Source organism: Aegilops tauschii, chromosome 2 (assembly GCF_002575655.3).
Source record: "Aegilops tauschii subsp. strangulata cultivar AL8/78 chromosome 2, Aet v6.0, whole genome shotgun sequence".
NCBI lineage: Eukaryota > Viridiplantae > Streptophyta > Magnoliopsida > Poales > Poaceae > Aegilops > Aegilops tauschii.
Window position 1 is genome coordinate 288,871,924 of NC_053036.3, and position 72,089 is coordinate 288,944,012.

A 72,089-nucleotide genomic window follows, 5' to 3' on the forward strand; every position below is an offset into this window, starting at 1 on the left:
GTGTATTTTTTTTTGTAGTGCCTCAAGCTGAACCCTGAGAAGTGTGACTTCGGCGTTGCGTCTGGCAAACTTCTCGGGTTCTTTGTGTCGCAGCGTTGGATCGAGGCAAACCAGACAAGATCAAGGCTATCGAGCAGATTGAGGTGCCCAAGCGGATCAAGGATGTGTGTCGGCTCACTGGCTGCGTTGCCGCCATGAGCCGATTCATCTCCAAGTCTGCCGAGCGCGCCCTTCCCTTTTCAAGATTTTGAAAAAGGCGGGCCCAATGGAGTGGACCCCGGAGGCCGAAGCGGCACTGCAGGATCTGAAGAAATACCTCTCTTCTACACCAGTACTGGTGGCGCCTAAACTGCAAGAGCCGTTGCTGCTGTATCTGGCGGCGACGAATCAAGTGGTCTGCGCCGCGCTGGTGGCGCAGAGGGAGGTCGACGAAGAGGCAGTCGCTACGGCAGGACCGGCGGATGGCAAGTCAGAGATTCCCCCGGCAGGGCCTGGTGCCGGCAAGGCAAGGCCTCCGGCGGAGTCTGACGCCATCAGGACAGGGCCCGCGCAGCCAAATGAAGTGGTGCAGAAGAAGATGATGATGCAGCACCCAGTTTACTTTGTCAGCTCCCTCTTGCAGGGGGCTAGGTCAAGGTACTGCGGTGTGCAGAAATTGCTCTTCGGCCTCCTTATGGCCTCAAGGAAGGTGCGTCATTACTTCCAAGCCAACGAGATCACTGTCGTCACCCGCCTCCCATTGCAACGAATACTGCACAACCCAGACGCAACTGGAAGGATTGTGGAGTGGGCCTTGGAGTTATCAAGCTTTGGGTTGAAGTTTGAAAGTACTTCAACAATCCAAAGTAGAGTCCTGGCGGAGTTCATTGCAGAATGGACCTCAACGCCTGATGAAGAGATCCAGGAGACCACTCTCCCCGGCAAGGAAACAACTCGTGACTGGATTATGTACTTTGACGGGGCTTTCTCACTGCAAGGCGCCGGTGCTGGTGTGCTGCTTGTCGCACCCACCGGAGAGCACCTCAAGTCTGTAATCCAGATGCACTTTCCCAGGGAGATGTCCACCAACAACACTGCTGAGTACGAGGGGTTGCTCGCCGATCTCAGGATCACGGCAGACCTTGGGGTTAAGAAGCTCATCGTCAGGGGTGATTCGCAGCTTGTCGTCAGACAAGTTAACAAGGATTATCAGAGCCCGTTGATGGAGGCCTACGTAGATGAGGTGAGGAAGCTGGAGGAGCGCTTTGACGGTATACAAGCGGAGCACGTTCCCCGTGGGGAGAACGACATCACCAATTACCTGTCAAAGCGCGCTGCATTCAAGCTACCTGTGGAACCAGGTACTTTTTTGCTTCGGTTAACTCAACCATCCGTCGAACCATCAACGGAGCAGAAAAAATGGAGGAAATCAGGCCCCGGCAAGTACTTTCCCGCTGAGCCCCCGGGGGCCGCTGGCAAGGGTGTTGCCGTGGATTCTGAGCCTGCCGAGGAGCGACTGACTCCGGCAGGCCGTCAAGCCCTGGCCATAGAGACGGCTGCTCCCATGGTAGAAGAAATTCCTTTGGTCCTTGCCGTCGAGCCCCAGGCTCCGGCATGGGCACAACATATCGTCCGATTCCTCCAAATAGGGGAGCTTCCTGAGGAGCGGGAAGAAGCGGAGAAAGTAGCCCGTCGGTCTGCTATGTATCAGTTCATCGATGACGTCCTGTACAGGAAGAGACCGAACGGTGTGAAATTGAAGTGCCTTCCCCAGGAGGAAGGACTGGAGCTGTTGGCGCAGATACACAGAGGCATATGTGGCTCCCACATAAGGTCGAGGGCCCTTGCCGGCAAGGCATTCCGGCTGGGTTTCTTCTGGCCCACTACCCTCCAGGATGCAACAGCACTAGTAACCAAGTGTGAAGCATGTCAGTTCCATTCGAAGAAGCTTCATCAACCAGCTCAAGCCCTTCAAACAATTCCTCTTTCCTGTCCATTCTCGGTCTGGGGGCTCGACATCCTGGGCCCTTTCCCCCACACTGTCGGGGGCTTTGAGTACTTGTACGTTGCGATCGACAAGTTCACAAAGTGGCCGGAGGTGGAAGCAGTGAGGAAGGTGACAACACAGTTAGCCGTCAAGTTCTTCAAGGGGCTAGTTTGCCGTTTTGGTGTGCCAAACAGAGTCATCACCGACAACGGCACACAGTTCACAAGCCACACCTTCATGCAATACATCCAAGACCTCGGCAGCAAGGTCTATTTCGCTTCCGTGGCACACCCACGGAGCAACGGCCAGGAGGAGAGGGCAAATGCTGAAGTGTTGTGAGGCCTGAGGACAAAGACTTTTGACAGGCTGCACAAGAGCGGAAGGCACTGGATTGATGAGTTGCCGGCAGTTCTTTGGTCGATCAGGACGACACCTAATCGAGCCACCGGCCAGACACCCTTTGCCCTGGTATACAGAGCAGAAGCAGTTCTCCCCACGGAACTCATATACGGGTCACCTCGAGTGCTCGCTTACGACGAGCTTGAGCAAGAGCAATTGCGGCAAGATTACGCAACGCTCCTTCAGGAAGATCGTCTTTGGGCGGCTGTGAGAGCAGCACGCTACCAGCAAGCCTTGTGCAGCTACCATAGCCACAAGGTTCATGCCCGAAGCTTTGAGGAACGCGACCTTGTTCTTCGGCGCGTTCATCAGCCAAGAATTCCAACAAGTTGACGCCGAAGTGGGAAGGCCCTTATCGGGTAATACGAGTCACCAGGCCCGGCGCAGTCCGCCTGGAGACCGAAGATGCTATTCCAGTGAGCAACTCCTGGAACATTGAACATCTTCGCAAGTTTTACCCATAAGGCGCGGTTGCCGGCCCCCCCGGCAAACCACCTTTTGTACAAAGCCTTGCCGACAAGGCATGTAACCCTCTGTACAAAGCCAGGCGCAGACCCCGAGCATAAATAAATGAAGCGCTGGCGCCCTAAGTTATAGCATGCATGCAAGGTTAAGTCTCTCCCTCGGTTAGGGTTGATAGTGCTTAGCGGCGACTAACCCCTAGCCTAGAGGTAGAGTGTGCGTCTTTCTGTCCTCTTTGGTTCGCAGGGCACATGGACACTTCTGCTGAGCCACTTGGAAGGGAGAAAACGAACCGGTGCTCTGGCCCCAGCAAGCCAAGACTGCCGGGGGATGGAGACACAAGGATCCAACCACGGAAAGCCAAGGTTGCTGGGGGATGCGGATTCAGATAAGTCTTTCATCCCCTGTTATGCATTTTCGTATGGAACTGGGACATGTGAAACCTCGTTTATATTCTTAAACCACCATGCTCCCCTTTTCCTGTGCCCAAGAGCTACCCCCTGGGTCGGAACTTGGTCGTAGTCGCGGTGGCAAGAAAATGAAGGAGGGGCCTAACTCTACTTTGCCCCTGCCTCCGCCAAGAGCGTGAGAATGGTCGACTAAAGTGGCGGGACGGCGAGGCCTGTTGCCGCGCGACAATGTTTATCTTAAAAATAACAAGGATTCATTCCTTGGCATGGGCCTCACTCACGCACAAAGAACCCGATAAGCACCCTTTTTCATTAAAAACATCCCATACAGGTACAGTTCATACGGAATAAAAAACGTGAGCAAGGGGATTACAAGTTTTAAATCTAACAAGTGCCCGCAGGCTTACAAAAAAAAGATAAGATGCCCGTAATCCCTTTCTTGTCCCTCTCCTCAGGAGATGGAACAAGGTAGCAGGATGGCAAAAGGAGCGCCTAGGCGAGGTGCGAGAAGAAGAAGGCACCAAGAGAGCATCCCGATGCGGGAGCTGGAAGATGAGGCAGCGGCCCGACAATATGGGACGAAGGCGTCGGTGCCCGCGTACTCCGACTTGACGGCTGCCGGCCGCCTTCTTCGCCCTCTCCGGCCCTCCTACGCCAGCCGCCCAAGGAGGCGATGGGGAACGCGCCGATGGAGAGCTTGACGAGGAAGGCCCTCGGCAGGGTGCGTGGCCGAGGGAGGGGCGACGAGGTCAGTCGGAGTCTGGGTCGGCATCCTGCCGCTCGATGCCCTCGTCGTCGCTGTCACTGTCCTCCTCGTCACTCCCGCTCAAGGAGGAATCTTCATCGTCGGAGGAGCTCTCCACGCCGCACTTCAGGTGAGTTCCAAGATCTCCGAAGACCTTGGCGGAGAGCAGGCCATCCTCCATAAACTTGAACTAGAGGTCGAGCCCCGCCGTCAGGCTGTGGATGCGAGCGAACGTTTTCCATCGACGACAAAGGTACATGACGTGAGGAGCGGGGAAATCAACGTTGACCCGCGTGCCGTCATTCCCGCAGCCCCTCATGGGCAACCTGAGGGTCTGGGGTGGATCGAGCTCCATCTCCCGAGAAAATGGGGTAGGGAGACGGAGGCGGCGACGCCATGGCCGGCGCAGCCTGATGAAGAACTCGCGGGGCTGGTCCCCGACGTGGCCCTCCATCGGGGGATGCATCGCCGGCGGGGGCGAGGCCGGAGCGCCGCCCCGTCCTCCTCTTCCCCGAGCGCCACGGCAACCTCAGCCTCGCCCCCTCCCCCTTCCTCTCGTGGCCGGCTCCGCCGCCACGAGTTCTTGGGAAGGAGGGACGCGCTGTCGGGCAACAACCCTTGCTGCCACCGTTGAATGGCCGACGCCTCCTCTAGCCATGGCAGACGGAAGAAAGAAGCCAAAGTGAATGGGGATGGATGATAAAAGGATGTGGGATGTCGTTTCCCTCCGCCTTCTTATAAAGAGGTGGGGTCGGGACTCGGCCGCCCGCTCGGCCAATTCGGCCATCGGGGGCGCAGTGAATCGAGACTGACCCGCTGCCCCAATCAGCGATGGCCTGGTTTCCCGCCTCCACAGCCTGCCACCTGCATGGAGGACACGTGGCGAGCAAGCAGAATTGAGAGGACGGGTGAGGCGACCGTTCCCCACCCCGTGATCGTGGGGCACGGACGCCTTGAAGGCAACGACCCGAGTCCGCCCGAGTAAATGAGCCGCGCCTCTGCGCCTTCCTCTTTTTTGGGGAATGCGCGAGCCGCCTCTTTACCATGATGTGACACATGCATGTGGGACTCACCCCACACATGACCCCCATGTCACGCACGACCCTCCACGTCGCGCGTTCAACGCGGGTCGTGGGGAAGTGCAGCGGACGAAAAGTTACTGCGGTAAAATCCGCCCCACCTGCCCGCGCACCGTTCTGGGCCTAGCCCAACAACGCATCGCGCTTATGTGTGGCCCAGGCCCGGGGGCTCCCGTCGGTGTACAAAAGTAGGGGCTCTCCTTTTGACCCCTTTACTTGTGCACGGGCAGTCAGAGCCGCGCCCACGGCCACACTTAACAAGGCAGAGGAGGGAAGCCGGAGAGAAGCCGAAGCACAGGACGAACAAGGCAACGCCAAGACCAGGAGCACCAAAGAGCAAGAGGGCGAGGTGGACTCCCCCGGCAAGGCCCTTGCCAGGACGACCTCTGCGGTCCCGGCAAGAGCTTTGCCGGGGCAACTTGCCCAACACCAGCAGAGCGAGCCACCCTTGAGCCCAAGGGTTCCAAATGCCGTCGACAACTACATTGGAACCAGGGCTCGGGAGGCACCTCCGTGGTGGCATGTAGATCTTTGTCAAGATCATAAATACACAGGATCAGATGAGGACCAGAAGACGGCGACCCTCGGTGGGATCCTAGCCGAGGAAATCCACGAGACCCCCGGCAAGGTCCTTGCCGGGGACGACCACGACGCCACGGCAAGACCCTTGCCGGGGCCCTGGCAAGACTCTTGCGAGGACACCAGCGGGGCCGCATCCAGGCCCACGTTTGCCAAGATACCACTGTCGTTCCCATGCAGCTACTAGCTCAACCAGCTGGGCAGGCACCTGCGTGGCGACAAGCGGCCTCTACACCGACCCAGCAAGCACCTGCGTGGTGGCATGCAGATTTTCATGACGGCTCCACCACCGCGCCACCTCAGCAGCCTGCCTGCCTACATGGCGCTGCACGCATCGCTGGCCTGGGCGAGTGTCGAAGCGAGGCGGAGCGGCGATGGACGGGACGAGCCTCATTCCCGTCCCCGATAAAGCAAGGGGACACCTAAGTAGCACATTTAAAGCGCTTTGTCCCGTAACGCCGGGCGATAAGCTCGCGCACTGTAGACCTTTCCACCTCCTGTGTGCCACTGTGGCGACCCCTTTTGCCTATAAAAGGAGGCCCGAGGCGACCACGAGAAGGATTTTGGCTCTTTGGAACTACGCAGCCACCGTAGCTAGTTCGAGAGCTCAAGAACACTCTGAAATACACACCAGAGCAGGACTAGGGTATTACGCATCCTCGTGGCCCGAACCTGGGTAAACAATCTTTGTGCTAGCTCCTGAACCTGCTCTTCTCACAACCCCACGCCCGCCAACCGTAGAAGGGATTCCAGTGATCCCGTAGGTGTCGTTTCCCCCGACGGAGATTGAGCTAGGTATTAAGATACCGACGATCTCGGGCGAGTAACATACCGATGACAAAGGGAACAACGTATGTTGTTATGCGGTTTGACCGATAAAGATCTTCGTAGAATATGTAGGAACCAATATGAGCATCCAGGTTCCGCTATTGGTTATTGACCGGAGACGTGTCTCGGTCATGTCTACATAGTTCTCGAACCCGTAGGGTCCGCACGCTTAAAGTTCTGTGACGATCGGTATTATGAGTTTTTGTGTTTTGATGTACTGAAGGTAGTTCGCAGTCCCAGATATGATCACGGACATGACGAGGAGTCTCAAAATGGTCAAGACGTAAAGATCGATATATTGGACGACTACGTTCGGACATCGAAAGTGTTTCGGGAGGTTTCGGGCATATACCGGAGTATTGGGGGGTTACCGGAACCCCCCAGGGAGTATATTGGGCCTAATGGGCCCTAGTGGCAGAAGAGGAGGGGCGGACAGGGCAGCCGCATGCCCCCTCCCCCTCTAGTCTGAATTGGACAAGGAGGGGGGGGGCGCCCCCCTTTTCCTTCTCTTCCTCTCTCCCTTCCTTCCCTTCTCCTACTCCTACTAGGAAAGGAGGAGTCCTACTCCCGGTGGGAGTAGGACTCCCCCCTTGGCGCGCCCTCCTCCTGGCCGGCCGCCTCCCCCCCTAGCCTCCACCCCAAGGCACAACAATTGATCATTGATCTCTTAGCCATGTGCGGTGCCCCCCTCCACCATAATCCACCTCGATAATATCGTAGCGGTGCTTAGGCGAAGCCTTGCATCGGTAGCATCATCATCACCGTGACCACGCCATCGTGCTGACGAAGCTCTTCCCGGAAGCTCTACTGGATCGTGAGTTCGCGGGACGTCACCGAGCTGAACGTGTGCTGAACGCGGAGGTGCCGTGCGTTCGGTGCTGAGGATCGGTCGATCGTGAAGACGTACGACTACATCAACCGCGTTGTTATAACGTTTCCGCTTATGGTTTATGAGGGTATGTAGACGACACTCTCCCCTCTAGTTGCTATGCATCACCATGATCTTGTGTGTGCGTAGGATTTTTTTTGAAATTACTACGTTCCCCAACAATTGTTATAAGAGAACTCGGCATACGGGAGAGATTCCTCCCAATTCTTTTCGAAGGAAATAACACGGGCTCGAAGCATGTATTCGAGCACTTGGTTGACATGTTCAACTTGCCCTTGTGATTAGGATGAAATGCAGTACTGAAAGACAGATGAGTCCCCATAGCTTCTTGGAAACTTGCCCAGAATCTTGAAGTGAATAAGCTGCCACGGTCCAAACTGATTACCAGGGGAATACCGTGAAGTGAAACAATTCTAGACATGTAGAGAGTTGCAAGCTGACAAGCAGTGATCGTTTCTTTGACAGCCAGAAAATGTGCAACTTTAGAAAGCCGGTCAATGACGACAAGAATAGCATCATTACCTTTCTGCGACTTGGGAAATACAGTGACCAAGTCCATTTCAACATGGTCCCATTTCCATTCAGGAATAGAGATAGGTTGCAGGGTTCCAGCAGGCCTTTGATGTTCTGCTTGGATACGACGGCAAACGTCACATTCAGCAACATAGCAAGCAATGTTATGCTTCATATTAGACCACCAGAATCTCTATCGAATGTATTGGTACATCTTGGTGCTACCGAGATGAATAGACAGAGGTGTATCATGAGCTCCTTTCATAACCCTTGGAGTCAGATCCAGGATTTTCCTCGCACATGGCGCCACTAGGCGGCCTTTGAAGTACAAGGCGCCATCATCGGTAATAGTGAAGAATGAGGACTTTCCTTCTGCGAGATAGTGTTTAATCTTCTTGACTTCAGAGTCATAATGTTGAATACTCTTGATATCGCTTACGCGATCTGGTTCGACCGCCAGGGTATTTAGAGAACTGATACGTCCATTTTGCATCATGTTTTCTTACTATTATTTATAATGTTTTTATCCATAATAATGCTTTTTGGAGTAATTCTAATGCCTTTTCTCTCATAATTTACAAGGTATACACCAAGAGGGAGAATTCCGGCAGCTGGAAATTTAGACCTGGAAAAGCTATGTCAGGCCACCTATTCTGCATAACTCCAAACAAGCTGAAACTTCACAGAGATTTTTTATGGAATATTTAAGAATTATTGGAGCAAATAACTACCAGAGGGGGCCCACCAGGTGGGCATAACCCACCTGGGCGCGCCAGGGAGCCCAGGCGTGCCCTGGTGGGTTGTGCTCACCCAAGCCCACCTCCCGTGCCCATCTTCTAGTATATAAGTCATTTTGACCTAGAAAAAATAAGGAGGGGACTTTTGGGACGGAGCGCCGCCGTCTCGGGGCGGAACTTGGGCAGGAGCACTTTTGCCATTCGGCAGAGCGATTGCATCGGGGGAACTTCCCTCTCGGAGGGGGAAATCATCGTCATCATCATCACCAACAACTCTCCCATCTTGGGGAGGGCAATCTCCATCAACATCTTCAACAACACCATCCCATCTCAAACCCTAGTTCATCTCTTGTGTTCAATCTTGCTACCGGAACTATAGATTGGTGCTTGTGGGTGACTAGTAGTGTTGATTACATCTTGTAGTTGATTGCTATATGGTTTATTTGGTGGAAGATTATATGTTCAAATCCATTATGTTATTTAATACCCCTATGATCATGAGCATGTTTATAATTTGTGAGTAATTACTTTTGTTCTTGAGGTCACGGGAGAAATCATGTTGCAAGTAATCATGCGAACTTGATATGTGTTTGATATTTTGATAGTATGTATGTTGTGATTCCCTTAGTGGTGTCATGTGAACATCGACTACATGACACTTCACCATATTTGGGCCTAAGGGAATGCATTGTGGAGTAGCAATTAGATGATGGGTTGCGAGAGTGACAGAAGCTTAAACCCCAGTTTATGAACTATTCCGTAAGGGACCGATTGGATCCAAAAGTTTAATGCTATGGTTATAATTTATTCTTAATACTTTTCTCATAGTTGTGGATGCTTGCGGGAGGGTTAATCATAAGTAGGAGGTTTGTTCAAGTAAGAACAACACCTAAGCACCGGTCCACCCACATATCAAATTATCAAAGTAGTGAACACAAATTGAACCAACATGTTGAAAGTGACTAGATGAAATTCCCGTGTACCCTCAAGAACACTTTGCTTATCATAAGAGACCGTTTTGGCCTCTCCTTTGCCTCAAAAGGATTGGGCTACCTTGCTGCACTTTTGCTACTACTATCGTTACTTGCTCGTTACAAATTATCTTCCTATCAAACTACTCCACTACTTACAATTTCAGCACTTGCAGTCATTACCTTACTGAAAACAACTTGTCATTTCCTTGTGCTCCTTGTTGGGTTCGACACTCTTACTTATCGAAAAGAGCTACAATTGATCCCCTATACTTGTGGGTCATCAAGGCTATTTTCTGGCACCGTTTCCGGGGAGTGAAGCGCCTTTGGTAAGGAAACATTTTTATAGTGTGCTGAAATTTATTGTCACTTGTTACTATGGAAAACAATCCTTTGAGGGGTTTGTTCGGGGTATCTTCACCTTGTCCGGAACCACAATTAGCTTCCCCTCAACCTGTTGCACCTACTGAAAATATTGAATATGAAATTCCTTCGGGTATGATAGAACAACTGCTAGCTAATCCTTATGCAGGAGATGGAACCGAACATCCTGATATGCACTTGATATATGTAGAACAAATTTGTGGATTGTTTAAGCTTGCAGGTTTACCCAGGGATGAAGTTATGAAAAAGGTTTTCCCTTTACCTTTGAAGGGAAAATCATTGGCATGGTATAGGCTATGCGATGATATTGGATCATGGAATTGGAATCGTTTGAAATTCGAGTTTCATCAAAAAAATTATCCTATGCATCTAGTTCATCGTGTTCGGAATTATATATATAATTTTTGGCCTCGTGAAGGAGAAAGTATCCCTCTAGCTTGGGGGAGGCTTAAGTCAATGTTATATTCATGCCCCAGTCATGAGCTCTCAAGAGAAGTTATTATCCAGAATTTTTATGCTCGGCTTTCTCGTAATGATCAAACCATGCTTGATACTTCTTGTGTTGGTTCTTTTATGAAGAGGACTATTGAATTCCGGTGGGATCTTTTGGAAAGAATTAAACGCCACTCTGAAGATTGGTAACTCGACGAAGGTAAAGAGTCAGGTATTAAACTTAAGTATGATTGTGTTAAAATCTTTTATGGATACCAATGCTTTTCAAAATTTAGCACTAAATATGGACTTGACTTTGAGATAGTAGCCTCCTTTTGTGAATCATTTGCTACTCATGTTGAACTCCCTAAGGAGAAGTGGTTTAAATATCACCCACCTATTAAAGAAGAAATTAAAGAACCCGTACCAGTTAAAGAAGAAACTATACTTTATAATGTTGATCCAGTTGTCCCTTGTGCTTATATTGAGAAACCACCTTTTCCTATTAGGATAAAGGAACATGCTAAAGTTTCAACGGTGGTTAACAAAAGCTATATTAGAACACCTAAACCTGATGAACAAATTAAAGTAGAACTGTCGAGGGAAACGACACCTACGAGATCATGAGGAATCCCTTTTGCTATGGTTGGCGGGCGTGGGGCTATGGAAAGAGCGGGATTGAGAGACCAACGCGGGGGGATTATCCAGGTTCGGGCCGCAAGTGATGTGTAATACCCTACTCCTGCTGGTTTCTGTTTATCTGGTGTTCATGGACTAGCTACAAGGCGTGCAGGGTCCAAAAAGTCTGAATCCTCTCCTAGTACGCCACGGGCCTCCTTTTATATAGAAAGGGGCTGCCACAGTGGCACGCAGGAGGTGGAAAGCTATATAGTGGTCGAGTCTATCCTCTGGCACCATAGGACAAACGCATTTAATGCGCTACTGACGTGCCCTTCTCGCTTTATCGGGGACGTCAGGGAAGCTCGTCCCAGTTGTCACCGCCTCGCCTGGCTTCGACGCGCGTCCGAACTGATGAGGCGGGTAGTGCCACGCTGGCTGGCTGGCTGCTGAGTTGGAGCGGTGGCAGAGCCTTCACGAAGATCTGCATGCCACCACGCAGGTGCTTGCTAAGTTGCCCTAGAGGCCGCACGTCGCCACGCAGGTGCTCGCCTAGTTGGTGGGCTGGCAGCTGCATGGGAACGGCGGCGGAGTCTTGGCAGATGTGGGCCTGGCTGTGGCCCCGCGGATGTCTTCGGCAAGAGTCTTGCCGGGGCCCCGGCAAGGGTCTTGTCGTGGCATCGTGGTAGTCCCCGGCAAGGGGCTTGACGGGGGTCTTGTGAGTATCCTTGGCAAGGATCTTGCCGAGGATCTTTGTCTTCTGGTTATTCATCTAGTCTTGTATGCTTCTGGTTTTCACAAAGATCTGCATGCCACCAGGGAGGCGCTTCCCGAGCCTTGGTTCCAATGTGGTTTGAGGGCGTCGGAACTCTCAGGCTCAAGGGTGGCAGCCCTGCTGGCGTTGGGCAAGTTGCCCCGGCAAGGTTCTTGCCGGGGCTGTGGAGGCCGCCCCGACAAGGGCCTTGCCGGGGGAGTCCACCTCGTTCTTTTGCTCTTTGTGTTTCCGGCTTGGCGTTGGTTCGCCCGTCTTGTGTCTTTGCTTCCTCTGCCCCGCCAAGCGTGGCCAGGGGCGTGGGGCTGCGACTGCCCGCGCACAAGTAAAGGGGTGCAAAAAGGGACCCCTACTTTTGTACACCGACAGGAGCCCCCGGGCCTGGGCCACATATAAGCGCGGGGCGTTATTGGGCCAGGCCTAGAACGGTGCGCGGGCGCGCGTGCGGCGGAGTTTTTACCGCAGTAACTCCCTTCGCTCGTTGCGCTTCCCCACGACCCGCGTTGAATGCGCGACGTGGGGGTCATGCGTGACATAGGGGTCATGCTTGGGTTGGTTGTTGCCCTCATGCGTCACATCGTAGTAAATGGTAAAGAGGCGGCCCGCACCTTCCCCATAAAAAAGGAGAAACCACAGGCGCACTGCTCATTTACCCTCTGCGCCTCTTCCAATCTCGGAACCGCTGTTCCTCTCTTCTTCCTCAGGCGAAAGATTCGAAGTTCTTGCCTCTGCTTGTTGCCGCCGCCCCCATTGCTCTTGATCCTTCGCCCCCTTCCAGCTGCCATGGCGCCCAAAACCAGCAGGGGCAAGGTAGCGGCCAAGGATGCCGGGGAGAAGGAGGTGCCGGAGAGCGAGTCGGCGGATGAGAGGGAGCTCGCCGAGTGGGTGGAGTCTGCCGGGGAGGCTAGCGGCGCCAACCCCGAGGCCCCCATTGTTGAAGATGCAGGTGACGAGTCGTCCGAAGAGGAGGTCGAGGTGAACGACCCCCCGATCGCGGGGAGGCAGCGCGTCCTGAGGCGGGCCAGCCCTGGTGAGCCGGCTCGGCCCGGCAGGATCACACAGCGGCAGCGGCCCCAGGAGCAGCTCGTGCGCGAGACGGCGCGATGAAGGCCGCGGCAGCAACGAAGGCGGCGAAGGCCGCGGTGGCGAAGAGGAAGGCAACTGCTACCTCCTCGTCCAAGCGGTACCGGACCCCATCTCCTTCCCCTTCGGGCAGCACCTTGGAGGCCGAGTTTGACCTCGGATCTTTCAGCTCGGCGAGGAAGAGGAAGCTAGTGGAGGAGGAGGTGGAGGAAGAGTAAGTTTTTCGCCCCTGCATCATCTCCAAACGTCACTCCAATGTTATCCTTCTTTGATTTGGTGTTATCTTCACATGGACCTGGAGACGCTGGCCCAGAGGGTGGCGAAGAGGGCCAAGGCCTCGACGGGCGACAAGCCCCTGGCGGGTACTTCACATACGCCGTTGCTGGTGGATAGCAGCCCAGACAACAGCCCCCGGTGTAGCCCCCGCTTCAGTCCCCAGTGTAATCTCATCACTTACTCCTCCATTGATGAACTCTGGGCTGTCAATCTTTGACGCTGATCTTGCCGGGTTTGCAGGAGAAGAACGACAGCAGGAGGAGCCGCCGAGGGCCACCCCCAACACGCCGCACCTCTCGACCACGCCGCCCCGAGGGGCGTCCCCGGCAAGGGCATCCACCACCAAGCCCACGCATATGGAAGAGGAGGCGAACTTGGGTGCCGGGGGTTCTGCCCCAGCACCGAGTGCTGGCGGGGAGGGCGTCACTTCTTCCCAGCCCGGTGTGGGTGAGTTATTTGCTTTCTGTCCCTGTTCTTTCTTCTTCTTTTTAAACCTCGACCTTGGCTCCGCCTCATTCCCCTTCCTGGTATCCAGACCCTTCCTCGGTGGACCAGGGGGACATCGACACCGTCATCAAGGAGGTCGCCAGGGACGCCGAGGCCGAGGCCGACAAGATCGCTGCCGAGGAGGCCGCCAAGACTGTCGCTGAAGAGGCCGCCAAGGGGCCTGCCGGGGAGGCCGACAAGCGGCGCTACCGAGGAGGCCGGCAAGGCCGCTGCTGAGGACGCCGGCAAGGCCGCTGCCGAGGAGGCTGGCACGGGGCCTGCAGGGGAGGGGGTGGTTGACGACCAACCTTCCTCCTCCGCTGCCTCTGGCTCGGGCAAGTACCTGAAGGTGAGCGACGACATGTTCGTCCACCTCCCAGGGACGGCGAGCACCAAGGCGCCCACCGAGGGGGAGGTGTTCGATGACGAGATGCTTGCCGCCGCCGGGCTTGAGGTTGTTGATGAACCGAGCGCCGGTGGTGGCGGTTCCCAGGAGGAGCAGCTCCTTCGGGCCATGAGCGCCAACTTCCAGAAGCTCCAGGCGCTTCACCGTGCCCGCCTGGACAAGGCAAAGTTCAGGATGCGGCAGTGGACAAGGCGGAGGTGGATCTCGCGGGGCACGTCACCGAGACGCAGGCCTGGTTCCGCCAGGCCCACGAGGAACTGAAGGTTGCCCAGGATCTGCTGGCTGAGTGCAAGCAGGAGCTTATCCTGCAGCAGGCCGATGTCGGGAAAGCCCAGGAGGCGGCGAAGGAACAGGCCGCCAAGGACGAGGCCGCTCGGCACCAGCACCATGCCGAGCTGAACTCCGAGGAGGAGGACCTTGCCGCTCGTGAGGAGGCACTCGCCGCCACCCTCCGCGGCAAGGATGAGGAGGTCAAGAAGCTTGCTGTGTAGCAGACCCATGAGCTGGAGCAGAGGCACAAGGAGGCACTCAATGCTCAGGCCCAGGTCCATGCCGGCAAGGTGAAGGAGCTAGAGGTGGAGCGGGATGGGCTGAAGAAACAGGTCCTAGAGCTGGCGAAGGAGAAGGACGCGCTCAACGACGCTTTGGTGGAGGCGCAGGTTGCAGTCCTCGGCAAGGCCGAGCTGTTCTCCAAGGCCAACGACTCCATCAAAGACCTGAAGCTGAAGCTGGAGGGTCTTGAGGGGACGCTTTCATAGGTCAGGGCCCGGGAAGTGACCCTGACCAAGGACCTGGAGCAGGAGAGGCAGCTGCGGAGGAATGACGTCACCGAACACAAGGAGTATGCGGAGGGCATAAACCGTTGGGTCAGCCGCCTCGCCGACGTCGCCGGAAGGATCACCACGAAGTTGGCTACCATGGGGATGCCGAATGTGAGGTACGCCCCGGAGCCGAACATGAGTCCCAATGCCAAACTGACCCTGTTCTTCAAGGGCGTTCTCGAAGCCCTGGAGCAGCTCCGCTCCAACTGGGCATCTTATCTGGCCAACGAGTCCCGGAGGCTCTGTCGGGGCGCCCTGACCAAGGTGCTCACCAAGGTGGCGTTCTGGAACCCCATCGTCAACTTCGCTGACGCACTGGAGAGCTTGCCGGAGGGGACAGACCTCGCGGCGCTCAAGGAGCGTGTGAAGCCCATCATCGACTGTGTCGGTGGAGTTGAGAGGGTGGAGGGCCAGCGCCGGGACTAGGCACCCCGTTTCTCGTCGCCGCTGCGAGTTCAAGACCAAGACAATTTTATCTTAAGTTAGAACCGACGCGATTATTTGATGTAATATAACTCTGCAGTACTTCAATATCACGCATGCTATCTTCCCGTTAGATCTTTCTTTGTATGTTTGCACCCTACGCTTGTTGAGATAAGGCTGCCGGCGCATAAACCCATGCCGTGGTGATTTGAGGACGGATCCTTAGCACCCTGCCGGAAGGGCACTTGCTGCAGGGCAAGCCACCTTGCCGCTACCAGCGCAGTCGCTTGAATTGTCAAGCAGACTCGAAACAGGACAAGAGCACTGCTGGTAGCGGGTAGGCCACCTTGCCGTTCTCAGCGCGGCCGCATGAACTGTCGAGCGGACTCGAGACAGAGACAAGGGCGTTGTCAATAGCGGAAGGGTCCCATTGCGTGCAGGTTTCCCGTATAAAGAAAGAGATCTTTCGGGGAGGACAGACTTATATAAATGAAATTAGCCAAAATTTTGCATGACTTAGCTTTTCGGGGCCACGCGGATGGTCGTCGAGGCTGCGGACGACACCAGAGGGCGCTTGATCGACGTCGCCCCTCCCTTCGAGCCATCCTCATGAAAGAGTCGCTGCGTCGGCTCCAAAACCAGATTTCCATGGCTTGCGCCCCCTACCTGGCGCGCCAAAGATGTCGGGGGAAACGACACCTACGGGATCACGAGGAATCCCTTTTGCTACGGTTGGCGGGCGCGGGGCTGCGGAAAGTGCGGGATTGAGAGATCAACGCGGAGGGATTATCCAGGTTTGGGCCGCAAGTGATGCGTAATACCCTACTCCTGCTGGTTTCTGTTTATCTAGTGTTCTTGGACTAGCTACAAGGCGTGCAGGGTCCAAAAAGTCTGAATCCTCTCCCAGTACACCGCGGGCCTCCTTTTATAAACAAAGGGGCTGCCATAGTGACACACAGGAGGTGGAAAGCTATACAGTGGTCGAGTCTATCCTCTGGCACCCTAGGACAAACGCATTTAATGCGCTGCCGACGTGCCCTTCTTGCTTTATAGGGGACGGCAAGGAAGCTTGTCCCAACTGTCGCTGCCTCGCCTGGCCTCGACGCGCGTCCGAACTGACAAGGTGGTAGTGCCTCGCTGGATGGCTGGCTGCTGAGTTGGTGCGGTGGCAGAGCCTTCACGATGATCTGCATGCCACCACGTAGGTGCTTGCTGAGTTGGCCTAGAGGCCGCACGTCGCCATGCAGGTGCTCGCCTAGTTGTTGGGCTGGCAGCTGCATGGGAACGGCGGTGGAGTCTTGGCAGATGTGGGCCTGGCTGCGGCACCGCAGATGTCTTCGGCAAGAGTCTTGTCGGGGCCACGGTAAGGGTCTTGCCGTGGCATCATGGTCGTACCCGGCAAGGGGCTTGCCGGGGGTCTTGTGGGTATCCTTGGCAAGGATCTTGCCGAGGATCTTTGTCTTCTGGTTATTCATCTAGTCTTGTATGCTTCTGGTTTTCACAAAGATCTGCATGCCACCATGGAGGCACTTCCCGAGCCTTGGTTCCAATGTGGTATGAGGGCGTCGGATCTCTCAAGCTCAAGGGTGGCAGCCCTGCTGGCGTTGGGCAAGTTACCCCGGCAAGGTTCTTGCCGGGGCTGTGGAGGCCGCCCCGGCAAGGACCTTGCCGGGGGAGTCCACCTCGCCCTTATGCTCTTTGTGTTTCTGGCTTGGCGTTGGTTCGCCCGTCTTGTGTCTTTGTTTCCTCTGCCCCTCCAAGCGTGGCCAGGGGCGTGGGGCAGCGACTGCCCGCGCACAAGTAAAGGGGTGCAAAAAGGGACCCCTACTTTTGTACACCGACAAGAACCTATCATAGCTATGGTTAAAGATCTCTTAGAAGAAGACATAGATGGGCATGTTATTTACTTCTATGATGAAGCTGCTAGAAGTGCTAAACCTAATAAAAGGGATAAACATAGACCTGTTGTGGGCATGCCTATCATCTCAGTTAAAATAGGAGATCACTATTATCATGGCTAATGTGACATGGGTGCTAGTGTGAGTGCTATTCCTTACACCTTATATACAGAAATTATGAAAGACATAGCACCTGCAGAGTTAGAAGACATAGATGTTACTATTAAACTTGCTAATAGAGGCACCATATCACCATTTGGGATCATTAGAGATGTTGAAGTCTTGTGTCAGAAAATAAAATAGCCTTCTGATTTTCCTGTTCTTGGCTCCCCACAAGATGATTTATGTCCCATTATATTTGGTATACCTTTCTCGAACATTGTTAATGCTATGATAGATTGTAAGAAACAAACTGTCGGTGTTAGCTTTGGTGATGAGTCTCATGAGTTTAATTTTTCCAAGTTTAGTAGAAATCTTCATGAAAAAGAATTGCCTAGTAAGGATGAATTAATTGGTCTTGCTTCTATTGCTGTGCCACCTACTGATCCTTTAGAACAATATTTGCTAGACCATGAAAATGATTTACATATGCATGAAAGAAATGAAATAGATAAGATTTTCTTTGAACAACGTCCTCTACTTAAACACAACATGCCTATTGAAACTCTGGGAGGTCCTCCTCCACCTAAAGGTGATCCTGTGTTTGAATTAAAATAGTTGCCAGACACTTTGAAATACGCTTATCTTGATGAAAAGAAAATATGTCATGTTATTATTCGTGCTAACCTTTCAGAACATGAAGAAGAAAGATTGTTGAAAGTTCTGAGGAAGCACCGAGATGCTATCGGACATACTCTTGATGATTTAAAGGGCATTAGTCCCACTCTATGTCAGCATAAAATTAATATGGAAACTGATGCTAAACCCGTTGTTGATCACCAATGTCGGTTAAATCCGAATATGAAAGAGGTGGTAAGAACGGAAATATTAAAACTTCTGGAAGCAGGTATAATCTATCCTATAGCTGATAGTAGATGGGTAAGTCATGTTCATTGTGTCCCTAAGAAAGGAGGTATAACTGTTGTTCATAATGATAAGAATGAACTAATTCCACAAAGAATTATTACAGGCTATAGGATGGTAATTGATTTTAGAAAAATAAATAAAGCAACTAGAAAAGATCATTACCCTTTGCCTTTTATTGATCAAATGCTTGAAAGATTATCTAAGCACACACACTTTTGCTTCCTTGATGGATATTCTGGTTTTTCACAAATACCTGTTTCTCAACCTGATCAAGAAAATGCCACTTTTACTTGTCCTTTTGGAACCTATGCTTATAGATGTATGCCTTTTGGCTTATGCAATGCACCTGGTACCTTTCAAAGATATATGAATGCTATATTCTCTGACTTTTGTTAAATGATTGTTGAGGTTTTCATGGATGACTTTTCTGATTATGGGAAGTCTTTTGATGATTGTTTAAGCAATCTCGAGCGAGTTTTGCAGAGATGTGAACAAACAAATCTTGTCTTGAATTGGGAGAAATGCCACTTTATGGTAAACGAAGGCATTGTCTTGGGTCATAAAATTTCTGAATGAGGTATTGATGTGGAAAAAGCTAAGGTTGATGCGATTGAGAAAATGCCATGTCCTAAAGATATAAAAGGTATTCGTAGTTTCCTAGGTCATGCTGGTTTCTATAGGAGGTTTATCAAGGACTTCCCTAAAATTTCTAGGCCTCTCACTAATCTTTTGCAGAAGGATATTCCTTCTGTTTTTTATGATGATTGTTTAGAAGACTTTGAAACACTCAAGAAAGCCTTAATTTCTATACCTATTGTTCAACCACCTGATTGGAACTTGCCTTTTGAAATTATGTGTGATGCTAGTGATTATGCTGTTGGTGCTGTTCTAGGACAAAGAGTTGATAAAAAATGAATGTTATTCATTATGCTAGTAAAACTCTAGACAGTGCTCAAAGAAATTATGCTACAACTGTAAAAGAATTCTTAGAAGTGGTGTTTGCTTGTGATAAATTTAGACCTTATATTGTTGATTCCAAAGTTACTATTCACACAGACCATGCTGCTATTAAATGTCTTATGGAATAGAAAGATGCTAAACCTAGACTTATTCATTCGGTTCTTTTGCTACAAGAATTTGATTTACATATCATTGATAGAAAAGGAGCTGAGAACCCCGTAGCTGATAACTTGTCTAGGCTTGAAAATGTGCTTGATGACCCACTTCCTATTGATGATAGTTTTCCTGATGAGCAGTTTGCTGCAATAAATGTTTCTCATAGTACTCCTTGGTATGCTGACTATGCTAATTACATTGTTGCTAAATATTTACCACCTAGCTTTACTTACCAACAAAAGAAAAAAATCTTCTATGATTTAAGACATTACTTTTGGGATGACCCACATCTTTATAAGGAAGGAGTAGATGGTATTATTAGACGTTGTGTACCTAAGCATGAACAGGGACAAATCCTATGGAAATGTCACTCCAAAGCTTATGGTGGGCATCATGCTGGAGATAGAACTGCTCATAAGGTATTGCAGTCTGGATTTTATTGGCCTACTCTCTTCAAGGATGCCCGTAAGTTTGTCTCATCTTGTGATGAATGTGAAAGAATAGGTAATATCGGTAAGCGTCAAGAAATGCCTATCAATTATTAACTTGCTGTTGAACCATTTGATGTTTGGGGATTTGATTACATGGGACCTTTTCCTTCCTCTAATGGGTATACACATATTTTGGTTGTTGTTGATTATGTTATTAAGTGGGTAGAAGCTATTCCAACCAGTAGTGTTGATCACAACACCTCTATTAAAATGCTGAAGGAAGTTATTTCCCCAAGGTTTGGAGTCCCTAGATATTTAATGACTGATGGTGGTTCACACTTTATTCATGGTGCTTTCCGTAAGATGCTTGCCAAGTATGATGTTAACCATAGAATTGCATCACCCTATCATCCTCAGTCTAGTGGTCAAGTTGAGCTTAGCAATAGAGAAATAAAGTTAATTTTACAAAAGACTGTCAATAGGTCCAGGAAGAATTGGTCTAATAAATTAGATGATGCACTTTGGACTTATAGAACAACATATAAAAATCCTATGGGTATGTCTCCTTAAAAAATGGTTTATGGAAAAGCCTGTCATTTGCCTCTTGAGTTAGAACATAAAGCATATTGGGCAGTTAAAGAACTCAATTATGATTTCAAACTTGCTTGTGAAAAGAGGTTATTTGATATAAGCTCTTTGGATGAATGGAGAACCCAAGCGTATGAAAATGCGAAACTATTCAAAGAAAAGGTTAAAAGATGGCATGACAAAAGGATTCAAAAGCGTGAGTTTAAAGTCGGAGAATATGTTCTTTTGTACAACTCTCGTTTCAGATTCTTTGCAGGAAAACTCCTCTCAAAATGGGAAGGCCCCTATGTCATCGAGGAGGTTACCGGTCTGGAGCCATCAAAATAAATAATTCCGAAGGTACTAACCAGAAGGTTGTCAATGGACAATGAATAAAGCATTATATCTTAGGTACACCCATTAATGTTGAAAGTAATATCATCCAAACTTTGACACGGAAAGAACACATAAAAGAGTCCTTCCGGAACACTCCAGAATCGTGAAAATAAGGAGGTACATGATACGGTAAGTAAACGGACTCCGAAAAATCCGCAAAATATTTTTTTATCAGTTTTGGAATATTTAAGAATTTTGGAAATAAAGAAACTTCCAGGAAGCGTCCACTGGTGGGCACAAGACACCAGGGCGCGCCAGGCTTGCCTGGCGTGCCCAGGTGGGTTGTGCCTGTTGGAAATATGCCCTAGAGGCAATAATAAATGGTTATTATTATATTTCTTTGTTCATGGTAATTGTCTATTATTCATGCTATAATTGTATTGTCCGGAAATCGTAATACATGTGTGAATACATAGACCACAACCTGTCCCTAGTAAGCCTCTATTTGACTAGCTCGTTGATCAACAGATAGTCATGGTTTCCTGACTATGGACATTGGATGTCATTGATAACGGGATCACATCATTAGGAGAATGATGTGATGGACAAGACCCAATCCTAAGCATAGCATAAAAGATCGTGTAGTTTCGTTTGCTAGAGCTTTTCCAATGTCAAGTATCTTTTCCTTAGACCATGAGATCGTGCAACTCCCGGATACCGTAGGAGTGCTTTGGGTGTGCCAAACGTCACAACGTAACTGGGTGACTATAAAGGTGCACTACGGGTATCTCCGAAAGTGTCTGTTGGGTTGGCACGGATCGAGACTGGGATTTGTCACTCCGTGTGACGGAGAGGTATCTCTGGGCCCACTCGGTAATGCATCATCATAATGAGCTCAATGTGACTAAGGCGTTAGTCACGGGATCATGCATTGCGGTACGAGTAAAGAGACTTGCCGGTAACGAGATTGAACAAGGTATTGGGATACCGACGATCGAATCTCGGGCAAGTAACATACCGATTGACAAAGGGAATTGCATACGGGATTGACTGAAATCCTCGACATCGTGGTTCATCCGATGAGATCATCGTGGAACATGTGGGAGCCAACATGGGTATCCAGATCCCGCTGTTGGTTATTGACCGGAGAGGCGTCTCGGTCATGTCTGCATGTCTCCTGAACCCGTAGGGTCTACACACTTAAGGTCCGGTGACGCTAGGGTTGTAGAGATATATGTATGCGGAAACCCGAAAGTTGTTCGGAGTCCCGGATGAGATCCCGGACGTCACGAGAGGTTCCGGAATGGTCCGGAGGTGAAGAATTATATATAGGAAGTCAAGTTTCGGCCACCGGGAAAGTTTCGGGGGTTACCGGTATTGTACCGGGACCACCGGAAGGGTCCCGGGGGTCCACCGGGTGGGGCCACCTATCCCGGAGGGCCCCGTGGGCTGAAAGTGGAAGGGAACCAGCCCTTAGTGGGCTGGGGCGCCCCCCTTGGGCCTCCCCCCATGCGCCTAGGGTTGGGAACCCTAGGGGGAGCTTCCCCCTTGCCTTGGGGGGCAAGGCACCCCGTCCCCCCCACTTGGCCGCCGCCCCCCTTGGAGATCTGATCTCCCAAGGGCTGGCGCCCCCCCAGGGGTCCTATAAATAGTGGGGGGGAGGGACGGCAGCAAGATACAGCCTTGGGCGCCTCCCTCCTCCCCTGCAACACCTCTCTCTCTCTCGCAGAAGCTTGGCGAAGCCCTGCCGGAGACCCGCTACATCCACCACCACGCCGTCGTGCTGCTGGATCTCCATCAACCTCTCCTTCCCCCTTGCTGGATCAGGAAGGAGGAGACGTCGCTGCACCGTACGTGTGTTGAACGCGGAGGTGCCGTCCGTTCGGCACTCGGTCATCGGTGATTTCGATCACGGCGAGTACGACTCCGTCATCCACGTTCATTGGAACGCTTCCGCTCGCGATCTACAAGGGTATGTAGATGCACTCCTTTCCCCTCGTTGCTAGTAGACTCCATAGATGCATCTTGGTGAGCGTAGGAAAATTTTAAATTATGCTACGATTCCCTACAGTGGCATCATGAGCCAGGTCTATGCGTAGTTACTATGCACGAGTAGAACACAAAGAAGTTGTGGGCGTTGAGTTTGCCAATTCTTCTTGCCGCTACTAGTCTTTTCTTGTTTCGGCGGCATTGTAGGATGAAGCGGCCCGGACCTACCTTACACGTACACTTACGTGAGACAGGTTCCACCGACTGACATGCACTAGATGCATAAGGTGGCTAGCGGGTGTCTGTCTCTCCTACTTTAGTCGGAACGGATTCGATGAAAAGGGTCCTTATGAAGGGTAAATAGAAATTGGCAAATCACGTTGTGGTCATACGTAGGTAAGAAACGTTCTTGCTAGAAACCTACAAACCACGTAAAAAAACTTGCAACAACAATTAGAGGACGTCTAACTTGTTTTTGCAGCAAGTGCTATGTGATGTGATATGGCCAGAAGATGTGATGAATGATATATGTGATGTATGAGATTGATCATATTCTTTTAATAGGAATCACGACTTGCATGTCGATGAGTATGACAACCGGCAGGAGCCATAGGAGTTGTCTTTATTATTTTGCATGACCTGCGTGTCATTGAATAACGCCATGTAAATTACTTTACTTTGTTGCTAAACGCGTTAGCCATAGAAGTAGAAGTAATCGTTGGCGTGACGACTTCATGAAGACACAATGATGGAGATCATGATGATGGAGATCATGGTGTCATGCCGGTGACAAAGATGATCATGGTGCCCCGAAGATGGAGATCAAAGGAGCATGATGATATTGGCCATATCATGTCACTATTTGATTGCATGTGATGTTTATCATGTTTTTGCATCTTATTTGCTTAGAACGACGGTAGTAAGTAAGATGATCCCTTATAATAATTTCAAGAAAGTGTTCACCCTAACTGTGCACCGTTGCGAAGGTTCGTTGTTTCGAAGCACCACGTGATGATCGGGTGTGATAGATTCTAACGTTCGAATACAACGGGTGTTGACGAGCCTAGCATGTACAGACATGGCCTCGGAACACACGCAATACACTTAGGTTGACTTGACGAGCCTAGCATGTACAGACATGGCCTCGGAACACAGAGGACCGAAAGGTCGAGCATGAGCCGTATAGAAGATACGATCAACATGGAGATGTTCACCGATCTTGACTAGTCCGTCTCACGTGATGATCGGACACGGCCTAGTTAAACTCGGATCATGTTTCACTTAGATGACTAGAGGGATGTCTATCTGAGTGGGAGTTCATAATCAGATGAACTTAATTATCATGAACATAGTCAAAAGGTCTTTGCAAATAATGTCGTAGCTTACGCTTTAGTTCTACTAAGATATGTTCCTAGAGAAAATTTAGTTGAAAGTTGATAGTAGCAATTATGCGGACTGGGTCCGTAAACTGAGGATTGTCCTCATTGCTGCACAGAAGGCTTATGTCCTTAATGCACCGCTCGGTGTGCTGAACCTCGAGCGTCGTCTGTAGATGTTACGAAACATCTGACATACACATTTTGATGACTACGTGATAGTTCAGTGTGTGATGCTAACGGTTTAAAATTGTGGCACCAAAGACGGTTTTGAAATGTCGCAGAACATATGAGATGTTCCAAAGACTGAAATTGGGATTTCAGACTAATGCCCACGTCAAGAGGTATGAGACCTCTGACAAGTTTCTTAAGCCTGCAAACTAAGGGAGAAAAGCTCAATCGTTGAGCATGTGCTTAGATTGTCTGAGTACTACAATCACTTGAATCGAGTGGGAGTTAATCTTCCAGATGAGATAGTGATGGTTCTCCATAGTCACTGCCACCAAGCTATTAGAGCTTCGTGATGAACTATAACATATCAGGGATAGACATGATGATCCTTGAGCAACTCGCGCTGTTTGACACCGCGAAAGTAGAAATCAAGAAGGAGCATCAATTGTTGATGGTTAGTAAAACCACTAGTTTCTAGAAGGGCAAGGGCAAGAAGGGATACTTCATGAAACGGCAAATCAGTTGCTGCTCTAGTGAAGAAACCCAAGGTTGAACCCAAACCCGAGACTAAGTGCTTCTGAAATGAGGGGAACGGTCACTGAAGCAGAACTACCCTAGATACTTCGTAGATGAGAAGGCTGGCAAGGTCGACAGAAGTATATTGGATATACATTATATTAATGTGTACTTTACTAGTACTCCTAGCAGCACCAGGGTATTAGATACTGGTTCGGTTGCTAAGTGTTAGTAACTCGAAATAAAAGCTGCGGAATAAATGGAGACTAGCTAAAGGTGAGATGACGATATGTGTTGGAAGTGTTTCCAAGGTTGATGTGATCAAGCATCGCATGCTCCCTCTACCATCGAGATTTGGTGTTTGCGTTGAACATGATTGGATTATGTTTACCGCAAAACGGTTATTCATTTAAGGAGAATAATGGTTACTCTGTTTATTTGAATAATACCTTCAATGGTCTTGCACCTAAAATGAATCTCGATCGTAGTGATACACATGTTCATGCCAAAAAGATATAAGATAGTAATGATAGTACCACATACTTGTGGCACTGCCACTTGAGTCATATTGGTGTAGAACGCATGAAGAAGCTCCATGTAGGTGGATCTTTGGACTCACTCATTTTTGAAAAGATTGAGACATGCGAACCATGTCTATTGGTATATATGCATGAAGAAACTCCATACAGATGGATCGTTTGGACTCACTTGATTATGAATCACTTGCGACATGCAAATCATACCACATGGGCAAAATGACTGAAAGTCCTCGTTTTCAGTGAGATGGAACAAGAGAGCAACTTATTGGAAGTAATACATTTTGATGTACACAGTCCAATGAGTGCCGAGGCATGCAGTGGACATCGTTATGTTCTTACTTCACAGATGATTTGAGTAGATGCTGAGTGTATTTACTTGATGAAACACTAGTCTGAAATATTGAAAGGTTCAAGTAATTTCAGAGTGAAGTTGAAGATCGTCGTGACAAGAGGATAAAATGTCTGTGATATGATCATAGAGATGAGTATCTGAGATACGAGTTTGGCACACAATTGAGACATTGTGGAAAGTGTTTCACAATTAATACCGCCTGGAACACCATAGTGTGATGGTGTGTCCGAACATCATAACTGCACCCTATTGGATATGGTGCATACCATGATGTTTCTTATCAAATTACCACTATCATTTATGGGTTAGGCATTAGAGACAACCGCATTCACTTTAAAAGGGGCACCACGCAATTCCGTTGAGACGACACCGTTTATAGAAACCTAAGTTGTCGTTTCTTAAAAGTTTGGGGCTGCGATGCTTATGTGAAAAAGTTTCAGGCTGATAAGCTCGAACCCAAAGCGGATAAATGCATCTTCATAGAATACCCAAAAAAAGTTGGGTATACCTCCTATTTCAGATCTGGAAGCAAAAGTAATTGCTTCTAGAAACGAGTCCTTTCTCGAGGAAAAGTTTCTCTCGAAAGAATTGAGTGGGAGGATGGTGGAGACTTGATAAGGTTATTGAACCGTCGCTTCAACTTGTGTGTAGCAGGGCACAGGAAGTTGTTCCTGTGGCACCTACACCAATTGAAGTGGAAGCCTATGATAGTGATCATGAAACTTCGGATCAAGTCACTACCAAACCTCGTAGGACGACGAGGATGCGCACTACTTCAGAGTAATGCATGATCCTGTCTTGGAAGTCATGTTGCTAGACAACAATGAACCTACGAGCTATGGAGAAGCGATGGTGGGCCCATATTCCGATGAATGGCTCGAGGCCATGAAATCCGAGATAGAATCCATGTATCAGAACAAAGCATGGACTTTGGTGAACTTGCCCGATGATCGGCAAGCCATTGAGATAAATGGATCTTTAAGAAGAAGACGGACATGGACGGTAATGTTGCCGTCTATGAAGCTCGACTTGTGGCAAAGAGTATTTTCACAAGTTCAAGGAGTTGACTACAATGAGTTTTTTTCTCATCCATAGCGATGCTTAGGTCCGTCGAAATCATGTTAGCATTAGCTACATTTATGAAATCTGGCAGATGGATGTCAAAACAAGTTTCCTTACCAGTTTTTCGCGAGGAAAGGTTGTATGTGATACAATCAGAAAGGTTTTGTCGATCCTAAGGATGCTAAAAGGTATGCTAGCTCCAGCGATCCTTCCATGGATTAGAGCAAGCATCTCGGAGTCAGAATATACGCTTTGATGGAGTGATCAAAGTTTTTGGGTTTATACAAAGTTTGTTAGAAACTTGTGTGAGTGGGAGCGCTACAACATTTCTGATAAGTATATGTGAATGACATATTGTTGATCCGAAATGATGTAAAATTTCTGGAAAGCATAAAGGGTGTTTGAAAGGAGTTTTTCAAAGGAAGACCTGGATAAAGCTACTTACATATTGGGCATCAAGATCCATAGAGATAGATCAAGACGCCTGATGATACTTTCAAAAGACAGCACACCTTGACATGATTTTGAAAGAGTACAAAATAGATCAGCAAAGAAGGAGTTCTTGGCTGTGTTACAAGGTGTGAGTATTGAGTGAGACTCAAGACCTAACCACAGCAGAAGATAGAGAAAGGATGAAGGTCGTCCCCTATGCTTTAGACATAGGCTCTATAGTATGCTATGCTGTGTACCGCACATGTAGTGTGCCTTGCCATGAGTTGGTCAAGAGGGTACAATGGTGATCCGGGAAAGGATCTCATGACAGCGGTCGAACTTATCCTTAGCACCTAGTGGATTAAGGAATTTTCTCGATTATGGAGGTGGAAAGGAGTTCGTCGTAAAGGGTTACGTCGATGCGAACTTTGACACTAATCCGGATGACTCTGAGTAGTAAACCGGATTCGTATAGTAGAGCAATTATTTGAAATGGCTCCAAATAGCGCGTGGTAGCATCCACAAAGATGACATAGATATTCGTAAAGCACACGGTTCTGAAAGGTTCAGACCCGTTGACTAATAACCTCTCTCACAAGCATAACATGACCAAACCAGAACACATTGAGTGATAATCACATAGTGATGTGAACTAGATTGTTGACTCTAGTAAACTCTTTAGATGTTGGTCACATGGTGATGTGACCAGTGAGTGTTAATCACATGGTGATGTGAACTAGATTATTGACTCTAGTGCAAGTGGGAGACTGTTGGAAATATGCCCTAGAGGCAATAATAAATGGTTATTATTATATTTCTTTGTTCATGGTAATTGTCTATTATTCATGCTATAATTGTATTGTCCGGAAATCGTAATACATGTGTGAATACATAGACCACAACCTGTCCCTAGTAAGCCTCTAGTTGACTAGCTCGTTGATCAACAGATAGTCATGGTTTCCTGACTATGGACATTGGATGTCATTGATAACGGGATCACATCATTAGGAGAATGATGTGATGGACAAGACCCAATCCTAAGCATAGCATAAAAGATCGTGTAGTTTCGTTTGCTAGAGCTTTTCCAATGTCAAGTATCTTTTCCTTAGACCATGAGATCGTGCAACTCCCGGATACCGTAGGAGTGCTTTGGGTGTGCCAAACGTCACAACGTAACTGGGTGACTATAAAGGTGCACTACAGGTATCTCCAAAAGTGTCTGTTGGGTTGGCAGGGATCGAGACTGGGATTTGTCACTCCGTGTGACGGAGAGGTATCTCTGGGCCCACTCGGTAATGCATCATCATAATGAGCTCAATGTGACTAAGGCGTTAGTCACGGGATCATGCATTGCGGTACGAGTAAAGAGACTTGCCGGTAACGAGATTGAACAAGGTATTGGGATACCGACGATCGAATCTCGGGCAAGTAACATACCGATTGACAAAGGGAATTGCATACGGGATTGACTGAAATCCTCGACATCGTGGTTCATCCGATGAGATCATCGTGGAACATGTGGGAGCCAACATGGGTATCCAGATCCCGCTGTTGGTTATTGACCGGAGAGGCGTCTCGGTCATGTCTGCATGTCTCCTGAACCCGTAGGGTCTACACACTTAAGGTCCGGTGACGCTAGGGTTGTAGAGATATATGTATGCGGAAACCCGAAAGTTGTTCGGAGTCCCGGATGAGATCCCGGACGTCACGAGAGGTTCCGGAATGGTCCGGAGGTGAAGAATTATATATAGGAAGTCAAGTTTCGGCCACCGGGAAAGTTTCGGGGGTTACCGGTATTGTACCGGGACCACCGGAAGGGTCCCGGGGGTCCACCGGGTGGGGCCACCTATCCCGGAGGGCCCCGTGGGCTGAAAGTGGAAGGGAACCAGCCCTTAGTGGGCTGGGGCGCCCCCCTTGGGCCTCCCCCCATGCGCCTAGGGTTGGGAACCCTAGGGGGAGCTTCCCCCTTGCCTTGGGGGGCAAGGCACCCCGTCCCCCCCACTTGGCCGCCGCCCCCCTTGGAGATCTGATCTCCCAAGGGCTGGCGCCCCCCCAGGGGTCCTATAAATAGTGGGGGGGAGGGACGGCAGCAAGATACAGCCTTGGGCGCCTCCCTCCTCCCCTGCAACACCTCTCTCTCTCTCGCAGAAGCTTGGCGAAGCCCTGCCGGAGACCCGCTACATCCACCACCACGCCGTCGTGCTGCTGGATCTCCATCAACCTCTCCTTCCCCCTTGCTGGATCGGGAAGGAGGAGACGTCGCTGCACCGTACATGTGTTGAACGTGGAGGTGCCGTCCGTTCGGCACTCGGTCATCGGTGATTTCGATCACGGCGAGTACGACTCCGTCATCCACGTTCATTGGAACGCTTCCGCTCGCGATCTACAAGGGTATGTAGATGCACTCCTTTCCCCTCGTTGCTAGTAGACTCCATAGATGCATCTTGGTGAGCGTAGGAAAATTTTAAATTATGCTACGATTCCCTACAGTGGCATCATGAGCCAGGTCTATGCGTAGTTACTATGCACGAGTAGAACACAAAGAAGTTGTGGGCGTTGAGTTTGCCAATTCTTCTTGCCGCTACTAGTCTTTTCTTGTTTCGGCGGCATTGTAGGATGAAGCGGCCCGGACCTACCTTACACGTACACTTACGTGAGACAGGTTCCACCGACTGACATGCACTAGATGCATAAGGTGGCTAGCGGGTGTCTGTCTCTCCTACTTTAGTCGGAACGGATTCGATGAAAAGGGTCCTTATGAAGGGTAAATAGAAATTGGCAAATCACGTTGTGGTCATACGTAGGTAAGAAACGTTCTTGCTAGAAACCTACAAACCACGTAAAAAAACTTGCAACAACAATTAGAGGACGTCTAACTTGTTTTTGCAGCAAGTGCTATGTGATGTGATATGGCCAGAAGATGTGATGAATGATATATGTGATGTATGAGATTGATCATATTCTTTTAATAGGAATCACGACTTGCATGTCGATGAGTATGACAACCGGCAGGAGCCATAGGAGTTGTCTTTATTATTTTGCATGACCTGCGTGTCATTGAATAACGCCATGTAAATTACTTTACTTTGTTGCTAAACGCGTTAGCCATAGAAGTAGAAGTAATCGTTGGCGTGACGACTTCATGAAGACACAATGATGGAGATCATGATGATGGAGATCATGGTGTCATGCCGGTGACAAAGATGATCATGGTGCCCCGAAGATGGAGATCAAAGGAGCATGATGATATTGGCCATATCATGTCACTATTTGATTGCATGTGATGTTTATCATGTTTTTGCATCTTATTTGCTTAGAACGACGGTAGTAAGTAAGATGATCCCTTATAATAATTTCAAGAAAGTGTTCACCCTAACTGTGCACCGTTGCGAAGGTTCGTTGTTTCGAAGCACCACGTGATGATCGGGTGTGATAGATTCTAACGTTCGAATACAACGGGTGTTGACGAGCCTAGCATGTACAGACATGGCCTCGGAACACACGCAATACACTTAGGTTGACTTGACGAGCCTAGCATGTACAGACATGGCCTCGGAACACAGAGGACCGAAAGGTCGAGCATGAGCCGTATAGAAGATACGATCAACATGGAGATGTTCACCGATCTTGACTAGTCCGTCTCACGTGATGATCGGACACGGCCTAGTTAAACTCGGATCATGTTTCACTTAGATGACTAGAGGGATGTCTATCTGAGTGGGAGTTCATAATCAGATGAACTTAATTATCATGAACATAGTCAAAAGGTCTTTGCAAATAATGTCGTAGCTTACGCTTTAGTTCTACTAAGATATGTTCCTAGAGAAAATTTAGTTGAAAGTTGATAGTAGCAATTATGCGGACTGGGTCCGTAAACTGAGGATTGTCCTCATTGCTGCACAGAAGGCTTATGTCCTTAATGCACCGCTCGGTGTGCTGAACCTCGAGCGTCGTCTGTAGATGTTACGAAACATCTGACATACACATTTTGATGACTACGTGATAGTTCAGTGTGTGATGCTAACGGTTTAAAATTGTGGCACCAAAGACGGTTTTGAAATGTCGCAGAACATATGAGATGTTCCAAAGACTGAAATTGGGATTTCAGACTAATGCCCACGTCAAGAGGTATGAGACCTCTGACAAGTTTCTTAAGCCTGCAAACTAAGGGAGAAAAGCTCAATCGTTGAGCATGTGCTTAGATTGTCTGAGTACTACAATCACTTGAATCGAGTGGGAGTTAATCTTCCAGATGAGATAGTGATGGTTCTCCATAGTCACTGCCACCAAGCTATTAGAGCTTCGTGATGAACTATAACATATCAGGGATAGACATGATGATCCTTGAGCAACTCGCGCTGTTTGACACCGCGAAAGTAGAAATCAAGAAGGAGCATCAATTGTTGATGGTTAGTAAAACCACTAGTTTCTAGAAGGGCAAGGGCAAGAAGGGATACTTCATGAAACGGCAAATCAGTTGCTGCTCTAGTGAAGAAACCCAAGGTTGAACCCAAACCCGAGACTAAGTGCTTCTGAAATGAGGGGAACGGTCACTGAAGCAGAACTACCCTAGATACTTCGTAGATGAGAAGGCTGGCAAGGTCGACAGAAGTATATTGGATATACATTATATTAATGTGTACTTTACTAGTACTCCTAGCAGCACCAGGGTATTAGATACTGGTTCGGTTGCTAAGTGTTAGTAACTCGAAATAAAAGCTGCGGAATAAATGGAGACTAGCTAAAGGTGAGATGACGATATGTGTTGGAAGTGTTTCCAAGGTTGATGTGATCAAGCATCGCATGCTCCCTCTACCATCGAGATTTGGTGTTTGCGTTGAACATGATTGGATTATGTTTACCGCAAAACGGTTATTCATTTAAGGAGAATAATGGTTACTCTGTTTATTTGAATAATACCTTCAATGGTCTTGCACCTAAAATGAATCTCGATCGTAGTGATACACATGTTCATGCCAAAAAGATATAAGATAGTAATGATAGTACCACATACTTGTGGCACTGCCACTTGAGTCATATTGGTGTAGAACGCATGAAGAAGCTCCATGTAGGTGGATCTTTGGACTCACTCATTTTTGAAAAGATTGAGACATGCGAACCATGTCTATTGGTATATATGCATGAAGAAACTCCATACAGATGGATCGTTTGGACTCACTTGATTATGAATCACTTGCGACATGCAAATCATACCACATGGGCAAAATGACTGAAAGTCCTCGTTTTCAGTGAGATGGAACAAGAGAGCAACTTATTGGAAGTAATACATTTTGATGTACACAGTCCAATGAGTGCCGAGGCATGCAGTGGACATCGTTATGTTCTTACTTCACAGATGATTTGAGTAGATGCTGAGTGTATTTACTTGATGAAACACTAGTCTGAAATATTGAAAGGTTCAAGTAATTTCAGAGTGAAGTTGAAGATCGTCGTGACAAGAGGATAAAATGTCTGTGATATGATCATAGAGATGAGTATCTGAGATACGAGTTTGGCACACAATTGAGACATTGTGGAAAGTGTTTCACAATTAATACCGCCTGGAACACCATAGTGTGATGGTGTGTCCGAACATCATAACTGCACCCTATTGGATATGGTGCATACCATGATGTTTCTTATCAAATTACCACTATCATTTATGGGTTAGGCATTAGAGACAACCGCATTCACTTTAAAAGGGGCACCACGCAATTCCGTTGAGACGACACCGTTTATAGAAACCTAAGTTGTCGTTTCTTAAAAGTTTGGGGCTGCGATGCTTATGTGAAAAAGTTTCAGGCTGATAAGCTCGAACCCAAAGCGGATAAATGCATCTTCATAGAATACCCAAAAAAAGTTGGGTATACCTCCTATTTCAGATCTGGAAGCAAAAGTAATTGCTTCTAGAAACGAGTCCTTTCTCGAGGAAAAGTTTCTCTCGAAAGAATTGAGTGGGAGGATGGTGGAGACTTGATAAGGTTATTGAACCGTCGCTTCAACTTGTGTGTAGCAGGGCACAGGAAGTTGTTCCTGTGGCACCTACACCAATTGAAGTGGAAGCCTATGATAGTGATCATGAAACTTCGGATCAAGTCACTACCAAACCTCGTAGGACGACGAGGATGCGCACTACTTCAGAGTAATGCATGATCCTGTCTTGGAAGTCATGTTGCTAGACAACAATGAACCTACGAGCTATGGAGAAGCGATGGTGGGCCCATATTCCGATGAATGGCTCGAGGCCATGAAATCCGAGATAGAATCCATGTATCAGAACAAAGCATGGACTTTGGTGAACTTGCCCGATGATCGGCAAGCCATTGAGATAAATGGATCTTTAAGAAGAAGACGGACATGGACGGTAATGTTGCCGTCTATGAAGCTCGACTTGTGGCAAAGAGTATTTTCACAAGTTCAAGGAGTTGACTACAATGAGTTTTTTTCTCATCCATAGCGATGCTTAGGTCCGTCGAAATCATGTTAGCATTAGCTACATTTATGAAATCTGGCAGATGGATGTCAAAACAAGTTTCCTTACCAGTTTTTCGCGAGGAAAGGTTGTATGTGATACAATCAGAAAGGTTTTGTCGATCCTAAGGATGCTAAAAGGTATGCTAGCTCCAGCGATCCTTCCATGGATTAGAGCAAGCATCTCGGAGTCAGAATATACGCTTTGATGGAGTGATCAAAGTTTTTGGGTTTATACAAAGTTTGTTAGAAACTTGTGTGAGTGGGAGCGCTACAACATTTCTGATAAGTATATGTGAATGACATATTGTTGATCCGAAATGATGTAAAATTTCTGGAAAGCATAAAGGGTGTTTGAAAGGAGTTTTTCAAAGGAAGACCTGGATAAAGCTACTTACATATTGGGCATCAAGATCCATAGAGATAGATCAAGACGCCTGATGATACTTTCAAAAGACAGCACACCTTGACATGATTTTGAAAGAGTACAAAATAGATCAGCAAAGAAGGAGTTCTTGGCTGTGTTACAAGGTGTGAGTATTGAGTGAGACTCAAGACCTAACCACAGCAGAAGATAGAGAAAGGATGAAGGTCGTCCCCTATGCTTTAGACATAGGCTCTATAGTATGCTATGCTGTGTACCGCACATGTAGTGTGCCTTGCCATGAGTTGGTCAAGAGGGTACAATGGTGATCCGGGAAAGGATCTCATGACAGCGGTCGAACTTATCCTTAGCACCTAGTGGATTAAGGAATTTTCTCGATTATGGAGGTGGAAAGGAGTTCGTCGTAAAGGGTTACGTCGATGCGAACTTTGACACTAATCCGGATGACTCTGAGTAGTAAACCGGATTCGTATAGTAGAGCAATTATTTGAAATGGCTCCAAATAGCGCGTGGTAGCATCCACAAAGATGACATAGATATTCGTAAAGCACACGGTTCTGAAAGGTTCAGACCCGTTGACTAATAACCTCTCTCACAAGCATAACATGACCAAACCAGAACACATTGAGTGATAATCACATAGTGATGTGAACTAGATTGTTGACTCTAGTAAACTCTTTAGATGTTGGTCACATGGTGATGTGACCAGTGAGTGTTAATCACATGGTGATGTGAACTAGATTATTGACTCTAGTGCAAGTGGGAGACTGTTGGAAATATGCCCTAGAGGCAATAATAAATGGTTATTATTATATTTCTTTGTTCATGGTAATTGTCTATTATTCATGCTATAATTGTATTGTCCGGAAATCGTAATACATGTGTGAATACATAGACCACAACCTGTCCCTAGTAAGCCTCTAGTTGACTAGCTCGTTGATCAACAGATAGTCATGGTTTCCTGACTATGGACATTGGATGTCATTGATAATGGGATCACATCATTAGGAGAATGATGTGATGGACAAGACCCAATCCTAAGCATAGCATAAAAGATCGTGTAGTTTTGTTTGCTAGAGCTTTTCCAATGTCAAGTATCTTTTCCTTAGACCATGAGATCGTGCAACTCCCGGATACCGTAGGAGTGCTTTGGGTGTGCCAAACGTCACAACGTAACTGGGTGACTATAAAGGTGCACTACAGGTATCTCCAAAAGTGTCTGTTGGGTTGGCACGGATCGAGACTGGGATTTGTCACTCCGTGTGACGGAGAGGTATCTCTGGGCCCACTCGGTAATGCATCATCATAATGAGCTCAATGTGACTAAGGCGTTAGTCACGGGATCATGCATTGCGGTACGAGTAAAGAGACTTGCCGGTAACGAGATTGAACAAGGTATTGGGATACCGACGATCGAATCTCGGGCAAGTAACATACCGATTGACAAAGGGAATTGCATACGGGATTGACTGAAATCCTCGACATCGTGGTTCATCCGATGAGATCATCGTGGAACATGTGGGAGCCAACATGGGTATCCAGATCCCGCTGTTGGTTATTGACCGGAGAGGCGTCTCGGTCATGTCTGCATGTCTCCTGAACCCGTAGGGTCTACACACTTAAGGTCTGGTGACGCTAGGGTTGTAGAGATATATGTATGCGGAAACCCGAAAGTTGTTCGGAGTCCCGGATGAGATCCCGGACGTCACGAGAGGTTCCGGAATGGTCCGGAGGTGAAGAATTATATATAGGAAGTCAAGTTTCGGCCACCGGGAAAGTTTCGGGGGTTACCGGTATTGTACCGGGACCACCGGAAGGGTCCCGGGGGTCCACCGGGTGGGGCCACCTATCCCGGAGGGCCCCGTGGGCTGAAAGTGGAAGGGAACCATCCCTTAGTGGGCTGGGGCGCCCCCCTTGGGCCTCCCCCATGCGCCTAGGGTTGGGAACCCTAGGGGGGAGCTTCCCCCTTGCCTTGGGGGGCAAGGCACCCCTTCCCCCCCACTTGGCTGCCGCCCCCCTTGGAGATCTGATCTCCCAAGGGCTGGCGCCCCCCAGGGGTCCTATAAATAGTGGGGGGGAGGGAGGGCAGCAAGATACAGCCTTGGGCACCTCCCTCCTCCCCTGCAACACCTCTCTCTCTCTCTCTCGCAGAAGCTTGGCGAAGCCCTGCCGGAGACCCGCTACATCCACCACCACGCCGTCGTGCTGCTGGATCTCCATCAACCTCTCCTTCCCCCTTGCTGGATCAAGAAGGAGGAGACGTCGCTGCACCGTACGTGTGTTGAACGCGGAGGTGCCGTCCGTTCGGCACTCGGTCATCGGTGATTTCGATCACGGCGAGTACGACTCCGTCATCCACGTTCATTGGAACGCTTCCGCTCGCGATCTACAAGGGTATGTAGATGCACTCCTTTCCCCTCGTTGCTAGTAGACTCCATAGATGCATCTTGGTGAGCGTAGGAAAATTTTAAATTATGCTACGATTCCCTACAGTGCCCACCCGGGACACCTTCCGTACTCCGTTTTTCTCCTATATGCTTGTCCTCCAAGATAAAAAAAAAATCTATATATACTTCCCAAACCTGTTAATCACCGTATTGCGGAGAAATTCTCTGTTGTCTTTTCTTGCTGTTTTCTGACAGATTCAACTAGAACAACGTCATGTCTTCCTCACCCTTCAACAATGGAGAAGGAGACATAAGGTTGGTTCAGGAAGATCTAAGGGGAGATGAAGCTGAAGAGGTTGCTATGGAGGAAGAAGAGGAAATTCACTTCGTGATTCACCCTCCGGCCTCCGAGAGGGGCACACTAGCTGGCATCTCCACTCACCCTAATCCTCATCAAGCCATGGGATCATCGAACAATCAAGCGAGGTTGGAAGTGCAAGAAGATCTCCCACCAAGGAGGCCCTTGCATTGGTTACATTGTAACGATTTTCATAATTTGATTCACAATTATGGGTTCGAGAACACTCCTCGTAGGCACATACCATCCAACTGGGACATTTCTCGGCCAAGAGAAAACAGTACAGGAACCAAACTGTGGGGCCCTGAGAATAAACACATAATGGCTGAGGTGAAGAAAAACAGTGAATTAATTCATCAAGCCCTCCGGGAGATTCAAGGATTGAAGGATGTACTCATGGTTATATTGGAGAATACTACTTCATCACCACCACCATCTTCTTCACCACCAAAAGAGAACTAAGTATCGGGTATGGGCACTCCCCTTGGCTTCCACCAAGCTTGGGGGAGGTGCCCCGGTATCGTATCATCCCACTATCTTTTTGCTTTTACTTATTTCAGTTCGATCTTTTTGCTTTGGATGAATAAAAGTTTAGTTCGATCCTTTCTTCTTTGAGAGTTTGCTTAGTGATATATCATTGTAATCATGTGCAAGTTATATAATAAAGTTTAGTTTGAGTCTTTGCTTTCTCTAATTTCATGTTGCAAATAAAGAAAAGAAATAAGAAAGAAAGAAAGAAAAAGAGAAAGGAAATAAATAAAAGAAAGGAATTAAATCAATAAGATCATATACTAATCCTATGGTAGGTGATGGCACCACATAAGGAAAAGTATAAGTAGGAAATTTTATTAGAGATTGACGAACATAGTATTAGTCAAGGATGCAACTCATGAAAGAATTAATAAGGGAAGAGAAGATTCACATATAAATATAGTATCCTAGAAATCTTTTGTGATTGTGAGCCCTCATCAAAATATTATATGCCAAAATTGTTGACGTTCGACAAGGAAGACAACTTAATGGTTTATGTTTGTTTATATTCACATAGAAGTCATATTGTCATAGATCCTTCAACATGTGGTGCTTGCCCCTCTCTTTGCTAGCCAAAAATTCCGCACTAAGTACAGATACTACTTGTGCATCAAAAAACCCTTGAACCCAAATCTCATTTTCAAGTGTCCACCATACCTACCTAGGGATTGAGCAAGGTCCCTCAAGTAAGTTGTCATCGGTGCAAAACCTTTTTCGAGAACCTTTTAGAAGTTCTACCCATATGTGTTCTAATCGCCAATTCATATTAGATATACTAAATCCAGCAGCGGTCGCCCTTTTCATAAATGTATTCCTGACGTCTACGAAGGAGTGTGGTTTGTTCGACAAATTCCTACCTCTATATCTATCTCTGAGGTGTTTGGGTTTTGCAAAACTCCTATAAAATTTGCTTCTAAAAATGTGAGATCATTTAGTGTAAGAGAAAATTGAGCGTTGTACGAACTTGGATGACAAAGAATAAAAGCGACAGACTGCATAATAAAGGTTGTCATCTTAAGGGGCAATACAACGCGACATTTTTTGCACTAAAGGATTAAGCATACAAACAAATAAGCGCATGGCAACCTCTGCTTCCCTCTGTGAAGGGCCTATCTTTTACTTTTTATGTATTTACGTTTATGCAAAGAGTCAAAGTTTTTCTCCTATTCCCTTTTATTTTTCTCCTTTGGCAAGCATCATGTGGTGGGAAAGATCTAGGCACACATGTCCAGTTGAACATAGATAGCGTAAGTTATTATTGTTGACATCACCCTTGAGGTGAATATGTTGGGAGGCGAAACTATAAGCCCCTATCTTTCTATGTGTCCGGTTGAAACGTTTTGCTCATGTGTACAGGGTGAGTGTTAACAATCATAGAAGACAATATGATGGTTGAGTATGTGGACTTTCCTAAAGGCTCCAACACGTGACCCTTCCTGAAAAGATGATGAATTGTAGTTGCAAAGTTGACTGAGAACATAGTTTGTTGGTTTCTAATAGAGTTTTTGCTTTGTACTTCGACTGTGTGATGAATTGTTACTTATTCATGAGAAGTATATGATAAAATTTCTATTATAAAAGTCCTATGTTTAAATTTTTTGCTGTTATAATAATCAACTTGATGCTTCTATGTCTGTATTTTCTTTTTATCGACACCTCTCTCTCAAAGCATGTGGACATGTTTTTCGATTTCGGTTTTCGCTTGAGGACAAGCGAGGTCTAAGCTTGGGGGAGTTGATACGTCCATTTTGCATCATGTTTTCTTACTATTATTTATAATGTTTTTATCCATAATAATGTTTTTTGGAGTAATTCTAATGCCTTTTCTCTCATAATTTGCAAGGTATACACCAAGAGGGAGAATTCCGACAGCCGAAAATCTGGACCTGGAAAGCTACGTCTGGCCACCTATTCTGCACAACTCCAAACAAGCTGCAACTTCACGGAGATTTTTATTGAATATTTAAGAATTATTGGAGCAAATAACTACCAGAGGGGGCCCACCAGGTGGGCCCAACCCACCTGGGCGTGCCCTGGTGGGTTGTGCTCACCCAGGCCCCCCTCCGATGCCCATATTATGGTATATAAGTCATTTTGACCTAGAAAAAATAAGGAGAGGACTTTCAGGACGGAGCGCCGCCGTCTCGAGGCGGAACTTGGGCAGGAGCACTTTTGCCCTTCGGCGGAGCGATTCCGCTGGGGGAACTTCCCTCCCGGAGGGGGAAATCATCGTCATCATCATCACCAACAACTCTTTCATCTTGGGGAGGGCAATCTCCATCAACATCTTCAACAACACCGTCTCATCTCAAACCCTAGTTCATCTCTTGTGTTCAATCTTGTTACCGGAACTATAGATTGGTGCTTGTGGGTGACTAGTAGTGTTGATTACATCTTGTAGTTGATTGCTATATGGTTTATTTGGTGGAAGATTATATGTTCAGATCCATTATATTTTTCTCATAGTTGCGGATGCTTGCGGGAGGGTTAATCATAAGTAGGAGCTTTTTTCAAGTAAGAACAACACCTAAGCACCGGTCCACCCACATATCAAATTATCAAAGTAGCGAACACAAATCGAACCAACATGATGAAAGTGACTAGATGAAATTCCCGTGTACCCTCAAGAACACTTTGCTTATCATAAGAGACCGTTTTGGCCAGTCCTTTGCCTCAAAAGGATTGGGCTACCTTGCTGCACTTTTCCTACTATTATCGTTACCTGCTTGGTACAAATTATCTTGCTATCAAACTACTCCACTACTTACAATTTCAGCACTTGCAGACAGTACCTTACTGAAAACTACTTGTCATCTCCTTCTGCTCCTCGTTGGGTTCAGCACTCTTACTTATCGAAAAGAGCTAAAATTGATCCCCTATACTTGTGGGTCATCAAGAACCCTAAGGAACAACACGAAGATTTATCCTTTGGAACTCTGGGGGAGGGGGAGCGAGTGCACCAAGAGGAACAATATGGAGGTTTAGCTTCCTGAATTCTTCAACAAGCGAGGGTTGAAATTTGTGAACCTGGAGGTGGTTGCAGTAAGACTTGCGGCTCAAGGCATCAGCCATTACATTAGCCTAGCCTGGTGTATATGAAATACCCAAGTCAAAGTCTGCAACAGTATCCATCAATCTCTGCTGACGAAGTTTCAAGTCTGGCTGAGTAAACAAATACTTCAGACTTTGGTGGTCGGTGAAGATCTCGCAACGATTACCGAGAAGGTAATGTCACCACTGTTTTAGTACATGAATGACAGCAGCAAGCTCGAGGTCATGAACTGGGTAGTTCTCTTCGTGAGGGCGCAATTGACGAGAGGCATGAGCAATCACTTTGCGCTCTTGCATTAGGACACAGTCTAATCCTTGACGGGAAGCGTCATAGTAAATGACGAAATCCTTCTTAGTATCTGGAGGAGCAAGCACTGGGGCAGAAGTCAGCTTGTCCTTGAGTGCCTGGAAACTTCCGTGACAATTTTCTATCCATTGGAACTTGATGCCCTTATCCAACAGGTTAGTCAGAGGCCTGGCGATCTTGGAGAAGTTCTCGACGAATCGACGGCAATAGCTGGCGAGACCGAGAAAACATTTGACTTGCTTGACGTTCTTCGGAGGAGTCCAATCAAGAATGGCCTGAACGCGTTCTGGGTTGACGGCAATACCATCCTTAGAGAGGACATGCCCAAGATAGGTTACTTCGGGTAGCCAGAATTCACACTTGGAGAACTTGGCATATAGTTGATGCTCTCGTAGCTTTTCCAGCACAAGATGAAGATGTTCAGCATGCTCTTCTTTGTTCTTGGAAAATACCAGGATATCATCCAGATAAACCACGACTAACTTGTCGAGGTATTCCATGAATATATAGTTCATCAAATGAGAGAAGGTGGCTGGAGCATTGGTTAAGCCAAAAGACATGATGGTGTACTCGTATGAACCATATCGAGTCACGGATGCGGTTTGTGGGATATCCTCTTCACGAACACGGGTCTGGTGGTAACCCAACCTCAAGTCGAGTTTAGAGAACACTGATGAACCAGCCAGTTGACCATATAGATCATTGATCCGAGGAAGAGGATATTTTTTCTCAATGGTAGCTTGGTTAATAGGACGATAACCTTGGACCAATCGGTTTGTCCCATCCTTCTTCTTGACAAAGAGAGAAGGTGCTCCCCATGGAGCGCAACTTGGGTGAATGAAACCTTTGCGAAGAGATTTGTCGATTTCCTCCTTAAGCTAAATGAGTTCATGCGGCGGCATCTTGTAGGGTCGCTTGGCTGTAGGAGTGGTGCCTGGTTTCAAGTCGATGATGAATTCGACGGCTCTAGCAGGGGGGTCCCTAGAAGTGCGCCTGGAAAGACGTCGAGGAACTCGCACGACGGGAATGTTTTCAATGCCCTCGAGTGGTGCAGTGTTCAATGCATAAAGCCTTGCCTCGGCATTCTGAACCAGACGAGCATTGTATCTTATTATTTCATCAGAAGGGTGTAGTAGATGGACGGTCTTAGTGGCACAAACTATAGAAGCAGGATGCCTTTCAACCAATCCATTCCCAGAATGAGATCAATGCTACAGGACTTCAGTACGATTGGAGAGACAAGGAATTCCAGGCCTTCGATTTCAATGGGGACGTCGTTGCAAATCATGGAGGTTCGACATTGGCCCGCAGGGGTGTGTACTAATAGCGAGGCGTTCATGTCTTCGCTTTTAATGACATGCAAGAATGCGAAATCCTCTGAGATGAATGAATGCGATGCACTTGTATCAAATAAAACGGATGTTAGTACTGAATTTACGAGGAGTGTACCCATCACAGTACCAGGCTGGTCTTGAACTTCATTGAGATCAACGTGGTTGGCATGAACGCGACCATAAGACTTGGCATTGGTGTTGCGGGGATCGTTGTTTCCACGACCAGTTGTGGGAAGGGCCAGTTGATCCTGATTCTGATAGCAGTCCCTGGCACGGTGACCTGGTTGACCACACTTGTAGCACAAACCATTATTGGGAGTGGGAACAGGAGCTCGAGGCGGTGGAGCTGGAAGCCTTGGCTGCCTAGATGGTGGAGGAGACAGACGCGGTGCAGCATAAGACTACCTTGGAGCAGGTGCAGTTGGCTGGTACATCCTGTTGGGAATTCATATCCTACGCTTCTGCGAGGGCGGCCCCGAAGATGAGCCCGTGTCACGGTTGTGCCTGTGAGAGCTCTGGTGTTCCTGCAGACAAGTCTCGCATTGATGTCCTTGTTCACCAAGGTGGCGAAGTCGGCAAAGTCATGCACTAGCAGTGCAAGCTTGATGTCAGCTTGTAGTCCATCATGGAACTTCTCCTGTCTACGGGCATCAGTTGCAATGTCTACTTCAGCATAGCGGGATAAGTCCAGAAACTCCCGCTGATAAGCTTCCACATTTTCGTTGCCTTGGGTGAGGTTGCGAAACTTGCGCTTCTTCCTGTCCATGACTCCCTGAGGAATGAAGCGGGCATGGAAGGCAGCTTGAAAGTCTGGCCAGGTGATGATTGTTCCAACCGGCAGAGTACGCCTGTGGCTGTCCCACCATTGAGCTGCAGGTCCCTTTAGGAAGAAGGAAGCAAAGGTGACATAACTGGCAGGGGCTACATCAGCGGACTCTATCTCATAGGTGATGTCACGGAGCCATTCATCAGCATCCAGAGGCTGAGTTGAGCTGCGGTAGATGGTTGGGTTGAGACGCATGAATTCCTGTAGAGTTACTGGAGTTGGCTGCTGGTTCATATTGGGGCGAGGAAACTGAGCCATCATATTCTCCATGAATTGGCGGTCCAGTTCGAACTGTTGGATCATACCATCCATGTACTTAGGTGGTGGTGGGGCGTCGCCACCACGACCACGACCACCTGGTCTAACCATCCTGCTAAAATATAACAGGGGTAGTTCAGCATTGAGAAATTTGCAAAGACAAGAATCATTCATGATGAAACATGCACAATGAAAGGAGCATGATAGTCACTACAGAGTAGTCGGCATATCTTACAAAAGGGATCATGCATAGAGTTCAGTAAACAGAGTTCAGTACATGAGTAAAGACATCATAGGCGGCACGCAGGCTCGCGGCGAATGCATCTAATACTAATAAACAAGACTACATCAGTCCCAAGAGGAACTGTGGAGGTAGGTGTAGCCTGACAGCTGGTAGTGTCGCATCAGGAACTCCACGTCAGTATCCTGGGGTCCGCGGATACTCTGGTGTAGAACCTGATGCTCAGATGGCAGAAGAGGACCAAGTGCGGGAGAGTAGCCTCCCACATCTGGCCAACCGACACCGTGGGGCATCATGGTCCTGGCTGGGTAGATCATAGAATGCGGTAGATCACCAGATCGGACTAAGGGGTGCAACAGCATCAGAGCACTGTAAAGGTGCTGACGGGTGGTGTACAGTTCGTGGTGAAGAGCTCGGTTAGCTTGATCCAGCCCATCAGCATGCAGAACCAGGTTCTGATGGTGCAAGGGCTCTTGGGTGACAGTGGAGTAGGCAGCAGTGTAGTATCCCTCCGCACCAACGTCGGATGCTATAGCAATGTGCCTGAAAGGGGAGGTGTCCAACGCCCGATACTCTCCCCGAAGACGTGTCGGAGCACCATAAGAGGCATCGTGGACTGCCATATCTATGGTCACTCCAACACCATGGGCGGTGTGCAGCACAGTAGTGGAGTCATACTCCCGAGAGTAGAGGTGGACGATGGCACGGTACTGCTCCTGGTTAAAGTCCTGGTACTGCTCGTACACGGTGTACTTAGAGTGCCAGCGATAAACCAGATAGGTCATCATCTCAGCTAACACAGCAGGTGAACCTGGGACACCAATGGCCGTCGTGTGGTGCACGACCTGCCCCATGGGTTCCATCTGAAAACAAAGATGTTTCAAAGGAGTCAAATGACAGTGTGACTACTGTTCAAAATTCTGTTCTAAGGAATAACTATGGCTTATCCAACTTTGGGGTGAATGTGGTCACGAGATCCTAATGTTAGAGTTAGTAAATTCGTTTAACCCGAGTAGAAGAGAGTTCAGAGTCCCGGAGTAAAGATCGAGGACTAAAAGATCCTAATACCACCCAATGGCGACGTGGGCCCGTAAGACACACAGCCATGTTAGTACAAGTTTTGCAATGTCTAGACTCGACTTTGGCCAAGGAGTGTGGAAGGGGGATTCCTATAGGCAGTCGGCTCTGATACCAACTTGTGACGCCCCCGATTCAATCGTACACTAATCATACACGCAAACGTGTATGATCAAGATCAGGGACTCATCGGAAGATATCACAACACAACTCTAAAAATAAATAAGTCATACAAGCATCATAATACAAGCCAGGGGCCTCGAGGGCTCGAATACAAGTGCTCGATCATAGACGATCAGCGGAAGCAACGATATCTGAGTACAGACATAAGTTAAACAAGGTGCCATAAGATGGCTAGCACAAACTGGGATACAGATCGAAAGAGGCGTAGGCCTCCTGCCTGGGATCCTCCTAAACTACTCCTGGTTGTCGGTAGCGGCATGCACGTAGTAGTGGGCACCTCCGGTTTAGTAGGAGTCGTCGAGGGTGGCGTCTGGATCCTGGGCTCCAGCATCTGGTTGCGACAATCGAGAAGAATGGAAAGGGGAGAAAGAGGGAGCAAAGCAACCGTGAGTACTCATCCAAAGTACTCGCAAGCAAAGGATCTACACTACATATGCATTGGTATCAATGAAATGGGTAGTAACTGTGGACTGAACTGCAGAGTGCCAGAATAAGAGGGGGATAGCCTCCATCTTGAAGTATATAGAAGAGAGTAGATGGTAAGTTCACCAAGTATCATCGTATAGCATAATCCTACCCGGCGATCCTCTCCTCGTCGCCCTGTGAGAGAGAGAGATTACTAGGAGTATCTTGCACTTGAAAGGGTGTGTTTTATTAAGTATCCGGTTCTAGTTGTCATAAGGTCAAGGTACAACTCCGGGTCGTCCTTTTACCGAGGGACGCGACTATTCGAATAGATCAACTTCCCTGCAGGGGTGCACCACATAACTCAACACGCTTGACCCCTCTGGCCGGACACACTTTCCTGGGTCATGCCCGGCCTCGGAAGATCAACACGTCGGAGCCCCACCTAGACTCAACAGAGAGGTCAGCACGCCGGTCTAAATCCTAAGCGCGCAGGGTTCTGGGCCCATTGCACTCCTACACGTTGCGAGGGCGGCCGGAAGCAAACCTAGCCCCCTAAATACAAGTGCAGACTTACGGTCCAATCCGGCGCGCGCCGCTCCGTCGTTGACGTCAAAAGAGCTTCGGCTGATACCACAATGTCGAGTGCCCATAACTGTTCCCGCGTAGATGGTTAGTGCGTATAGGCTCGTAGCCAGACTCAGATCAAATACCAAGGTCTCGTTAAGCGTGTTATTTAGAAGTAACCGCGAACGCCGACCAGCGACCAGGCCCACCTGTCTCCTAGGTGGTCACAACCTGCCATGTCGCTCCGCCACAAAGATCCACACAGAGGGCCATCGGGAAAGTATGTCCTTTCAGCCCCCAATCCGTGAATCAACCGCGGGTACTCAACGAGCCGACCCGACTTTAGTCACAACATGTATCATGTGTAATATGTATAGTATATACCCGTGATCACCTCCCTAGTGATCACGGCCCGATAGTATAGCATGGCAGACAGAAAATAATCTAGGGCCACTGATGGAATACTAGCATCCTATACTAAGCATTTAGGATTGCAGGTAAAGGTAACATCTCTAGCAACAATGACAGGCTATGCAGCAAAATAGGATTAACCGAAAGCAGTAACATGCTACACTACTCTAATGCAAGCATTAGAGAGAAGGAATAGACGTTATCGGGTTGATCAAGGGGGGGGCTTGCCTGGTTGCTCTGGCAAGGAGGGGTCGTCAACAACGTAGTTTATCGGGGCAGCAACGACGCCGGTCTCGGTGTCTAACGAGAGAAGAGGGGGAAGAAACAATAAATATAGTCCAAACATAAGCATGACGATGCATGACATGAAAATGAGTGGTGCTAGGTGTGCCCTAACGCGGTAGTAGGTGATACTGGCAAAGGGGGGAAACATCCGAGAAAGTATTCCTGGTGTTTCACGTTTTTTGACAGATGGACCGGAGGGGGAAAGTTGCATGTTTGCTATGCTAGGGATGGGTGGCTTGCAAAAGGACTGCGTATTCGGATTCATCTCGTCATTCTGAGCAACTTTCATGTACAAAGTATTTTCATCCGAGTTACGGATTATTTTATATTATTTTTAAAGTTTTAATTCATTTTTAGAATTAACAGAATTAATTTAATTAGATAATGCAAAAAGCCTAACGTCAGCGGTCAACTCTGACCGTTGACTGGTCAAAAGTACACGTGGGCCCATTGTCATTGACTAGACTAACTAAACAGAATTAATTAGTTTAACTAGTGATTAGGTTAATCTAAACAGAATTAATTAAGATAATTAACTCTTCAATTAATTAATTAAGATTTTTATTTTTATTATTTTTTATTTAATTCAATTTTTAAAATGTTCTGCGGCTAGGCCCACTTGTCTGTGGCACAGAGGCCTTATCGGGCAAACGGGTTACGGGCGTCGGGCGGAGCCAGGCGACGAGCGCCAGCCCGCCCGACAGGGCGCTGCGGGGCGACGTGCGGAGGGCGGGTGCTCGGCTTGACACCGGTTGCCGTGGACGGGGGCCGGCCGTAGCGGACAGCGCCAGCGGAGGGCGGCGCATGTGGTTGGCAATGGCAGGCGGAGGTGGTATGCAGGGGGCCAGCGGGAGCGGCGGCAGTGGGCGCGGGGGTGAGCGCGGCCACGACACCGGCGACTACGATCCGACGTGGCGGAGGACGAGGCTGGGGAAAGCCGCGGCAGGAGAGCAGCACGGCTGTAGCGGGGCGGTTGGTTCGGGCGCGAGCATACTCGGGCGGAGCCGTCGAGCGGCTAATCTGGGAGCACCAGCAGCAGCAGGACGCGGGAGCGGGCAGGAGCTGTAGAGGCGGGACGGAGCGAGAGGCGAGCGGAGTCGCGGTGCGCGGCCTGGGCACAGCACAGGGCGCGAGGGCGCGCAACAGCAGCAAGAGCCAGCAGCATCAGCGGGGATGTGCGGCGAGCACCGCGCGTGCGCAGGCGGACAGCGGGGCGCGCGTTGCGCGGCACAGGGGGTCAAGCGCGCACACGGGGGGAGGAGTCGGGGACGGGGGCGTGCTCACACGAGCGCTGGCGTGCAGGGGAGGTGTGTGACGGCAACAACCGCGACAAGGGAGTAGAAAGAGGGAGCGAGGCCGGGGGCCTCACCGCGGGGTCGTAGGGCAATGGCAGCAGGTGTGGAGGAGGAGGACGGGGAAGAGGCGAGCGACAATGGAGAGGACGGCGTGCAGTCCGGCGGGGAGGTCCAGCAAACGGCGGGGCTCCGGTGGCGGCGACGTCGACGTCCAGGGGGCGGCGAGGCATTGGCGTCGAGGGGATTTTGTCCCCGATCCAGATCTAGATCGGGGAAGGGGGAAGGAGAGCGAGTGGGGGGGGGGGAAGTGGGGCGGTTGGGTTAGGGTTTTCCCCCCGGGTGGGTGTTATGGAGGAGGGGAGTGGGGTGCCGGCTGGGCCGGCGGGCTGGCCTGGCTGCCAGCTGGGCTGGTTGGCCTAGTGGGGGGGGTTCTTTTTTCTATTCTTTTCTTTTCTGTTTTGTTCTTTTCTTTTTATTTATTTTCTTTCAATACTTTGGTTTTACTAAAATAACAAAGTTTTACCTAATTTAGTATCTGTAATTATGTCACAATCCGAACATTTACGTTTTAATATTTGAAAACTTTTGTTGTTTGCCATATTTTGAATTTGATTTTGAATCGGTTCTTGAACTAACGCGAGATTAGCAACAGTAACGGAGGTGACGTGGCATCATTAGCAGAGGTTCACTATAGCATAATTATCCGGGCGTTACAGGCACGCCTGGCAAGCTTGTTACCACCTCGTAGGTCGGTTGGTGCCCTTCTTTCGCTGCAAGAAAGATAATATCCTGGAGAATATTGTCTCAAAACTTCAGCCCAATCGGAGTTACAGATCTCCAGAAATTTAAGAAACGGTGAAGGGCCAGAAAACAGGGTCGCAAAACAGAGAGATAGATCCAATCTCGGAGGGGCTCCCGCCCCTCCGTCGCCATGGAGGCCATGGACCAGAGGGGAAACCCTCCTCCCATCTAGGGGGGAGGTCAAGGAAGAAGAAGAAGGAGCGGGGCTCTCTCCCCCTCTCTCCCGGTGGCGCGGGAGTGCCGCTGGGGCAAGGATCGTGATGCTGATCTACATCAACAACCTCGCTACTGTCAACACCAACTTTCTCCCCCTCTATGCAGTGGTGTAACACCTCTTCTCCCTGCTGTAATCTCTACTTAAACATGGTGCTCAACGCTATATTTTATTATCCAATGATATATGGCTATCCTGTGATGTTTAGGTAGATATGTTTTGTCCTATGGGTTGATTGATGATCGTGATTGGTTTGGGTTGTATGTTTTATTTTGGTGCTCTCCTATGGTGTCCTTCGTGTCATGCAAGTGGGATCCCCGTTGTAGGTTGTTGCAATATGTTCATGATTCTCTTATAGTGGGTGGATAGAGTGACAGAAGCTTAGACCCGAGTAAGGGGGTTGTTGCATATGGGAGTAAAGAGGACTTGATACTTAATGCAATGGTTGGTTTTTACCTTAATGATCTTTAGTAGTTTTGGATGCTTGCTAGATTTCCAATCATAAGTGCATATGATCCAAGTAGAGAAAGTATGTTACATCATGCCTCTCCCTCATATAAAATTGCAATAATGATTACCGGTCTAGTTATCGATTGCCTAGTGACAAATAACTTTCTTGTGACAAAAAGCTTTTACTAATCAACTAACTTTTATTATCTTGCAAATTACTCGTGGTTTTATTCTTGCTAAGTACATCTAGTTTTATTTTTGCAAACTTATCCCTACACCTACAAAATAGTTTCATACTTGTTTTAGGTAAAGCGAACATTAAGTGTGTGTAGAGTTGTATCGGTGGTCGATAGAACTTGAAGGGAATATAAATCCTACCTTTAGCTCCTCGTTTGGATTCGACACTCTTATTTATCGAAAAAGCTACAATTGATCCCCTATACTTGTGGGTTATCAAGACCTTTTTGTGGCGCCGTTGCCGGGGAGCAATAGCGTGGGGTGAATATTCTCGTGTGTGCTTGTTTGCTTTATACTAAGTAGATTTTATTTTCTGTTCTAAGTTGTTTTATATATTTAGTTATGGATATGGAACACAAAATACCAAAAAAATTAGGTGTACTTGCTACTCATGGAGATGGGGAATCTCCTAAAACCCTCCATGCTCGTTATATGAAAAATATTAAACACTACTTTGATAATCCTAAGAAAACCCTGTTCAACTTGATAAAGGGAGACACGTTGGATCAACATGAATACTTTAGGGATTATCTCTTTACTCAAAAAGGGAAACTGTTATGGGATCAAATTGAAATGTTGCATCGGTATGCTTGGGATCTATGCTTGAGATATGATTATACTTGTTGCTCTCGGATGAAGGCTCCACACTGTAACATCCCAAATTTCCAATTTGGAATGTTATACATAGATCATTCATGCATATCATATTTTTACTGCATTTCATTTCGCGATCCTCGAAATCCTAAGCAACTCAAAGACCCTCGGAGAGAGTTGGGGATTTCCCTGTTTTCATATTTGAATTTTATCAAATATTGAAACGAGGATTATTTGTTTTAATTATTTTTCTCTCCGAAAATATTTCGTATTCAAATATATGAGAGGAGATAATATGACTTCTCCAAAATAAATGAAATATTGGAGGAAAATATTAAAATCAAATATTGGATTTTATTCGGAGTTTTTCGCTATTTTATTTGAATTAGGAAAAAAATATGCGTTTTTGAAAATTGCATTTTAGGCCCAAATAAATGTTCATATTGTCTGGCCTATTTTTAGAGGACGGGGAAAATTTATTTCGGGATTTTTGGAGTCCGTTTAGTACTTCTTTTCTTTCTTTTTATCCATGTCGAAATTATTTTAAAAAAAAGTGAACCGACTCCGGGCCGAACCGGCCAGGACTCCTCGGGCCGGCCTTTAAAGCCCGAGACCCCGAGCCCCGAGCCAGCCCAGCCGCCACTCGCGCCCTAACCCTAATCCCGCCGCCGTCGCCGCCTGCCGCCCGCGCTGCCGCCGCTGCCCCGCGCCGGAGTCGCCGGACCTTGCCGAACCTCGCCGGACCCGAGGTAGCCGCCTCGGTTTTCATGAGAAAACCGTTTTGGTTCTTTTTCGAAACCCTAGATCCGTTTTTTTATATAGATCCGGTTCGGTTTATTTTTTGGTTTAGTTATTTAGCGAACGCCCGTTTTACGTTCGTTTTAACGAACGGTTTTCACCGTTTAACCGCAGACAGCGAATGTTCGTTCATTAGCCTGTTCGTCAGTTTTTCTTTTTCTCGGATTTTCCGCGATTATTTTCGATCGTGATTTCTGATCCGATTTTCATTTTAGTTTATCTTTTTGCTCGTTTATCGGAATCAGGCGATTCAAGCGCCTAGATCTTCGTCTCGAAATCCTCTTTTTGTTTAACCAACTTGAACAAGATTTTGGTACTGTAAAATTTGACTTTAGTTTAAATTAGTAAAAGGATCTTGTTTCTTTCGCAGTTTGAGTTTCGTTGCTCCGCTTGATTTGATTCTTTTTGCAAACCGGAGTTCTTAAGTTGAACTTTCTGGTCAATTCTTCTTACTTGAGTTTTGCCCGTGTGTCTTTGCTTGATTGCTTATGTATGCTATTGTTTGTTTGCGATAGAATTCCCGGAGTGCGAAGCATGCTACTACGAGTCCCTAGGTTTTGCGGATCGTCAGCAAGGCAAGTAACACATTAATCATACTTCTTTCATACCCAGTTTTTATGCATTAGTTCCAATCCTCAAACACTGCATGATTAGGATGTGATTAACATGTGTGTTGGGAAGTAGTTGATGAGGTAGAACCTATCGCCCTGTTATATTCAAACCTTGGGAGTTACTTCTACGTATCTAGTACTTGGAGTATCCTAAGTATCTCATCACTCTAAATTAATATTGTTGGGTTGATAATTACTTTAATTGGGATTGAGTTGGAGGAACTTCCTCAATGATGTTTCAACTACCATGATAGTTAAAATAAAATCTATTCCTTTGTTGTAGGGAAAAATTGGCTTTTCGCAAAACTATAACCATAGAGCTTTCCACCAGCCAAATATGCATGTAGTGATAACATTATTCTGTTCTTTCTCTACTGTGTTATATTGCCAGCATATTCCATGTGCTAACCCATTTTCAGGCTGCAACGTATTATGTTGCAGACTTTTCAAACGAGGAGTAAGGTTCGTTAGGTCGTTTCCGTGCAGCTCAGCTATGCCGTTGGAGTTGATGGACTCACTTTATCTTCCAAGCCTTCCGCTGTTATCGTATTAAATGGCCTTAAGCCATATTTATTGTAATAAGTTCTCTTTTGAGACATTCGATGTAATAAGTGTGTGATTGCTACTCTGTTATAAATCCTTCGAGTACTGTGTGTGTCAGCATTACCGATCCAGGGATGACACTGAAGCACAGAGACTTGACCGTTTGAGGTCGGGTCGCTACAAGATGGTATCAGAGCACACGCTGAGTGTAGGACACGACCACTAAGCTAAAAGCCCTAGATCACTCTTCTCTACTCATTTCTGACTCCTCTCCATTTTCTACTCCTTAGGATGGCGGATTTCAAGAACAAGTTTGCACAACCGGATGAAGACACACCCTTTGGACGCCACCTGAAGGAAGTCACTAGGTACTTGAACATCGTAATACCAAGCTTCACCGGGACGTACAACGCCACTTTACCAGAAGAGGAGCGTTGTATGATTCAAGTTCAAGTTCCAGGAAGGACGTTCTCGCCAACCACCAAGCCCATAGAATTTTCTCTCGAAGCACCCACCCAGAGTCTAGGCAAGAGCATGGCAGCCCACATTACCATGGGACGCATTGGAGAAGTCTACAACAAGGATCTTAAGGACACTATCTACCAAATATGTGGGCGCCGAGATGAGCAATGGGAGATGATCAGCACCAAGAAGGACAGATCCATTGCACCAAGATGATCAGCACCAAGAAGGACACATTCGACGCCAGGAGAATCAGATGTGCGCAGACATGATTGATTTGAAGAAGGCGAAGACAAGGATCATCGAGCTGGAAGAGGAACTCAAGTCTACACGCGATGGATATGAGGAGGAAATTGCAACACTATTGGAGAAGAATGATGACCTGATAAAGAAGTTCGGAGTATTCATGGGAGATCCCGTGCCAGAAGAGGAGGACGACGACCCCACTTGCCCGGAGAACTACATCATCATCGACAACACCGACTCCGACACCAGTGATGATGACTTTGAAGACGAAGCTGGAGCAGACATCATGGAGTCTTCCACCGATCAAAATGTCTAGACGACCACCAAATGATAGTAGTATTTCCCCCATGTATATAGTAGTAGTTGAGCACTTTTACGATAGTTCTAGACCGTTTGTATGCCCTTGCTTGATTGATTGAGTGAAATGTTTGTGTTTGTCTCATGTGCATATGGGTAGTGCTTTCTCACTAGACCCCTTTTCTATTCTAATCTCTCCCCTCTAAACCCGCCAGATGCCTCCGAGACGTGACACCGGATTTGCCTTCCCGCCAGAGCTCACTCAGTTGATCCAGTAGTAGAATGCCTTGATGCAATTGCTAGTCCAGAACCAGGGCAACAACAATAACCCGCCTCCAGTTGACAACTTAGCTCACTTTTTGAGGTTGCAGCCGCCGGTGTTTTCCAGTAGCACCGAGCCTATAATTGCTAATGATTGGCTACGCCGTATTGGAAGGGAGTTGACCATCGCAGGATGCACAGATGCTGAGAAGGTGCGCTTTGCCGCACATCAATTGGATGGACCAGCAGCCTCATGGTGGGACTATTATATGACCACTTTCCCCATAGACAGCGTCACTTGGGATCAGTTTCAGCAAGCTTTCCGCACAACCCACATCTCAACTGGAGCTATGAATATGAAGAAGCGTGAGTTTCGCAACTTACGCCAGGGGAACCGTACTGTGGCTCAGTACGAGGATGAGTTTAGCAAGTTATCACGTTATGCCCCTGATGATGTGGCCACAGATGCCGCGAAGCAGGAGACGTTTATTGAAGGGCTGAATGATGAGATGAGCATGCAGTTGATGGTGGCAACATTCAACAACTACCAGGAGTTGGTAGATAAGGCTCTTATGATTGAAGGGAAGCAGCAGCAAATTGAGAGCCGTAAGAGGAAGTATGGGCAAGGGAAGTATAGCTCAGGTTCTCAGCAGAATGCTCGCCTAACTCCAAACTCCGGAGGACTTATTCATAACCATGGAGGTCATAACCACACCGGAGGAAGTTCGCATAACCACAATGGTTCTAAGAATGGGACTGGGAACGGAACAAACAACAATCAGAACCGCCCCAATCCAGCCACACCCGCCAAGAGAGGTCTAAGTCACACTACATGCTTTAAGTGCGGGAAGACTGGACACTATGCCACGGAGTGCTCTGAAGCAAAGAATGGAAACGGCAATGGGAGCGCTGGGAAGAAGCCCAATCCATTCAACAAAGGACAAGTGAACCACATTAATGTGGAGGAGGTTGAAGAGCAGCCAGACGCGGTTAGAGGTAAGTTTTTGGTTAAGTCCTTTACCGCCCTTGTTCTTTTTGATACTGGTGCATCGCATTCATACATATCAAAGGGATTCGTGGATAAGATTAAACTACCAACCCAAACCCTTAGGACCCCTCTGTTAGTTAGTTCACCTGGAGCAGAGTTTATGGCTAGTCGATGGTGCAACCAGATACCCTTAACCATTGGTAGCCATGTTTTTCCGTCCGACCTAATAATCTTGGAGTCACAAGGATTGGATGTGATATTAGGCATGGACTGGATGTCAAAGTATGGAGGAAGCATTGATTGTGCTAGTAAGTCGATTTATCTCACCACCTCGGAGGGGAAAAGGATTAAGTATGTATCTAGGCATGCGCCTAGGAGGAGCCAAGTAAATACCCTCACGGGAGTTGTTCAGGAGGAAGTGCTTGTAGTGAAGGATTACCCGGATGTTTTTCCAGAGGAATTACCAGGCCTGCCACCGGATCGAGACATCGAGTTTTTGATAGAGCTATTGCCAGGTATAGGGCCAATATCAAAGAGACCCTATCGGATGCCCGCAAATGATCTGGAGGAGATTAAGAAGCAGATCAAGGAGTTATTGGAGAAAGGTTACATTCGACGGAGTTCATCACCATGGGGAGCCCCAGTGCTTTTGGTTGAGAAGAAGGATAAGTCTCTAAGAATGGTTGTTGATTATCATGCTTTAAATGAGGTGACGCTCAAGAACATATACCCAATGCCGATTATCAATGATTTGTTTGACCAACTGCAAGGAGCTAAGGTGTTTTCAAAGATCGATCTGCGATCAGGATATCACCAGCTGAAGATTCAAGAGAAGGATATACCAAAGACAACATTCACCACACGGTACGGGTTGTATGAATATACGGTCATGTCATTTGGACTGACTAACACCCCTGCCTACTTCATGAGCATGATGAACAAAGTGTTCATGGAATATTTGGATAAGTTTGTTGTGGTGTTCATTGATGATATAATGGTATACTCGAAGAATGAGGAGGAGCACAAAGAGCATTTGTGTTTAGTTCTCGAGAAACTCAGGGAACACCAGTTGTATGCCAAGTTCAGCAAATGCGAGTTTTGGTTGAAGGAAGTCGGATTCCTTGGACATGTTATATCAGGAGAAGGTATAGCGGTAGACCCCACCAAGGTTCAGTCAGTCACTGAATGGTTGGCACCCACTTCAGTTAGCAAGATCTGCAGTTTTCTTGGACTCGCGGGATACTACCGAAGGTTCATTGAGAATTTTTCCAAGATTGCAAAGCCAATGACGGAGTTATTGAAGAAGGATACCAAATTTAAATGGACGGAAGAATGTGAGGCAAGATTTCAGGAGTTAAAGAAACATTTGACCACAGCCCCAGTACTGATTCTGCCGGATATACGGAAGGATTTCCAAGTGTATTGCGACGCTTCTCTCCTAGGACCTAGAAGTGTGCTTATGCAGGACGGAAGAGTTGTTTCGTATGCCTCACGACAACTAAAACCGCATGAACTGAATTATGCCACGCATGATTTGGAGTTAGCAGCAGTAGTGCATGCGCTCAAGACTTGGAGACATTACCTTATTGGAAACCGTTGTGATGTGTACATGGATCATAAGAGATTGAAGTACATCTTCACACAGAAGGAGCTGAACCTTAGGCAGAGGAGATGATTGGAGCTTATAAAGGATTATGACATGAAGCTGCACTATCATCCAGGCAAGGCCAATGTTGTAGCAGATGCTTTGAGTCGGAAGAGTTATGCTAACACCCTAGGGAGCACGGGATTGCCAAAGGAGTTAGCAGAGTATCTCAGGGAACTTCGATGGGATATTGTTCCTAGAGGTTTTGTTGTTGGGGAACGTAGTAATTTCAAAAAATTTCCTACGCACACGCAAGATCATCGTGATGCATAACAACGAGAGGGGAGAGTGTTGTCCACGTACCCTCGTAGACCGACAGCGGAAGCGTTATCACAACGCGGTTGATGTAGTCGTACGTCTTCACGATCCGACCGATCAAGTACCGAACGCACGGCACCTCCGAGTTCTACACACGTTCAGCTCGATGACGTCCCTCGAACTCCGATCCAGCCGAGTGTTGAGGGAGAGTTTCGTTAGCACGACGGCGTGGTGACGATGATGATGTTCTACCGACGCAGGGCTTCGCCTAAGCTCCGCAATGATATTATCGAGGTGTAATTTGGTGGAGGGGGGCACCGCACACGGCTAAAAGATCTCAAGGATCAATTGTTGTGTCTCTGGGGTGCCCCCCTGCCCCCGTATATAAAGGAGCAAGGGAGGAGGAGGCCGGCCCTAGGAGGGGGCGCACCAAGTGTGGAGTCCTACTAGGACTCCCTAGTCCTAGTAGGATTCCACCTCCCATATGGAATAGGAAAAGAGGAAGGGAAAAAGAGAAGGAAGGAAGGGGGCGCCCCCCTTCCCTAGTCCAATTCGGACCAGACCAAGGGGAGGGGTGCGGCCACCCTTGAGGCCCTTTTTCTTCTTTCCTGTATGGCCAAATAAGGCCCAATACGTATTCCCGTAACTCTCCGGTACTCCGAAAAATACCCGAATCACTCGGAACCTTTCCGAAGTCCGAATATAGTCGTCCAATATATCGATCTTTACGTCTCGACCATTTCGAGACTCCTCGTCATGTCCCCGATCTCATCCGGGACTCCGAACTCCTTCGGTACATCAACATACATAAAGTCATAATAAAACTGTCATCGTAACTTTAAGCGTGCGGACCCTACGGGTTCGAGAACTATGTAGACATGACCGAGACACGTCTCCGGTCAATAACCAATAGCGGGACCTGGATGCCCATATTGGCTCCCACATATTCTACGAAGATCTTTATCGGTCAGACCGCATAACAACATACGTTGTTCCCTTTGTCATCAGTATGTTACTTGCCCGAGATTCGATCGTCGGTATCTCGATACCTAGTTCAATCTCGTTACCGGCAAGTCTCTTTACTTGTTCCGTAACACATCATCCTGCAACTAACTTATTAGTCACAATGCTTGCAAGGCTCATAGTGATGTGCATTACCGAGTGGGCCCAGAGATACCTCTCCGACAATCGGAGTGACAAATCCTAATCTCAAAATACGCCAACCCAACAAGTACCTTTGGAGACACCTGTAGAGCACCTTTATAATCATCCATTTACGTTGTGACGTTTGGTAGCACACAAAGTGTTCCTCCGGTAAACGGGAGTTGCATAATCTCATAGTCAGAGGAACATGTATAAGTCATGAAGAAAGCAATAGCAACATACTAAACGATCGGGTGCTAAGCTAACGGAATGGGTCAAGTCAATCACGTCATTCTCCTAATGAGGTGATCTCGTTAATCAAATGACAACTTATGTCTATGGCTAGGAAACATAACCATCTTTGATTAACGAGCTAGTCAAGTAGAGACATACTAGTGACACTCTGTTTGTCTATGTATTCACACATGTATTATGTTTCCGGTTAATACAATTCTAGCATGAATAATAAACATTTATCATGATATAAGGAAATAAATAATAACTTTATTATTGCCTCTAGGGCATATTTCCTTCAGTCTCCCACTTGCACTAGAGTCAATAATCTAGTTCACATCGCCATGTGATTTAACATGAATAGTTCACATCACCATGTGATTAACACCCATGGTTCACATCGTCATGTGACCATCACCCAAAGGGTTTACTAGAGTCAGTAATCTAGTTCACATCGCTATGTGATTAACACCCAAAGAGTACTAAGGTGTGATCATGTTTTGCTTGTGAGATAATTTTAGTCAACGGGTCTGTCACATTCAGATCCGTAAGTATTTTGCAAATTTCTATGTCTACAATGCTCTGCATGGAGCTACTCTAGCTAATTGCTCCCACTTTCAATATGTATCTAGACCGAGACTTAGAGTCATCTAGATTAGTGTCAAAACTTGCATCGACGTAACCTTTTACGACGAGCCTTTTGTCACTTCCATAATCGAGAAACATATCCTTATTCCAGTAAGGATAATTTTGACCGCTGTCCAGTGATCTACTCCTAGATCACTATTGTACTCCCTTGCCAAAATCAGTGTAGGGTATACAATAGATCTGGTACACAGCATGGCATACTTTATAGAACCTATGGCCAAGGCATAGGGAATGACTTTCATTCTCTTTCTATCTTTTGTCGTGGTCGGTCTTTGAGTCTTTACTCAATTTCACACCTTGTAACACAGGCAAGAACTCTTTTCTTTGACTGTTCTATTTTGAACTACTTCAAAATCTTGTTAAGGTATGTACTCATTGAAAAACTTATCAAGCGTCTTCATCTATCTCTATAGATCTTGATGCTCAATATGTAAGCAGCTTCACCGAGGTCTATCTTTGAAAAACTCCTTTCAAACACTCCTTTATGCTTTGCAGAATAATTCTACATTATTTCCGATCAACAATATGTCATTCACATATACTTATCAGAAATGTTGTAGTGCTCCCACTCACTTTCTTGTAAATACAGGCTTCACCGCAAGTCTGTATACAACTATATACTTTGATCAACTTATCAAAGTGTATATTCCAACTCCGAGATGCTTGCACCAGTCCATTGATGGATCGCTGGAGCTTGCATATTTTGTTAGCACCTTTAGGATTGACAAAACCTTCTGGTTGTATCATATACAACTCTTCTTTAATAAATCCATCAAGGAATACAGTTTTGTTTATCCCTTTGCCAGATTTCATAAAATGCGGCAATTGCTAACATGATTCGGAAAGACTTAAGCATAGATACGAGTGAGAAACTCTCATCGTAGTCAACATCTTGAACTTGTCGAAAACCTTTTTGCGACAATTCTAGCTTTGTAGATAGTGATACTACTATCAGCGTCCGTCTTCCTCTTGACAATCCATTTATTCTCAATTGCATGCCGATCATCGGGCAAGTCAACCAAAGTCCATACTTTGTTCTCATACATGGATCTCATCTCAGATTTCATGGCCTCAAGCCATTTTGCGGAATCTGGGCTCACCATCGCTTCTTCATAGTTCGTAGGTTCGTCATGGTCTAGTAACATAACCTCCAGAACAGGATTACCGTACCACTCTGGTGCGGATCTTACTCTGGTTTACCTACGAGGTTTGGTAGTAACTTGATCTGAAGTTACATGATCATCATCATTAACTTCCTCACTAATTGGTGTAGAAGTCACAGGAACAGATTTCTGTGATCCAATAAGGGAGCAGGTACAGTTACCTCATCAAGTTCTACTTTCCTCCCACTCACATCTTTCGAGAGAAACTCCTTCTCTAGAAAGGATCCATACTTAGCAACGAATGTCTTGCCTTCAGATCTGTGATAGAAGGTGTACCCAACTGTCTCCTTTGGGTATCCTATGAAGACACATTTCTCCGATTTGGGTTTGAGCTTATCAGGATGAATTTTTTTCACATAAGCATCGCAACCCCAAAATTTTAAGAAACGACAACTTTGGTTTCTTGCCAAACCACAGTTCATAAGGCGTCATCTCAACGGATTTTGATGGTGCCCTATTTAACGTGAATGTAGCTGTCTCTAATGCATAACCCAAAACGATAGTGGTAAATTGGTAAGAGACATCATAGATTGCACTATATCCAATAAAGTACAGTTATGACGTTCGGACACACCATTACACTGTGGTGTTCCAGGTGGCGTGAGTAGTGAAACTATTTCATATTGTTTTAACTGAAGACCAAACTCGTAACTCAAATATTTTACCTCTGCGATCATATCGTAGAAACTTTTATTTTCTTGTTACGATGATTCTCCACTTCACTCTGAAATTCTTTGAACTTTTCAAATGTTCCAGACTTTGTGTTTCATCAAGTAGATATACCCATATCTACTCAAATCATCTGTGAAGGTCAGAAAATAATGATACCTGCTACGAGCCTCAATATTCATCGGACCACATACATCTGTATGTATGATTTCCAACAAATCTGTTGCTCTCTCCATAGTTTCGGAGAACGGCGTTTTAGTCATCTTGCCCATGAGGCACGGTTCGCAAGCATCAAGTGATTCATAATCAAGTGATTCCAAAATCCCATCAATATGGAGTTTCTTCATGCGCTTTACACCAATATGACCTAAACGGCAGTGCCACAAATAAGTTGCACTATCATTATTAACTTTGCATCTTTTGGCTTCATTATTATGAATATGTATATCACTACGATCGAGATCCAACAAACCATTTTCGTTGGTGTGTATGACCATAGAAGGTTTTTATTCATGTAAACAGAACAACAATTGTTCTCTAACTTAAATGAATAACCGTATTGCAATAAACATGATCAAATCATGTTCATGCTCAACGCAAACACCAAATAACACTTATTTAGTTTCAACACTAATCCCGAAAGTATAGGGAGTGTGCGATGATGATCATATCAATCTTGGAACTACTTCCAACACACATCGTCACCTCGCCTTTTACTAGTCTCTGTTTATTCTGCAAATCCCGTTTTCGAGTTAGTACTCTTTAGCAACTGAACCAGTGTCAAATACTGAGGGGTTGCTATAAACACTAGTAAGTACACATCAATAGCATGTATATCCAATATACCTTTGTTCACTTTGCCATCCTTCTTATCCACCAAATACTTGGGGCAGTTCTGCCTCCAGTGACCAGTTCCTTTGCAGTAGAAGAACTTAGTCTCAGGCTTAGGTACAGACTTGGGCTTCTTCACTTGAGCAACAACTTGCTTGCCGTTCTTTTTGAAGTTCCGCTTCTTCCCTTTGCCCTTTTCTTGAAACTAGTGGTCTCGTCAACCATCAACACTTGAAGTGGTCTCGTCAACCATCAACACTTGATGTTTTTCTTGATTTCTACCTTCGTCGATTTCAGCATCACGAAGAGCTCGGGAATTACTTTCGTCATCCCTTGCATACCATAGTTCATCACGAAGTTCTACTAACTTGGTGATGGTGACTAGAGAATTCTGTCAATCACTATTTTATCTGGAAGATAAACTCCCACTTGATTCAAGCGATTGTAGTACCCAGACAATCTGAGCACATGCTCACTAGTTGAGCGATTCTCCTCCATCTTTTTGCTATAGAACTTGTTGGAGATTTCATATCTCTCAACTCGGGTATTTGCTTGAAATATTAACTTCAACTCCTGGAACATCTCATATGGTCCATGACGTTCAAAACGTCTTTGAAGTCCCGATTCTAAGCCGTTAAGCATGGTGCACTAAACTATCAAGTAGTCATCATATTGAGCTAGCCAAACGTTCATAACGTCTGCATCTGCTCCTGCAATAGGTCTGTCACCTAGCGGTGCATCAAGGACATAATTTTTCTGTGCAGCAATGAGGATAATCCTCAGATCACGGATCCAATCCGCATCTTTGCTACTAACATCTTTCAACATAATTTTTCTCTAGGAACAAAAAATAAACACAGGGAAGCAACAACGCGAGCTATTGATCTACAACATAATTTGCGAAATACTATCAGGACTAAGTTCATGATAAATTTAAGTTCAATTAATCATATTACTTAAGAACTCCCACTTAGATAGACATCTCTCTAATCATCTAAGTGATTACGTGATCCAAAGCAACTAAACCATGTCTGATTAACACGTGAGATGGAGTAGTTTCAATGGTGAACATCACTATGTTGATCATATCTACTATATGATTCACGCTCGACCTTTCGGTCTCTGTGTTCCGAGGCCATATCTGTATATGCTAGGCTCGTCAAGTTTAACCTGAGTATTCCGCGTGTGCAACTGTTTTGCACCCGTTCTATTTGAACGTAGAGCCTATCACACCCGATTAACACGTGGTGTCTCAGCACGAAGAACTTTTGCAACGGTGCATACTCAGGGAGAACACTTTTGTCTTGAAATTTTAGTGAGAGATCATCTTATAATGCTACCGTCAATCAAAGCAAGATAAGATGCATAAAGGATTAACATCACATGCAATCAATATAAGTGATATGATATGGCCATCATCATCGTGTGCTTGTGATCTCCATCTCCGAAGCACCGTACTCGTGATCTCTATCTCCGAAGCACCTTCATGATCACCATCGTCACCGGCTCGACACCTTGATCTCCATCGTAGTATCGTTGTCGTCTCGCCAACTTATTGCTTTTACGACTATCGCTACCGCTTAGTGATAAAGTAAAACTTACGTTGTCGTCTCCTGCCAGTTGCCGATAACTCGGTTACAAAACATGATCATCTCATACAACACATTATATCACATCATGTCTTGACCATATCACATCACAACATGCCCTACAAAAACAAGTTAGGCGTCCTCTACTTTGTTGTTGCATGTTTTACGTGGCTACTACGGGCTTAGCAAGAACCGTTCTTACCTACGCATCAAAACCACAACGATAGTTTGTCAAGTTGGTGTTGTTTTAACCTTCGCAAGGACCGGGCGTAGCCACACTCGGTTCAACTAAAGTGAGAGAGACAGACACCCGCCAGTCACCTTTAAGCAACGAGTGCTCCGAACGGTGAAACCAGTCTCGCGTAAGCGTACGCGTAATGTCGGTCCGGGCCGCTTCATCTCACAATACCGCTGAACCAAAGTATGACATGCTGGTAAGCAGTATGACTTATATCGCCCACAACTCACTTGTGTTCTACTCGTGCATAGCATCAACGCATAAAACCAGGCTCGGATGCCACTGTTGGGGAACGTAGTAATTTCAAAAAAATTCCTACGCACACGCAAGATCATCGTGATGCATAACAACGAGAGGGGAGAGTGTTGTCCACGTACCCTCGTAGACCGACAGCGGAAGCGTTATCACAACGCGGTTGATGTAGTCGTACGTCTTCACGATCCGACCGATGAAGTACCGAACGCACGGCACCTCCGAGTTCTACACACGTTCAGCTCGATGACGTCCCTCGAACTCCGATCCAGCCGAGTGTTGAGGGAGAGTTTCGTCAGCACGACGGCGTGGTGACGATGATGATGTTCCACCGACGCAGGGCTTCGCCTAAGCTCCGCAATGATATCATCGAGGTGTAATTTGGTGGAGGGGGGCACCGCACACGGCTAAAAGATCTCAAGGATCAATTGTTGTGTCTCTGGGGTGCCCCCTGCCCCCGTATATAAAGGAGCAAGGGAGGAGGAGGCCGGCCCTAGGAGGGGGCGCACCAAGTGTGGAGTCCTAGTAGGACTCCCTAGTTCTAGTAGGATTCCACCTCCCATATGGAATAGGAAAAGAGGAAGGGAAAAAGAGAAGGAAGGAAGGGGGCGCCCCCCTTCCCTAGTCCAATTCGGACCAGACCAAGGGGAGGGGTGCTGCCACCCTTGAGGCCCTTTTTCTTCTTTCCCGTATGGCCCAATAAGGCCCAATACGTATTGCCGTAACTCTCCGGTACTCCGAAAAATACCCGAATCACTCGGAACCTTTTCGAAGTCCGAATATAGTCGTCCAATATATCGATCTTTACGTCTCGACCATTTCGAGACTCCTCGTCATGTCCCCGATCTCATCTCGGACTCCGAACTCCTTCGGTACATCAACATACATAAACTCATAATAAAACTGTCATCGTAACTTTAAGCGTGCGGACCCTACGGGTTCGAGAACTATGTAGACATGACTGAGACACGTCTCCGGTCAATAACCAATAGCGGGACCTGGATGCCCATATTGGCTCCCACATATTTTACGAAGATCTTTATCGGTCAGACCGCATAACAACATACGTTGTTCCCTTTGTCATCAGTATGTTACTTGCCCGAGATTCGATCGTCGATATCTCGATACCTAGTTCAATCTCGTTACCGGCAAGTCTCCTTACTCGTTCCGTAACACATCATCCTGCAACTAACTTATTAGTCACAATACTTGCAAAGTTCATAGTGATGTGCATTACCGAGTGGGCCCAGAGATACCTCTCCGACAATCGGAGTGACAAATCCTAATCTCGAAATACGCCAACCCAACAAGTACCTTTGGAGACACCTGTAGAGCACCTTTATAATCACCCATTTACGTTGTGACGTTTGGTAGCACACAAAGTGTTCCTCCGGTAAACAGGAGTTGCATAATCTCATAGTCAGAGGAACATGTATAAGTCATGAAGAAAGCAATAGCAACATACTAAATGATCGGGTGCTAAGCTAACGGAATGGGTCAAGTCAATCACGTCATTCTCCTAATGAGGTGATCTCGTTAATCAAATGACAACTTATGTCTATGGCTAGGAAACATAACCATCTTTGATTAACGAGCTAGTCAAGTAGAGGCATACTAGTGACACTCTGTTTGTCTATGTATTCACACATGTATTATGTTTCCGGTTAATACAATTCTAGCATGAATAATAAACATTTATCATGATATAAGGAAATAAATAATAACTTTATTATTGCCTCTAGGGCATATTTCCTTCATTTGTTGCAACAATGGAGGTTCAGCCTACATTGTTAGGAAAGATTCGAGAAGCTCAGAAGGATGACCAAGAGATTGCCGAGATAAAAGAGAGAATGAGCAAAGGAAAGGCCAAAGGTTTTCGTGAGGATGAGCACGACACCTTATGGTTTGAGGACCGTGTTTATGTGCCCAATAACACAGAGATCAGGAAGTTAATACTTCAGGAGGCTCATGACTCACCATACTCGATACACCCCGGAAACACCAAGATGTATTTGGATTTGAAGGAACGTTTCTGGTGGACAGGTATGAAGAAGGATATTGCCGAGTATGTAGCCGTATGTGATGTATGTCAGAGAGTGAAGGCAGAACATCAGAAGCTAGCAGGATTGTTACAGCCTATGCCGATACCCGAATGGAAGTGGGATAAACTTGGCATGGATTTTATCACCGAATTGCCCAGGACCAAATCTGGATATGATTCTCTATGGGTAGTAGTTGATCGCTTGACCAAAGTGGCTCACTTTATCCCCGTGAAAACAACCTACACCAGTGCGAAGTTGGCCAAGATATATATGACCAGGATCGTATGTCTGCATGAAGTTCCGAGGACCATCGTATCAGATAGAGGAACACAGTTTACCTCAAAGTTTTGGCATCAACTGCACCAGACTTTGGGAACGAGATTGGAGTTCAGTACAGCGTTTCACCCGCAGACGGATGGACAGACCGAGAGAGTCAACCAGATTCTGGAGGACATGTTGAGGGCCTGTGCGCTAGATTATGGATCTAGTTGGGATGACAATTTGCCCTACGCGGAGTTCTCATACAACAATAGCTACCAAGCCAATTTGAAGATGACACCGTTCGAGGCCCTGTATGGACGAAGGTGCAGAACACCGTTGATTTGGGATGAAGTTGGACACCAGCAGTTGTTTGGACCAGACTTGATCAAGGAGTCCGAAGAGAAAGTTAAGTTGATCCGAGATAGACTGAAGGTAGCTCAGTCCAGGCAGAAGAGTTATGCAGATTCAAAACACAAGGAGGTAACCTATGAAATTGGAGACATAGCCTATCTGCGAGTATCACCCTTGCGAGGAGTGAAACGTTTTGGAGTTAAGGGAAAGTTAGCCCCGAGATTTGTAGGACCGTATCGTGTTTTGGAACGTATGGGAGAAGTTGCCTACAAGTTGGAGTTGCCTGAAGGACTGTCAGGAGTTCATGATATATTTCATGTTTCACAGCTGAAGAAGTGTCATGCTGAGATGGCCGATATACCGTTAAGAGATACAGTACCCTTGGAGGCGATTCAGTTGGACAGTGATTTGACCTATGAGGAGAAGCCAGTCAGGATTCTTGAATTTGCCAGCCGAGTCACCCGCAGCAAGGTTATCAAGTTTTGCAAAGTTCGGTGGGGCCACCATACCGAGGATGAAGCCACCTAGGAACGAGAGGATGATCTTCGCAAAGACCACCCACACCTATTTTCTAGCCAACCCGAATATTAAGGGCGAGATTCATCTTAAAGGGGGGGGGTAGGTTTGTAACATCCCAAATTTCCAATTTGGAATGTTATACATAGATCATTCATGCATATCATATTTTTGCTGCATTTCGTTTCGCGATCCTCCAAATCCTAAGCAACTCAAGGACCCTCGGAGAGAGTTGGGGATTTCCCTGTTTTCATATTTGAATTTTATCAAATATTGAAACTAGGATTATTTGTTTTAACTATTTTTCTCTCCGAAAATATTTCGTATTCAAATATATGAGAGGAGATAATATGACTTCTCCAAAATAAATGAAATATTGGAGGAATAATATTAAAATCAAATATTGGATTTTATTCGAAGTTTTTCGCTATTTTATTTGAATTAGGAAAAAATATGCGTTTTTCAAAATTGCATTTTAGGCCCAAATAAATGTTCACCTTGTCTGGCCTATTTTTAGAGGACGGGGAAATTTTATTTCGGGATTTTTGGAGTACGTTTAGTATTTCTTTTCTTTCTTTTTCTGCATGTCGGAATTATTAAAAAAAAGTGAACCGACTCCGGGCCGTAACGGGCCAGGACTCCTTGGGCCGGCCTTTAAAGCCCGAGACCCCGAGCCCCGAGCCAGCCAGCCCGCCACCCGCGCCCTAACCCTAATCCCGCCGCCGCCGCCCCGCGCCGCCGCCCGCGCCGGAGTCGCTGGACCTCGCCGGACCCGAGGTAGCGGCCTCGGTTTTCGTGAGAAAACCGTTTTGGTTCTTTTTCGAAACCCTAGATCCTTTTTTATATAGATCCGATTCGGTTTATTTTCGGTTTAGTTATTTAGCGAACGCCCGTTTTACGTTCGTTTTAACGAACGGTTTTCACCGTTTAACCGCAGACAGCGAACGTTCGTTCGTTGGCCTGCTCATCAGTTTTTCTTTTTCTCAGATTTTCCGAAATTATTTTCGATCGCGGTTTCACATCCGATTTTCGTTTTAGTTTTTCTTTTCGCTCGTTTATCGGAATCAGGCGATTCAAGCGCCTAGATCTTCGTCTCGAAACCCTCTTTCTTTTTGACCAACTTGAACAAGATTTTGGTACTGTGAAATTTGACTTTAGTTCAGATTAGTAAACGGATCTTGTTTCTTTCGCAGTTTGAGTTTCGTTGCTCCGCTTGATTTGATTCTTTTTGCAAACCGGAGTTCTTAAGTTGAACTTTCTGGTCAATTCTTCTTACTTGAGTTTTGCACGTGCGTATTTGCTTGATTGCTTATGTATGCTATTGTTTGTTTGCGATAGAATTCCCGGAGTGCGAAGCATGCTACTACGAGTCCCTAGGTTTTGCGGATCGTCAGCAAGGCAAGTAACACATTGATCATACTTCTTTCATACCCAGTTTTTATGCATTAGTTCCAATCCTCAAACACTGCATGATTAAGATGTGATTAACATGTGGGTTGGGAAGTAGTTGATGAGGTAGAACCTATTGCCCTGTTATATTCAAACCTTGGGAGTTACTTCTACGTATTGCTTATATTGCTATGCTATGCTCGTAGACGTGGATTGGGTTTGAGTGTATCCATGACAGATGTGAGATTGTTAATTAATGGTTCAACTTAAGGTGGCAACTTTAATACACATCTGGGTGGATTGCTTGTCGGGCACCTGGAGAATCCAGTGTTGTCCTAGGATATCCCGGAGTACCCGTGTGATCATCCTAAGGTCCGCCACCCAAGCTCAAAGGGAACTAAGATAATTTCATGCTAGAAACTTCCGTGTGCAGCCACAAGCTATTATGGGCTCTAGCATAGTTGGGTAAGTTGCGTGAGCTCTTGAAGAGGTGGATCAGAAGGTAGAGGGATGTAGGTTTGGTATGGTCTGCCCGGAGTAAAGAGTTAATGTTTCTGAAAGGCTATGTCTCGGTCATCCGTTTCTCAAACACCTTGTAGTGCGAGAAATCCAACGGAGGAGATCGAGTCTTGTGGGGAAAAGTGTGCAAACCTCTGCAGAGTGTACAAACTAATCATGGTTAGCCGTGTCCCCGGTTATGGACAATCTTGAGTATCTAGTACTTGGAGTATCCTAAGTATCTCATCACTCTAAATTAATATTGTTGGGTTGATAATTACTTTAATTGGGATTGAGTTGGAGGAACCTTCTCAACGATGTTTCAACTACCATGATAGTTAAAATAAAATCTATTCCTTTGTTGTAGGGAAAAATTGGCTTTTCGCAAAAATTATAACCATAGAGCTTTCCACCAGCCAAATATGCATGCAGTGATAGCATTATTCTGTTCTTGCTCTACTGTGTTATATTGCCAGCATATTCCATGTGCTGACCCGTTTTCGGGCTGCAACGTATTATGTGCATACTTTTCAGATGAGGAGTAAGGTTTGTTAGGTCGTTGCCGTGCAGCTCAGCTATGCCGTTGGAGTTGATGGACTCACTTTATCTTCTAAGCCTTCCGCTATTATCGTATTAAATGGCCTTAAGCCATATTTATTGTAATAAGTTCTCTTTTGAGACATTTGATGTAATAAGTATGTGATTGCTACTCTGTTATAAATCCTTCGAGTACTGTGTGTGTCAGCATTACCGACCCAGGGATGACGCTGAAGCACAGAGACTTGACCGTTTGAGGTCGGGTCGCTACACACACCTTCCCTTTTCATGTAAATTTTATGATAATGAACCTTGGCTTCTTATGCTACTGGTATATATGATTACTATGATGTGGAATGAATAGAAGAATTTATTGCTTTTAAGGGTGCTTATGAAATTGAATCTTTGTTTGATAAGTTTGAAAAATATGATGATGTTGTTTACAGACCTGAAAAGTATGCTATACTTAAATATTGCTATGAAAATTATGAATATAATGCCAATATTAATGATTTTATTGAGGAAGTGTCCTCTGTCCAAGAAGAGACTAATATTTTGTATGAAACTATGCAAGAAGAAATTGGTGACATTGTGAGCTCATTAGATGAAAAAGATCATGAGGAGAGCGAAGAACAAAAGGAGGAAGAGCGGATTAGCTACCCGTGCCACCTTCCAATGAGAGTAACTCTTCAACTCGTACATTATTTATTTTCCCTTCGTGCTTACCGAAGGATGAATGCTACGATGATTGCCATGATCCCTTGGATTCGTTTGAAATATCCCTTTTTGATGAAATTGATGAATTATGCTTATGGAGATGAACTTGCTATAGTTCCTTATGTTAAGAATGAAATTGTTGCTATTGCACCCACACATGATAGTCTTATTATCTTTTTGAATTCTCCCAACTATACTATATCGGAGAAGTTTGCGCTTATTAGGGATTATATTGATGGGTTGCGTTTTACTACTACAAATGATGATTTTGATGAATATAATATGAATGTGCTTGCTGCTCCTACTTGAAATTATTATGAGAGAGGAATCACATCTTCACCTCTTTATGTTTCCAACACAATAAAATTGCAAGAAATTATTTATGCTATGTATCTGTCTTTATTATGTGTGCATGAATTGTTCCTTTATGACATGCTGATGCATAGGAAGAGAGTTAGACTATGTTGTTCTATCATATATGTTACTTTGTGCTCACTACTAAAATATAAATCATTGTTAATTAGAATTGGCTTTGATATACCTTGGGATCCGGGTGGTTCGCTTACTTGAGCACTTTATGCCTAGCTTAATGGCTTTAAAGAAAGCGCTGCCAGGGAGACAACTTGGAAGTTTTAGAGAGTCATTTTATTCTGTTGTGTGCTTTTAAAAAAGTTACAAAATATATAGTGGGGAACCTAAAACTTTTCAAAAAGAAAAGTGAAAGTAAGAAAGACGAGCACCATTGAAGTGGGGGAGCTCCCTGAACATTGTTCATGCCCATGGAAACTTTGCAAATCTTGAATTACAGAAACTTTTCAACAAAAATAATTATCCCCTTGTACAAATCTATTGTATTATAAAAATAATGTGCCAAGATTTGCCTTTAGGATGATTAGATTGCTTGTTTTGTATGTGCACTGCAAAAACAGAAACCTATGTTGTAGTGCATGAATCTACATTTTTTTACTGGAACATGCAAAAATTCTGAAATTTTTACACGTACTGCTATGCAAAAAATTTATTTTGTCCTAATTTTTCAGAATTTTTTGAGTTGCAGAAGTATATGTAGCATCTGCATCTTTACAGACTGTCATGTTTTCACAGATTGCTGTTATAGTTTCATTATTTGCGTATGTTGAAATCTTGTTGAGCCCCCTTTGACCTGGGGCCATAGAATTGTGATAGCATACAATGGGTAATGTTTGATTATAATTATAAAAAATGTTACAACAGTACATGATGGAATTTGATGCTATATGTACTAACCCCGTGTGACGCCCCAAGACCGGCGCTCCAGATGACTTCGGTGGGTTACGAGATTCGTCGTGTGATTTGGTTGGTTCGTTGCATTCATCTTTGCATCATGTGCATTGCATCATGTCATCTTGCACCCCTTTTTAAAACTCAGCTAAATAAATTGCATGGATCTTCGATCCATTTAAATCGAGGGAAATGCACATGGTGATTTCTCTTTACAACATATAAAAGTCTCCCAATATTATTATGGAGCTATATCAAAATATTCCATTAACTTTGGAATCACCATAACACACCTGCAGTTTAAGTTCCATGCATTTTATATCTCAATTCCTTGCCTCAAAATTTGCCAATAATTCTTATTTCTTTTATTGAGGCTCCTCCTAAAGTCTCAATATTTTCGGGCACTTCAAAAACCTAGTCCCAATTCAAAACCATTTGATTTATATTCAAATGAATTTGAATTTATATCTTTCGATCATGCCACTTCTATTTTTCCTGGATCAAGCGCATTTTTATGAGTCCGGGAAAATTAACCCCATACGCAAGATCTTTTCCTAACCCTCTCTTTCTTTTCCTCTCTCTATTTCTTTTCTGCTAGAGAAAATATGAGGGAGAGAGAGAAGTCCAGCTGGCCACTTGGTCCTCCCAGCAGGCCGACCCATTTGCTCCTGGTGGCCCAGCCCCCGCTGCTAACCCTAGCCGCCAGGGCGCCCGATCCCCCTCCTCTCGATCTCACCCTCTCCCTCCCGCAGCGCCCCCATCTTCCCCGCAGCGCCCCTCTCCCTCGATCCCCTCCTTCTTCCTTGCATCGCCAGGGAGAGGAGCGAGACCCCGTGCCCGATCCTCATCGCCCGAGCGCCCGAGGAGAGGAGCTCCCCGAGCACCCGCGCCCGCAGCCGTCGTCCTCCACGCCCAGCAGGAGCGCCGCACCCTCGTCCCGTTCCCCTCTGCCTCGCTTCCACGTCTCATGGCCCAGCGCCAGCGCCACTGCTGCTTCGTCGCTCGTGCCACCATGGCCCTCCTCACGCCTCTGCTTCCTTGCCCTCGCCGGATTTGAGTCCCTCCGCTCCGGATCTGGTGCTTGCCGCGCCCCGGACCTCACCTGCGGCTCCGCTGCCCCATCTCCACCTCGCCGGCCTTCCCTGTGCGCGCTGTCGCCTCCCTGCAACTCCAGGCACCGCCCCCGCAGCTCTCTTCATCGAGCAGGATCAGGAGCATAGCGAGGACGCCCGCATCGACCGCAACCGAGACCTTTGTTCTGCTACATTTTGGACACGCCAAGACCCGTACCTGGATCATCAAGCATCTTCCTCGAGATTTTGCCAAGTACCACGATGATGCATCAAGTACCTCTACCACTCGTGTACGACTACATGGTTTCACCAAGTACCCTTTGGATGCGCCAAGTACCTCGACGCCCGACGCCTAGAACGACTACCGTCGCTGAAGACCCATGAACCAAAAACATCAAGTTCGACTACCGTCGACGTGCACTTCGCCAAGTTCCACTACCGTCGACCCGTGTACGACTACCGCCGCCGTGATTTCGACTATGAAACATGTACCACTACTGTCACTACCGTCGCGAGAATGACTACTTTCCTCGACGAACTCAAACCGCCTCGAAAACGCACGCTTCGAAGGTATAACCGCCGAGACGACCGTCCATGAACGAAAGCATGTGTTAGGAGATGCATGTTTAGATGTTGTATCCGCCCGTGAACGTTAGTTGTTCCCTAGTTTGGCACCGTCTTTGACACGTGGGACACCCGGTAACCGGGATCACTCCCCGTCACTCTTGCATGTTTCGCACATCCACACTTCCTTTTGCACCGGTATCTCCATGAGCTATCGGAACCGGGATGTTTCCGTGGCATCATTTTC